Source organism: Catharus ustulatus, chromosome 5, assembly GCF_009819885.2.
Source record: "Catharus ustulatus isolate bCatUst1 chromosome 5, bCatUst1.pri.v2, whole genome shotgun sequence".
NCBI lineage: Eukaryota > Metazoa > Chordata > Aves > Passeriformes > Turdidae > Catharus > Catharus ustulatus.
In genome coordinates, this window is record NC_046225.1 from 61,437,399 (window position 1) to 61,498,346 (window position 60,948).

The window sequence follows — 60,948 nt, forward strand, 5'->3', positions numbered from 1 at the left end:
CACAAATTAAAAATGCATATTATGAAATGCACTTCATGTGAACAAATGTCAAAATGGCACAGTTTCACACAATTAAGCTAAAGAATTAATTTAATATATTAAAATGAAACTATATCAATTACAACAGAGAAAATATTGGCAGAGTAGCAAATCCAGATTATTATTACCTGCTGTCCTACAGAGATTGCCTAAAAATGAAGAATTCTATATTCTTGTTTTTCTACTTCAACTCACTATCCATTCCACTCAGGGTTAGAAATCACTTTTAGTTTAAGAAAGATATACTGGGGTGGCAGATAAAGTTCACACAAGCCTATGGGTGAGCTGTAATGCAGAGTTGTTAAATCTTAGGAGCAAGACTGCGCATTACAACTCTGCACCACACAGCCCAGTGCCGAGACTGCAGGGATGCTGCAGGGTGAGAGCACACCAAAGGTACAGCCCTGTATAAAAGCCCTTCACAGTATTTCACTAATACAAATTACAGTGAGACAGAAAAGATAACATAAATTACCCTGTGCCACATTAACAACATTTCCTACAGGCGTGGGGTTTTTTTAAAGGGTAAAAGCAGAATCTTTAATGTTGTGTTTTTAAAAGATGACAAAGGGCTAAGGCATCTGCACACATACAGCAGGTAGCTAATTTCAGTCCTTTTTCCTCCATATATATGGGGAAAACTAACCTAAGTATTAATAGCAGAATCCCCATTTTGGAAGCTTTTCCCACCACAATGAAGTGTGTAATAACACTGTCTCATGGCCACTAAATGCACATAGGACATGTGAAGAAGCTAGAGAAAATTGTTAAGTAGGAAAGCATACTGAGTTTAGCAGTTGTTTTCCTGAACCTAGATCTCATTCAATCCATTAAGTAAGGGCATAAATAGTTAAATAATAGCCCCTTCTGAAGCCTCAGGTACTCAGCTTGCTCTGGGGTGACCCAGAACAAGATAGCTAGTCAATGGCCATTTATGCCTTCCTCCTGATGTGCTTACTGAAATATTTTTCCCCACTGATAAAGGCAGTTAAGCATGATTTTCCGTGCACCTGCTTTGGGGACTTGCACAGCTCTGTAACCAGTTAAGTTGCATAGGGGGAAGGCTATAAGAAACTTGGGTTTCACTGTTTAAATTTTTTAAGAATTCATTGGGGTCAGGTGAGATCTGATCTCATCCTGAGAGAGAATAAGAGTGAACAATGGTGAGACTGAACAAGATATGAGTATTTAGGAAGAATAGATTTCATCCTTACGAAGAGGAAATGATAGAGACAGAAACTGCTTTCTGCTGGGAAAAAAAAATGCACTGCATATGCAAAGCTGGAAGATGCCTAGGGGAAAAGACAAAGTTGATATCAATGTGAGTGGCATCTTGGGGAAAACCCCAGCTGACAGAAGGAGGCTGCATAGAGGGAAGAGTGCTGGGAACTACTAGACGACCGACTGGCACATATGTGCTTTCTGGTGATTAAAATAAGCCATTTAAAAACAGACCTGCCTGAAAAGCAAAAAAAGTAAATTACATTATACTGGATGGAACAGCTACCAGATGGTCCAGTTACCAGCAGCTACTAGATTTTGTTTTTGTTTTTTTAAATACACACATGCACTCACACGAGCAAACGCTCATGGGCCAAACTGGACTGTAAAAGCCATCTGGCACTGCCTGTGTAAGTTTACTACACTGTGAAACCTCATTCTCTCTGACATTATTTGTGGTTAGAAGACTAATTCCAGTTTCAGCCAGGCAACTAGACTGCAATCTGGACCATGAGAATCAGAGGGCAACAGAAACAAAGAGGGAGCCATAGGATGGATTTTCAGCTGTGAAGATGCAACTTCCAAAAGGAAAGTGAACTTCATTTTCTCAATTCCTAAAATGAGTAATGGATGGTAAAGATTTTCTCCATTCTTTGCAATAAATCAAATACTGTGAAACACACATGTACCCCTTTACACTCGGCAGAGCTCCACAATCCTTTTCTAAATAGGACTTGTATTTTTTTACAGTCACCTACTGCTTTCTTCTGTCTTTTCCAACTCCTGTCCATTAGGACATCACAGTAATAGATGAGTTTCTATTCTCTATTCACTCATCTATACTTCTAGTCCAATTCCCAATTCACTGCTGTGGCATATTAAGGGGTCTATGATCAATTCCAGGTATATCCTAGAAATAAAGAAGAAGTATCTGCCACCATGCAAAACTGACATTTGATATGTCATCACAAAGTATTTATAGAATAGCACTCATCATATTAACATCTTCTACGCACCTTTTTCATAACTTTTAATGAAAGTGTTTAACAATGAGTATTCCTAAAGAATTTCATTCTGGTAGTAACTAGGAATTATTTTATGAACAATCAAGGCAATAAGAAAAAGCTGAACATGTACCTATCATTGCACTAGAGACAATATTCTTGGCCTGAGATCTAATCTGGAGAACAGTTCAATACAGTCAGAATTCAGCTTGGTTTCATTAAATACTCTCCTTGGCTATCACTGGCTTTTGTTGCAAAGAAGGAAAAAGAAACAAAATGCAAACAACAAATTTCAGATCTACAAATATGCACCAACAATCAGTACAGAGCTAGTTTTCTACCATATTAAAAGCTACATCTGTATCATATGTGTTACAGGTACCTGTTCCCTCCCAGATGAGGATGTAATACCAGCGCTTCAATACTGGTGCTAGACCAACACCCAGAGCCCAAACTGAGGTTCAACACTGAGGTTCAACACACACACAAACACAGCCCAAAGTAAACGCTTGGCCCATGTTTACCTTCCAGTCCCCCAAATTCACTCCCAAAGTGAATCATGTGAACATGAACTATCTCTGATATTCAGAGCATCCTGACAAAGCTTAAAGCACTGCAACCAGTGGCCAAGCTACTACCATTGCCATATGGCCAACCTGTGAGGGCAGAGAGGCTCAGGTTTATTGAATTCATCCATGAATTCTGACTTGCCCTTGCTGTAATTCACAAAGAAAATTCAAACAACCTAAATTGTGGCTGAGCACATTTGCACATGCAGTGGATGTAGTTCAGTTCATTTCCAATATTCTGAGATGGCAGTTCAGAACTCTGAATTAGAGGTTATAAAATTTATGAGCCTTCAATATAACAAGACAAATGCTTGTGAAGGAGATAGTGGAAGCTTCAAGGTTCCTCCTGTAAGGCTACTAACTCTTTGCAACCAATTCAACCCAAAATGTCCCCAGGAGAGTAGTAAGTCAGATAAAATGTTATAAAAGGACAATTATCACTATATAACTCATTCTTAAATGAATTTAAGTTACAGATAATGCTCTGGTCACAAAAGATGACATCTGCAATGCTTCTTAGCCATTTTCTCCTCAGAAACACCCTAGAAAAGTAAAGCAAATAACTAATGTGAAAGCTAGGATAGCTCACTGGGATTTCCATAATCCCCTTTCCTCTCCTTCCCATCTTAAAAGCATTGTTTTCATGCTTGAAAGTATCTGCTGAGGAGGCTGATCCACAGAGCTTCAACCCAATTCTCTCCAGAGGTCAGCGTGGGCTCGGTCCAATATTATTATTGTCTATATTTTAGAACTAAAATATCAGCTATATATATTAGACTAACTTAAAAAGCAGAAATATCAATATTTTGATTACAGCAATTTGATTATAATCAGGCTGTAGGTATTTCATTTTACAGCAATGGAAATACTAAGCTTTCATTATGATAATTCTGTGGAATTTAGGGAGAAAGATCCATTCCCCAAGGACCTGCGAATCTCTTCAACAAATGTTAGAGCAGGCCTCTGAACTCTAAAACCTGAAACCCACTAAGTTTTCACATATACTTATGATGCCTTTAATGGAATTTCACTGATGGAGGATAGCTCTTCAAAACTTCTTGTTGTAGGAGAGAAGATGACAAAGATGTTTCTTTGTTTGAACTGCTGGGAAGCTGTATACAAAAACGTTCATGAGTCAGACTGGAATTTCTCAGCCCTTTCCCAGTCCCACCACAAACAAAAAAGGGGGCTGGAGGTCTCACTTCTTCAAGTTGTAACAACCTCTCTCATTTAGAAAATATACTTTGCAGCATATTTTGTATATTTTAATGATTTTCTGGTTCGTTTGTGCTCTATTTTCTGATCACACAAACTAAGAGACATTCCTTTGGATTTTGAAGTTTTTGACAAAACTAATCCTTGAGCTGCACTGATAGACGCATACAACTGATAAGCCCTTAAAGATGAAACTTGAGCACATTTTCCCAAGGAGGATATAATCAGATGCACAGAATACTCTGTTCCCATGGGCCTGAAATCCCAGTTACTCAACACACGACCTCCTATTTAAAAGCAAGTGCTCCCACTAAAAGAAAATACATACATCCACAGTTAACCCACCCTTCTGCAGGCACCTGCCTCATCTTATACTTGCAGCTACCTGCATTTTCTGGAGGGAAAAGAAAGAGTTAAAAGAAAAACAGCCTAATCTCCACTTACACATTTGTCAACTTCCCCAAACTAGCTGTAGAATTTAAGCATAGTATGCCATTTTCCTCCCTGACAGGTTAATCCGTTTATTATTCATCCGTTTAATGAAAATACCATGTCTCCATGCTATGAACAAAACAAAACCTCCAACAACACTGGTTCTCTTTAAATCATATTAATAATCTCACACAATTTGATTTGTCTTGTAATTCAGCTTCATTTTTAACTCCAAGTTAGAAGCAGGAAACCTATTTCTTCAGATTTCATATTGCTGCCTCTAGCCACATTTATGGAATGTTTTCTGCAAAATTATCAGCATTTCATTACCTGCTTCTGCAACAGCCATGTGTCTGCTGTGAAAAGGTCACCCAAAAGTTAATGAACCTCATGCTTAGCCAAGCTGCTCTTCTCCAGTGGGACAGGAATTTTCATGAAACTCTGCAAGGCTCATCTTCCAAAGTTTCATGAATATGCTCTAAAAAAAAAGAATAGTTACTAAGTTATGGAGCAAATCTGTCTCCTTTTCACAGGCAACTGGCTCCATTAAGCTTTCTGCAAAAACATGGGGCTTGAGTTCTCAATCACATTACTTCTAAAGGGAAGCTACAGCAGTGTCTGGAACCAGTCACAGAACTATTATGACCATACAGCTATACAGAACAATCATGCTCCTTTTCAGGATTTAATTCTCCTGCAGGATTCCCTGTCTTGCCTGGAAGCACCACTTTGAATACAAAACATGTGGGTTTTTTTACAGATTAATCATATTAGAAAACTGGATCCATGCTCTATCGCGGAGGTCCCTGTTCGGGTGCCAGCTATCGCGGCGAGGAGCTGTTGGGGAGGTGCCACGACATCCCCCGGTAAAGCGTCCTTAGAAGGATGTCCGTGAGTCACAGGCACGTCCTCGCTCCCGGGTGGAGGTGACCAGCGTCTGGAAGTTCCAAGGCAAAGTTTATTGGTCTTCTTCCTCAGAGGGGTCCAGGGACAAACGAGCTCAGGGAGGCTGAGGGAGCAGGGGTTCATATAGAGTATGAAACTGACGGTCCAGGGGTGGTACAAAGTGGGGCATCCAATAGGGTACAACAGATTAACATATAACAGAGGGGCATACTGGGGATAATTTTTCCATAATCACTATGAAGAGGGAGTGCTTAAGGGCCTTCCCCTCCAGGGGAGTGGCCCCGGTGGGCCATCAGCCTCCACAATGATCCATTCAGGTAGTATGCCCAGATCTTTCTCTCCCTCAGGCATTTCCTCATGATAACTGCTTCAGCTTCAGTAGAATTGAATAATATTGCATTTTGAACTAATGAATGTCATCTCTTTTTATTCCAGTCCTCATTTCCATCCTGTATTCCAGTCTTTTCCTGCATGTTGCCCAATTCCAGGTAACCAGCATGATTCCCTATGTTTCAAAGAAAGCATTAATGAAGGGAAGAAATAGGAATGGCCCCATGAACAACATTTGATTATCTCTCTGGTACTTCTTTCTCCTGCACTGATGACTGTTGCCATGGTCTCTGCCTTCAGTTCCTTCAGGTAGCCTCTACTCCAGCAGCTTTCACTTCAAGACCATACCAAAAGTTTGCTTTTGTCAAGGGGTGACATGAGAGGAGTTCAGCACAATCTATTCTTTGTAACCCTCTTCTATCATACCACACTTGTCTTTCTTAGGTCCCAATACCAGAGAAAAATCTGTGGCTATTTATTGCACATTTAGTTGGAGCTCACAACACTCTCTAACGTCTTTGTGGAGCCTGACACTGTCTCAAAAATGAAACACTGTTGTGACTTAGATTTTGAATTCGATCTACTGCTTAGAGAAAATGTGTGCCTGAGCAAATTGCTCAGGGAAAGAAAGACAATGACAGGATGATTATGATGATGAGGATGGGGATGGGGATAATGATTACTAAATTTTTTGAAGACAATTTCTTGTACCAAGGATGACATTTAAAAGGAAAATACAAAATTAAGAAGGAAAAAATAAAGCATAAGGCAAACTGCAAAGGCAGTTGTTTTGGGATAGTTCTGCTTTGCATTACAGGCAAATTGCTCCAATAAGAAGAGGGATGTTTTGTCTTTTACTCTCAGAGGAAATGATTACAGCACTAAATGTCTGTAAGCAACTACAAATAGAACAAGACTTGAGTTTAAGGATTGTTAACTCAACTGAATGCAAATTCAACTAGACTCTGTGGAGTCTGGATTTCATTCACTGATAACCAGAGTTCCTAGTTCAAGTGAACTGTGATTTCCACCTGCATCAGCCACTCAGTTCAAACAATGCCGTTCACAAAAGATACTACGTTGTCTAAGGCTTTCAGCTCACAATTAGGAGCTGGTGTTTCCCAGCTAAATGAGGCTATAGAATTGAACAGAAGGTATGTTTGAAAAAAAGTCAGATTAGCAGTAAGGGAAAAATGTAATAGGACTAGATAGATAGATAGATAGATAGATAGATCGATTTTTTTTTTTTTTTTGAGGAGGGAGGATGGAGAAAACCAAGTTAAGTTTTCAAAAGCTGTAAAAGTTTCTGGTGAACCACTAGAAAAAGACTACATGAATCCAGAATATCTATAGGTCAAAAAATCCATGGTGTTTCTCACTGGCCCACAGATGGTAACCTTGTCTATAAAATGTCCTGTCAGTGCACCTCTCAGTTATTGGTTATTCTTGGATCTGAAGTTAAAAAAAAAAAAAAAGAAAAAAAAAGCCTTTCTCTATGTTGTCTTTGAAATATCCAGATTTCAGTCTAGTACAAAACAAGAAATTAATTTGGAGTGGGAAAATGGTTCCTTCTCCAGCTGCATTACCAAATCCCAATCTCAGCTCTCATGGAGGCCTGCCTGGAGCTTCAGCCAGGGTCATCTATTCCATGGTTTTCCCAAGAGCAGTATAGGATAACAGCTCACAGAACGACTGAAGGTTAAGTGTTGTCTGCAGCACAACTTGGAAATGGCTAGCACTTGCAGACATCTTGGGGCCAGGACTCGTAGAGGCACAGTAGGGCTTGGCCGGGTTCAAGGCTTGAGGCATTGCAGAAGTCTGTGTGCATGACCACAACAACCCAGGCTGGAAGGGCTCCAGACCAACCTCCTCACCAAAGCTGGGGTCAGACCAGACCAGGTTGCTCAGGGATTCAGCTACTTGGGTCTTGAAAAGCTCCAAGGACAGAGCCTGTAGAACCTCTCTGGCCAAAATGTGTATTTAAAACATCTGCTGTTCAAGTGCTGCCTCAGAACAGCAGTTGTGCCAGGGCTAAATATCCCACTGTTTTAAGTCAGCAACCCTTCCTACTTATCTGTCTTGACAGGAGTCGTCACCATGGCATCCAAGCACCTGAAACAACTACCTAAGGAACAATACTGAAATTGCGAGGCAGCTCCCAGCACAGCCATGAGAACTCAAGGACAACACAATACCCAGTGCATTTGCAGGCTGCCAAGGGCTAACAGCATGCTCTTATTTCTCTCTAAACATGGGTGACCCTGCTCCTGCATGAAACCTCCAGCTGCTTGCCTGTGGTGAAAGCCAGCAGCACTTCCCAGGCTGCCAGCAGATGCTCCTTCATTGTCACAAGCAGCACAGAGATACACCCAAGTGTAGGTGGAGCAATTAGGCAGGTCATAAACAAAGCAGGTGAGGTTCTTAACAAAAGTAACTCTCTTTGAGAAGTTACACTAGGAAATGTAATGACCTGCACTTTTTCTTTATCTGCTGCTGTAACTACAAACTGCATAAAGCTCTCACCATATGTCTTTAACTGAACAAAAATAATGTTTCATACTCTGCTTTTGACCACCAGACAGAACAAATCTGTGCAGGTTCATTTGTTCGGGTGGACTGCATGCCCTCAGAATAATTATTTAACTTAACTGTAACTTAATTTCCTAATAATCCTCATCAAATTTCCTCAAGCTGCCAGAACACAGACTGTATTTAAATAGCAAATTCTAGGTATTAATAGTCCAGAGCAAATGGTAGTTAAACAATGAAAAACCTATTTTTTCTTGACACTGCCAATAGACAAGCAATCACGGTATTTTAGCTTGCTTATGTACCTCAGACAGAAAGGCTAAGATCAAAATACCTGTTGTGAAAAGACTTATACATATGTCTCTATGAATTTCAAAGAGAAATTCAAATATTCTACAAAGCTAAGGCCAAAAAAAATTAGTATTCATTCATTTTCATATGAAACTGACTGCTGTAACATTTTGGTATGCAAAAGAGGTCTCAGAATGGGGCAGGGAGAGGGAATGTCAGTACAGAAAGAACCTTAGAGCTGCTTTGCAGCACTGCACTTACACAGCAGAGAGCTCAAGGACTTGCTGACCTTGGGTACAGTTACTGGCCAATTTTACCTCAAGGAAAGGACATTACATTGCTTGGACCTAATAAGTGAAGCAAACACTTAACACCAGGCATGGAAAACACCTGCTTCTTTTTTCCTCATTCCATTACCTGTTTACAAGATTAATTTAAAATATTAATAAGTAGCATTAAGTCTGGATGTTTGAACATGAAGTTTATGAGGTCTGAGTGCTGGCATATTAATTAATGTCTGCGGTTCACAGTAAAAGACACGATACACACAACTTGATTTATACGGCTGAGTTTTGAATGAGGGAGTTTCTGTCTGTAACTCAGAGTTGGGAATGGGAAAGGAGCAACTATGACTTATAAAGCAACAGGCTTTCTAAGTTCTGCTTTTAGAAATACTTTGATGACTAAGTAAGCTTTCAAATGTTAAGAGAGATTTGGAATGAGATCTCGCCCCGCTGCCAGTCAGAACCCGAGACGCAGAGCAGAGGCAGCTCTTTGAACACAGAGTTGGTGCTGTGGGGACACAACTTTCCCAAAGTTCGCACAGAAAGTAGAGATTGCCACCTCCTGGCCGAACCCAGGGCAGCGCCGGCGACTCGCAGAAACAGCCAGGCTCGGTGGAAATTATCTATGGGGACTTTATAAATGCCTCAATCACAGAGGCGAGCTTCAAACCAGAGCTCTTAAATACCAAAGCTAATCAGTGATGGATAATCTGGAGGAAATCAAGCTACATCAGAGCAGGGAGACCAGGCAGCATTATGTTATGCTGCTAATTCCTTTCCATACTGTCAAGAGAGAATAAATACCCAAGGAAAAACTTGCTTTGTTTTCTTTCTGAAACAAAACAGTCTATTCTAACAAGAGATGCATTGTACACAGTACTACAAATATGTCAAAATATAAAACCTGAAATATACATTTTATATTCTCTTTTCTTTTTTATTTTCCTTTTTCCCCTCCCAGTTTTGGATTTTTTTCATTCAGGGTTGAATTGAAAGTAAAATTCGACATTTTTCCAACCTGAAAACAGAGCCTGATGTGCGCAGGGGCAATTGCAAGAGGCTACTGGACACTGGACCTGGCCTCATTTGGTTCTGAGAACAGTCAAACCACACAAAGAAAGTTAAAGCACATCTGGAGAGAGATTACTTTCATATTGCCCTAAAAGACCTTGTGTGGACTAGCACTATGTCATCAGTGCTATGACATAATCATTTAATCATCATCATTTAATGCTCAGCATTAAACCACAGTGCAGGAGCCATGCTGGATTCCCAACTGTCCTAAGGAGTCCCTCCCTTTCTCCCACAACTCAGGAGCAGCTGGAGCTCAGCCCTGCAGGGAGGGTCTGGGGGTGCTGGCCAGCAGCATCTCAGTGTGAGCCAGCAGGGTGTCCTGGCAGCCCCGAGGGCAAACCCCACCCTGGGAGCATCAAGCACAGCACAGCCAGAGCAGGGCAGAACAGGTGACTGTGCTGCTGCGCTCAGTGCTGGGGTGGCCTCACCTGGAGCTGCCTGCTGAGCAATTCAAGGATGTTCAGGTCTCTGAATGCATCCAGAGGAGGGCAACAAAGCTGGGGAAAGGGCTGGAAGGAACGTCCTGTGAGGAGTGGCTGAGGACTCAGGGCTTCTCTGGTTTGGAGAAAAGGACACTGAGGAGTGACCTCATTGCTCTCTGCAGCTCCCTGAGGAGGGAAGTGGAGAGGGAAATGCCAATCTCTTCTCCCTGGGATGCAGTGACAGGGCATGTGGGAATGGCTCAAAGCTGAGCCAGGGGAGGTTCAGACTGGACATTAGCCAGCATTTCTTTACCAAGAGGGTGACCGAACACTGGAATGGGCTTCCCAGAGAGGTGGTCAATGCCAGAAGCCTGTCAGGGTTTAAATGGCCTTTAGACAGGGCCCTAAACAACATGTTTAAAAACTTTTGTTCAGCCCTGAGCTGGTAAGAAAGTTGGAAAACAGTTTTTTTGTTGGTCCCTTCCAACTGTAGTATTCTATTCTTGTCTAGTCTATTCTATTCAAAACTGTATGTTAAGCAAAACCAGGAATTTCCAAATTGTCAGAAAATAATTTATTATTGTGAAAAATATGTTGCTGCAATAATGCTCAAAGTGAAAAGAACTTTACTGTGCTGAAGGCACAAGCATACATACTGAACCTGCTGGTTTCTCACTGCTAACTTGTATTTGTGACTTCTAAGCTAGTTACTTATTTTTTAAGTACATTATTTCCTACAGGTATGTATTGGCCATTCACTCAACTGCTCTTGCACCTTCCTGCCCTCCTTCCTAGCCAACAGACTTATCACCCACTAAAGAAGCTGTTGATGTTGTCTCAGAGTTGCCATTTTGCAACAAGTGGCACACAAATCCCAAGCTGTCTATTATATGTGTTGTTGATGAGGGCATAAGAATTCTGCCTGCTTCAGATTCTTGCCAAAATGTGTAAGTCACACACCAACACACAAAGTGATTTGTTGTAAAGGTGAATATAAGGCTGAGGAAAGTTGGATGTACTCGGTGGATTGCTGCCTATCTCTTCTTACAGAGAATATGGGAACAATTTCCTCAACAACAAATTTAAGTTTTCTGGATATTGGAGGGAATGTGCTCCTTTGTATAAATGTCGGAGAGCCTCTTTCACTAAAGATGACGAGGTTCAAATATTTGTAGCTCTTGAGTTACACAAGTGTCCTCAATGGAAGACTTTGACATGGCATCTTGGAGAAGACACAAGGAGAAAAATCTAACAGAAGAAAAAAAAAGTGGAGACCATTCTTATGGACTGGAAGAAATGGAATTATGTGGTCCTTATTTGGGAAATAAAGACACTAGATTAAAAAAAAATCAACAGAACTAAGCCTGTACATCGGCAGTAGAAATAAATATTGGCAATAAATAGATATGCAAATGCTTCTGGTAGAGACAGTAGTATGCCTGAACAGTTTAAAGTTTGTTACTTTATGTCAAACTGCAGGAACTGTGAAAAGAGGGTTAAATGAGAAAGCACAAGGAAATAAACAATTGGAAAATTTTAATGAGTTTTGCAGTCCTTTAAAAAACATGAAAGACTGCTGGAGATTTACAAATGAACAAAGGCAAGATAGAAAAGGAAATCAGGTGCATGTTAGCGGAGATAAGAGCAGCATGTAGCCAAATAGCAAATACTTAGCGAAAATTTTCACCTCATTATGTTTAAACCTTGGAGAGAAACTTTGCTCTTTTACACTATCACAACATGAAGGCTAAAAGTAAAATTGTGCTTTTAGACTTTAAATAGATCATGACTCCCTAGCAATTTTAATTAGGATGCTTCTGTTTATACAAATGTGTCTTTGGGGAACTCATATGAAGAATAGAATAAGCCTAAATGAATATATGGAATAATTTGGGTATCCATAACTTAAGTTTCCTTTGTCTGCTCAGGAGCAAACGGACCCAAAAATGCATAAAATTAATAGTTTTAAATTACCAGAATCCCTGCTCATTTAATACACTATTTGCATTTTCCTAGCTTGCTCACATGCTAGTGTAAATAGGCATCTTAAATAGCATTGCAAGTACACAGAGCAGTATCTCAACAGAATGTAACTGTGAGAAGCAAATTCTAGCTGCAGTGAAAGTGGAGTTTAAAAACAGTGTGGGGAGAGGGAGGGAGGGAGGGAGGGAGGGAGGGAGGGAGGGAAGGAAGGAAGGAAGGAAGGAAGGAAGGAAGGAAGGAAGGAAGGAAGGAAGGAAGGAAGGAAGGAAGGAAGGAAGGAAGGAAGGAAGGAAGGAAGGAAGGAAGGAAGGAAGGAAGGAAGGAAGGAAGGAAGGAAGGAAGGAAGGAAGGAAGGAAGGAAGGAAGGAAGGAAGGAAGGAAGGAAGGAAGGAAGGAAGGAAGGAAGGAAGGAAGGAAGGAAGGAAGGAAGGAAGGAAGGAAGGAAGGAAGGAAGGAAGGAAGGAAGGAAGGAAGGAAGGAAGGAAGGAAGGGATTAGCTTTATAGAGGAAACAGCTACTGGAGGCCCCCCCTTCCCTATTCACTCTGCCTAGTTTAATAGCAGAAGTGTAATCTAAAATATAGAATCCCAGGAGAATCTAGAAATACTTTCACCTGTCCTAGAGTTTTGGATTACTTGTCTAATAAATTATTTTAATCCTTCCCTCAGGCAAAGTGAGAAATTTGGCATATGGCAACTCTGTCTTTCCCTTCTCTACTACATTAAGGTAAAATCTCACTGATTTACATGCAGTATTCTACCGCCATAACTAATGAAACTGTGTCAGGAAAAGTCAAGGCATAATCTAGTGCTACAGATGTTTTTCAGGAATGGTAGATTTCACAAACTTTCACTATTACCAGCTTTTATTGAGTTCTGAAAGTTCATGTATCTTTCTCCTGACTCCTTTTCTCTCTCAAGATACTTTATTGCAGACTTGTAAAGAAAGTTCTGTTTTGCTGCATAGGATTTTAGTTTATGGGGAGTGATAATATTTTTTATAGTCTTGTCTCTTCAGACTCTTCAACAAGAGGTAAATCACAAATTTGGCTACAACAAGCAAGTACAGAAGGACATTTTAAACAGAAAAAAAAAAATCCAAATTTTGCCAGGGAGATCTTTGTATCAATTCTTAAATAAAACATTAACAATCACTCAGTTGAAAAAAATACCTCTCAAGCTCATGCCAGGAGAGGCACAAAACCATGATATAGAGAGTTGCTCTATTCATATGATTAGGCTAATTTTGGCACAATCTAACAGACTGATTTGGAGGCAGCAGTCCTGAGAAGGTCCTTTCCTCTTTATCTTTCTCAGCTTCATGTTCTCGCTCCTTTTTACTTTAGAAATCAAGAAAGAAAGAAAGACTATCCTTGTCTAACGTAGGCAATTGCTCATTCTGTCTCTGTGGAGGAAGAGTTGGAAGCTATTGCTTTTTTCATTAATGGACAGAAGTAAATACAATCAAAACTCTGGAAAATTTCACTGTTTTCTCACAAGAGAAATCAAACAGTCCTGGGAAAGGAACTCAGACTTACAGAGAGTCAAAGAAACAATTTTTCATCATTCTCAACACCCAGAATGAGAAAACTGTCACCACTTTAGATCATTTCCTTTGATGACAGCAGCCCCGGCAGGACTAGAATATTTTGTTACCAGTGATAAACACTGCAAAACATCCCGTGTGTAGCAGAGCAGACTGAGGTTCAATGAGAGTTGTCCTCGATTCTCAGGTTAGACACATCAGCTACCAGCCTCTGAAACTGAGACACGTTTTCAGCAAGCCAAAAACCACCTTGTCCCCCTGCAGCATGCAGAAGCATTTCCTTCCCTCTACCACAGCACCTACATTTCTAACTACAAAATAAATCCACTGAAGTGCAATGCTGCTCTCTTAAGAATTCCTTTCACTAAACTAGCTCTGTGACATGAACAAAGCCAATCAGGTGATGACCACACAGCAACAAAGACAATGGGACAAAATATATAAAGGATTGTTTGTGATACCCAAGGCACAGAAAAGGCTGCACACAGAGCAGTCCTGCCCTCTCCTCTCAAAGGGGCTACAGCCAAGCTGGATCCAGCAGCACTGTTTCAGCCACCCATCCTCTTTCCAGCCAGCATATCCTTAAAACAGGAAAAAAGGACTCTTGCAAAGTTGTCTTCTTCCTTTAAAGCCTCACTAGCTCCTTTTTACTGAGCACAAAAATGTGTTTTTACTAATCCCATTGCTGAAGCAAATATGACACTTCTCCATTTCAGGAAGGTTTAAAACCTTGCTAAGAGCAAATAAAAGCTAACTAAAACCCCAAGACATTCATGAGAATAAATTTTAAAAATGCTCTCTTCCTACTGTAGGATCAAAATTGGGAAGCGTGAACGTTGGGGCTTAGCACTGGTAATACTCTTAATACTTTTTCTTGACTTTCCATTCTCCTCTGGTTAAACAAATTAAATAGAAAAGCTTGCATTTCTCACACTCCCTAGCGTGAGTCTGGGATTGTTTCCCCTTGCCTGACTCCTATATCAGTTCCTATTCAGAAAGCAGCTGGTCTCTGAATAGATTCAGAGCTGGTTATCTCCACACACAATATATCATAGTCGATCCAGGCTTCAATTATTTTTTCTTCCCCAGGAAACAATTATTTCACTATTTGTCAGTCTTTCTCCAACCCCTGCCCCATAACTTTTGAAACGGTTGGCCAATTTTAATGAAATCTGGCAAAAAAGCACAAATCTTAAAGACATTAAATTCATATCATCTTTGTGCAAATCAATAGGTGAGGAGGAAAGATTTTGAGCAAGCATTATTATTTCTGCTGTTTCACTAAAGATTTTTTCCCTCACATTTCCACATTCTTCAGAACAAGTCCCAAGGGCTGTCCTTGAAGTGCAATAGCTTGGGGATACTCCTCTGGGTAGGCAGTAAATCTTAACTCCCATTCAGACATTCCACCTGAATTTACAGTGGTGCCAGCCTCAGGTGGGCAACACACTCCTTCCTCTTCCCCCTCAACAGAGCAGCAAGGATGCCAGGCATGCTGCTGAGGTATCCAGCAATGAGCACACCTTAACTGCACCTGAGCCACTGCCTCAATCAGCAGCCAGACCCAGCAGGGGTTTCACCTATGACACCTCCATACAGCCCCTTCTACACAGCCCCACCCTAGCAGTGACTTCAGACAGCGTTCTCTTAATGCCCAGCAGTACCAGGAACCAAGCATGGGAGGGAGGTCAGTGGCAATAAAATGACCCATCTCCTTCCCTCCCTCCACCCACCTCTCCTAAAAGAATGCTGTTAAAGTGTGATTCACCGTTCCTATTCCTCCAGACCTTTGGTACCCCCAACACAAGAAAACAAGACAAAAGCCCAAATTATTATTTTTTATTTTTGTTATTCTCCTAAATAACACTTTAAATATTTTCCACATAAAATACTATTTTTGCACTAGATACAATAACTCTCATTTTTACCTGAGAATTACAACTAAGGTTGCAGAAATGATGGCATGAGCAATTTTGAGCACCCTATTATTTAGTAGCCAAGTCCTGCTTTGATCCGTTTCCCTGCTGACTTCAATGGAACTACACTAGGTATAAATTAAAGCAAAATTCAGTCCATCAGCTCTACTTTAAGCTTCATGCATTCCATTTAAGCAATGCCTCCACCTTGATTTCACCTTGCTGTAGTCAGCAAAGAATGCTGATATAAAATGTGTCATGCTTTTGTGTATCCACTCACTCTGCTTTCATGTTTAAGCTGTACCATTTTACCTTACCATTAAAATTACATTTAGGCAAAAGTGAAAGAGTGTAGAAAGAATGTATAATCTCTTGTGCTCTCTGGAGAACAAGCTTCCATTAAGTTTTTCTCTGTCTCCCTGAACACAAATAGTAAAAACATGTATTTTCAGGTCAAAACCAAATACCAAAGTAAAAGCTCTATTAAAAGGAGCACAGTAACTCATTCTAACATTTTTCTCCAGAATGGAGAAATAAAGTGGTATTTCTCCAGCATGCAGGAACCTACATTTCAAAACAAGAAAAAAAAAGAAGAAAAAAAAAGAAAAAAGAAAAGAAAAAAGAAATAAAGATATGTTGAGATTATCAAGATTATCTCCCTAGATGCCAATAACAATCCCAACAATATTACATTCATTAGTCATTGTTTGCTTGTGAAGAGGTGAAGAGGGAAGAAATCTGTAGTGTGCCTGTCCCTTCTCTCATTGCCAGGAAAGGGAAGAGCACAAACGTTGCATCACCAGGTACAGCCACGGCCACACAGATGGGTTTTCCTCTCACAGGCAGGTTAAGGCTCCATCTGCCCTTGAAGATTCCTTTATTGGTTACAACAACAACAAAAAAACCCCAACAAATCAAGTAACCCTGTGTATTAAAGTTATTTGCGACAGTAATCTTTTTTTGCCCTCTAAACAGGCTCTATTCATCTCACAAAACTTAGGCATCCAGAAACTCAATTTCTTGGCCTTGACAGAGACATAAAATTTTTTTTAAAAAGGGAGAAGAGGCATAGCTGTACCTTCAAAATAATGTACTTTAACAAGTATTATGTGAGAGTTTGGTGTCACACTGAAGTTCTGAAATTGGAAAAAAACAATCCTAACCTTTCAGATAAATTTATACTCAGATCTATAACTTTAAATGTTTCTATCATGTTAAACTATATAAAATAAAATGAGTTAATGGCTCTGCATATCAATAAAAAAGCATTAAAAATGTAGGGTAATGAAATGTGACTTAGAAGATTTCACAACTTTTTCTCAAACTTTAATCAATCTTCCCAAATACAACAAATATAACCAGTTACATCAGCTACTGAACATGAAAACTTTAGTTTTTTACAAAGCACTTCAGTCTATCTATTTAACTGGTCAATTTGAGGAACCACCAAATGTCCATCTCTACTGAACTTAAGCATCATTGACAACAATTATCCTGCTCAGCTCCAGTGGGAGAATCTGGGTCTCATGATAGCTTTAGTTTTGCTCAAGGAATCTCTTCAGAAGTGACCAAGAAAGTTTAGAGGTGTCAGTGCAAGGTCATGACAGCCTACTCCAAATAAAAGCTTTCCTTACATCACCTTAAAATGTATTGTCTATTCACTGTTTTCATTTCTGCACTTGCCAAAGGCTTGCCCGTGGAAAACACTTAGAACAGACAGCCTCCCATTGAAGCAAAATACATTCTCTGTTCTACAGATAATTCACTTAAGCCACAAGCTTCACAGGGCCTACTTGCCAGTCAAATAAAAATATAAAGACATGTATATACCTGTTTGAACAAATAAAACATGACAGACACCTGGAAGGAAACACAGTTACGAAGCCAGACAGAGCACTTCAAGCATGCACTGTTAAACAACAGTTTATATAAATATTCTTATTTACATACCAAAATAAAGGATGGCAGAATCATATCCTCCATTTATGGAAGTCCAATAACATTTTATCTACTGCGACTATTCCCATGTAAGGATATGGACATCACTCCAGTCACATCACAGCTGAAGGTACAGTCTGTGCCTTGGCTACATTTTGGTCTTGCAACTACAGCATTTCATGCTGCAGCTTAGCTGAAGCCACATATGCTGTTATTGATGAAGCATAAAACCTCAGCAATGCTGGCACCATTTCTCTGCTGCTCTAAAACAGAATGGACTAGACTGTGATTACTAGTGCTGCTCCCAGGCATAATAATTTTGCCTTTTTTAGAAAAATCCCATAATAGTAAGCACCAGGAAATCTGAGGCTTTCTCCAACTAGAGACAATAAAAGTATACTGTTTATGCACAGGGAGAAACAAAAATGAAATATGCATCGGGCAATGCACCTTCATACAACAAATCAATTCAGCATCCACAATTCTGGGATTATTGTGCCATAATAAACAATACACCAATAAGCTACACACTAAATGATAATAAACCTCAGAGAATGAAGCCACAGCAGTAACACAGATGGTGCAAGGTACAGACATGTTAACACATATGTAGAGGAAGAAGTGAGCAATTCATCCAGGACAGATCTCTTGTTGGTGTTGGACAGCTTTAGAGCTTTTATGATCCAAGAATCTGCTCAGGCATTTCATTCCCAGTGAAAAGTCTTAATTTTTACTAGAAAACTCAAAATGTTACTAAAGAGCTCCCCTTTCTATGTTTCTTTGTAAAAGACTACAGAGGTTAAAGAGGAATGTCACCTTTGCAATATCAATACTGACAGTAATATTTGAGAGCACAGAATTTTGCAACAGAATTCATCACAGAGGAAGGGCATCTCCTGTCACTACCAAACTTGTTCAGATTAATCCTTGACTCCCATGCAAAGAAGACTTTTACCCTTTTACCTTCTTTTTTACTTTCTTCACTCACCTGTCACCTGGATTTCAGACACTATAAATTCAGATTCATTATCAGCATACACAGCAAAAAGTTTTTGAGGAAAAAACTACACAAAGAAAGTGTAGTGAAAAACAAAAAGCCAGAACACATCAATTAACCTGTCATGTTCTGTTACTGCTTTTACCAATTATGGTACAAACTCACCTCAAGAGGGTTTAAGTCTATGAACACTCACAGAATCAGTTGGGCATGTTGGCCACTCCGAATTTGATGCCTGTGGTAGGCATCCATAGAACAAGATTTCTACAACATTGTCTAAAAAAGAAAGAGTGAGCTATTGCCAGTGTTTTATTTTTACTTATGCTACTACTAGTAACAGCATTTCCAAATACATCATAGTATTTTATTTCTATTAAGGAACAGAATTTCTGCTTCAGGTATAGCATAATCATGCCACTTATGGACCCAGTTAGCCAAAAATGAGACAAAACCTGAGGCAGAAGTATATTAACCTGAAATCACAAGTTGCATGGCTTGCTGACGTGACAGCAATGGCTGAAATGGGTCTGCCCAGCCTTAAGAGTCATTCTCATATTTAGGGACAAAAAGCAAGCCTAGAGCTAGAAAGAGAAAAAAACACCTCCCCAGTCCCCAGTAGCCCACAGAACACCCACATTCTGGGCCACAAGCACCCTTCCTGAATTTTGTGACTTGTACTTTCATGTATTTGTCCAGCCTGCAGCCATGTAACAATCTGTTCCCACAATAACATAAACATCTTGTTTCTGTTCGTCTCATATCTTAGTATTTCCTCAGCAATTTAAATATTGCTTGAAGTTTAGGAACTGCAGCTGAAACTACATCTGTTATCTACTTTATTTAGAAGATATTTGGAAACTTGCTGAGACTTCTTGTATTAAATATATGTAAAAATATATTTAAAAGTTAGACTGTCCTGAAAGGGAATCCAAAAGTAACTGTGGTCATAACCAGTTTGTAAACAGATATAGCAGGGGCTACAGGTTAAATTGTATCACACAGCAGTTCCAGGCGCCTCAGTTCCAGGGATGGTGACTCCACCACTTCGCTGGGCAACCCACTGCAGTGCCTGACCACCCAAACAGCAAAACCTCTGTTTTCTAATAACTACGCAATCTGAATCTTCCTTGCCTCAGCACATTGGATAGTTGTGACCGTAACAGTGACACATGAAAAAAAACTGGCTAACAAGGCAACCAGGAAACAACATATGGGTTGAAAACATTCCTTTTACAAGAGCACATGACAATACACTGATGGGTAAAGCTGGCAAGCTGAAATTCAAGCGATGTAATTATCATCATCCAGCCACCTCCTTCAGGGGTGCGCGGCCGGACGGGGCGGGAGGGGAGGCGGTGCTCGTTATCAGACAGGAACAGCCGCGGCCGTTCCGAGCGGCGGCTGCCCGTGCCTGTGCCTGATCCCGATCCCGATCCCGATCCCGATCCCGATCCCGATCCCGATCCCGATCCCGATCCCGATCCCGACGACGGTGACCCCGCACGGCCCCGCCCCGCGCCGGCCCCGCCCCGCGCCGCGCCTGAGGGAGGAAGCGCGCGGCGCCGCCCGCACCGCGATGGCGGCGGGCGCAGGAAGGGGCGGGCCGCAGGGCGGGGCCGCGGGTCGCCGCCGGGAGCGCAGCAGCGGCGCGGGGCGGCCGGACAGAGGGCCGCCCCCGCGGTGCCCGCAGCGCCCAGCGGCGACCGCGCCGCGCGGGGGAACGTGGGCGCGGCGGGCGGAGGCCGAGCGCCGCCGTGGCCGCTCCCTTCCCCCCTCGGCCCGGCGGATCGGGGCCGCACCGGCCCGGGGCCCGCGAGCGGCTCCGCCCCCTCCGCCCCTGTGCAGGGCCCGCGGCGGCTGCGCGCGGCCCCGCCAGTGCTCGTCCCGCGCCGATGGCGCCGCTCTCGGCGGCGGCGCCTCCGCCTCCCCCCGCGCCGCGCGCCGCTTCCTCCCGCCGTCCCCTTCCGCTTCCGGGGTCAGCGCCGCCGCTGCTCGCTGAGCAGCCCCGTCCCGGGGCCCGGCCGGCACCGCCGGCAGCAGCCGCCGCCCCGCCGCCCCCATGGCCACCAACCCCCAGCCCCCGCCGCCCCCGCCGCCGCCCCCTCAGCAGCCGCCGCCGCTGCCGGGGGCCGGGGCCGGCGCGGGGGGCGGCGCGGCCGAGCCCGAGCTGGTCTCCATGATCGTTAACCACCTCAAGAGCCAGGGGCTCTTCGACCAGTTCCGCCGCGACTGCTTGGCCGACGTGGACACCAAGGTGCGGGCGGGCGGGACCGGCGGCTCGGGGGGGGTCCCAGCGCCCCGGGCTCTGGCGGGTCGCGGACGGGCCCGGCCCGGGCAGCGCTCAGCGGAGCGGAGCGGCCGCCGGGCCCGCGCGGGGCTCCGCTGCGCTCGCTGCCGCGGGGGCGAAGCCGGAGCCCGTGTTCGGCGGGGAGCGCGGGCTGCCGGCCGTGCACGCGCGGTCACAGCACAGGTTGGCGCCGGGGCTGGCGGGCAGCGTTTAACGCGCTGCCATGGCCGCAGGACAGCGGCTGCGCCTGCACAGCGCCGGCGGGTCCGACGGGGCTCCCAGCTGTGCCAGCCTGCTCTCTGGGAGGATAACCAACCACGTACACGATCCTTCCAGTCCAACCTCTCTGCTGTTGCTTTCTAGCCTGCCTACCAGAATTTGAGACAGCGCGTTGACAACTTTGTTTCCAATCATTTGGCCACTCATACCTGGAGTCCTCATCTTAACAAGAACCAGTTGAGAAATAACATTAGACAGCAGGTTCTCAAGTAAGTGACAGCTCTGGGACTTCTCTGAACATGTTTGTGTACTGTGATAGGTGACAAAGGCTCTGGGACAATGCAAAGTGGGCTGCTTTCTTCGAAGAAACCTCTGAAGAAACTGCGTTGTTATTCTCTCTCAGTATTTAAAATGTGCTATTACTTGAGATAGTAACTCATTATCAGTATTAGTCAGAATTGGACTAGAGATGGTTTTTTATCTGATCCAAGTTTATGCAGGGGTGGAAACCTTGATTTTGACTTGAGATATAACCCCCTAGCTAAAGGCTACCTTTACTTCTTTTAAGGGAAATATTAATGAAATTGCAATTATCAATTTTAGAGTTAAGAAGCAACATTTTGCAAACTAAACTGAAGAGTGTAAAGCTGAAGTCACAAAACAGAAAAATGAATTTAAATCTAGTTGGACAGGGAGGAGGTTTTAAAAACTGCTGTTATGTTAAAATTATGTCAGACACTTTAACCTAATATTACATTATTTCACTAAGGTTCCTCCTCTCTTTCTTCTCAAATCTTACCCATAAGAAATATTAGGAAATTTGTTCGAAGTACCATCTGTTTGGCCATGAAATTGGGTCAAACCATGGATTTGGGAACAAATGTAATCAGTTGTGCTACGGTGGTACTATTGATAACTTGTACTGAGGAATGTTTGGTTTGTAGGGAGGGGAGCAGTTATTCTTTCTTGTTAAAGAAGCGTTGAGGACAAGAGATAGCATATGGCCAACCAAAGACTACAGGGGTCTAAAGAGATAAACTTTATAGCTGTGGATTTTTTATTTTATTCTACTGAAGATTAAGTGTGTTCTATAAAGCTGCAGAACTTGCCACCTTATACTGGGCAGAAAGTAACTTAAGGTGGTGATAAGTGATTTAGTAGTTATTCCTTATGCCTTCTATAATTTATCTCTTTTTTACTGTGGTAATTGATAATACAAGTTTTCTTTTAATTTTCTTCCAAAATATGGTTTTTACAGTTAGATAATACCTGTAAGTGTAATCACTAATGATATAACAACAGGTTGCTTGTATTAATTCCACATGCTTGGATTGGTTTGTTTTTCTAGCACATTTTTTGTTTTTACAGGTAAGGCACAGGCTAAATGCATAGCTGTGGGAATGTTTAGAAAACATTGGTGCTTGATTAGAGCACATCTAAATGATCATATTTCATTAATACGTTCTTGAAAACTAATTTTTCATACTAATTCATGTGACTTTGTTCTAGGTCTGGAATGTTGGAATCAGGAATTGACAGAATTATTTCTCAGGTTGTGGACCCAAAGATCAACCACACATTCAGACCTCAGGTGGAAAAAGCTGTCCATGAATTTTTAGCCACATTGAATCACAAAGAGGAGGCAGGCCCCAGTACATCTCCAAGTGAGGAGAAACCAGATGCTTCTGTTACAGTACAAGGTATTCTGCCATTTCTCTGAGCAGTCTATTAACAAAAGAATGGGGTTTGAGAGAGCAGAACCATTGACTGGATTTTCTGCTACCATGACACTGTTAGTATCAGTATTGGCAAGCTTCAGGCAGCATGCCAGAACACTTGTCTCTTAGTCTAGGTATAAAGATAGAAAGCAAAAGAGATGTCATGCTGTTACGACCATGTCACTCTGATTATGAAGGATCTGTTCACTGTGGGGAGAAAAGTTGGTCTCAGTGTTATAGAATCAGATAAGACATAGCTGTAAGGGAGGAGCGATGCAACTTTTTTGTCCGCCAGTAGAGACGAGAAAAGTTACTTAAGAGACAGTTCTCTGTGCAGTTCATGTGTGCCATAAAATCTGAATGGCTAAGGTGCAAATATTACCTGTATCAACTCCTAAACATTCCTGCAGGTAATTGTCCATTGTTTCCTGTTCTAAGATCTCCACAGCCATCCATATGTTTGTAACCTTTATTTAAATCCAAGCCTTTTTCTTGTGAGGTCCACTTCCTTTAAAATGGGTTAAGAAGCCAGCTGCAATTCTTAGTGCGAGTCCATTTAACTTTTAGTCATCCATCTTCAGAGCTGATTCTAAAATGATAGAAAAGTGGTAAGTTATTTCTGATAGTCCTGTTGTTATATAGTCAATATGCTGAGTTGATTTTTCCATGCCATTGATGGAGTTACTAGAGGTGTGAGCTACCAGCTTTCTCCTGCAGTATATGTATGTATCTATCTATAAAATATTATATGTGTATATATTTTATCCAGCCTAGTCACCCCACTTAGGATGTTGGTAAAGTTGAACAAGGCTGTGGTCAGATGTCCTTCCCATTGGCAATCCTCAGTTTCTCTAGGCAGACCTCAGGAACAGTGGAGTATCACAGAGCAAAATTAATCTCTTCATTTGCTTGCTGCAAGAAGGCAACTTCTTGGAGACTTTTGTTTGTTTCTCTTTTTTTTGACCAAAATCTCTTAAAGGCAAAACTAGTCAAATATTTTAGTTAACTATACGTATTTTGTAGAGTGCTTATTCTGTTTCTTTTCACTTGTTTAACCTTCTATCTGAACAGAATTATGGAAACTAGGGTGAAGTAAAACTCTGTTCTTTCTTACTATTCAAGGTGTCTCTGCTACAGCTCCAAGTGCTAATGTAGCTAGTGATGCAATGTCCATTTTGGAAACAATAACTTCTCTTAACCAAGAAGCAAGTGCTGCCAGGGCTTCAACAGAGACCTCAAATCCCAAGAACAGTGACAAAGTTGGGAAAAAACTCTCATCTCAGCAGAGTGTGGATGGTAGCACTGAGAAAGAAAGAAATGCAGAGGACTTGCCAGACAGAGAGAAAGGAATTTGTGACCTTTCTGGAGAAGGGGCTGAAACGCTTGTAAAGTGTGAAGATTTAAATGAGCTTCCCTGCCAAAGTGAAGAAGTGAAAAATTCAGCAAGGGATACTAATACTTTGACTTTTACAAGTAAAGATATTCAACAGGAAATTGAAGATGTGAAGAGTAAATTATTGGATAAATCTGACAAGAAACCAGAGAGCAATGAAAAAAGTGAAAGAAAAAAAGAAAAGAAGGAAAAGCTTGACAAGAAGTCTGATCATTCAAAGAAAAGCGATGATACTGCAAAGGCAAAAGAGGAAAAGCAAGCAAAAGAGTCAGAGCCAATGAAACAGTTAGTTCCAGAAAAAAATAGCAATAAACATAAAACAGCTGAAAGCACTAAAGAAGGTATGGTGTGTGTAATGCTCTTCCTCAAAATATGCATAAGGAGTGAGGTTTTTAAGTTTATTCAGAAATTGAGTCAGTATATTTGGAATGTAGGTTTTCTGCTAGTTCTGGCAAACTGGTCTGCTAGTGGCAATTGGACTTGATGCATCTCTCTTAACTAAGGTACCTGAATTAGGAGTCAGAAGACCTTTCGTTCCTCAGTTGTGTAAAGGGTCATCTTAATCTGGCAAGTTCTCTCAACAATTTCGGTCCTCATTTAAAGTTTTTAGTTTTACCCCAGAGTTATTTTTGTTTTGAATAAACCAGAGTTAACCTGTTTATTTCATTATGATTTTATAGTTTTGTTTTCTTACTTCTAATTCTTAACATAGTTTTGTTCTCAGTGACAAAATTGATGTATTGGTAGGAAAAGTTTCACAAGCTCAGTGTGCTGCCTTACAGTTCTTTGTTTTTACTTTTTCCTTTGCAAGAAAATATGTTAATAGATTCAGATACGGATGTGCTCAGTGACATCACGGTCAGCTCTGTCCATACCAGTGACCTTTCTTCCTTTGAAGAGGAAAGTGAAGAGGAGCCTGTAATTTCTGACAGTACTGAAGAGGGGGAGATCACATCAGGTGGTAAAATAATTATATTAATTGGCAATAAGGAGTATGTAATGCTTTTGTTGAGTGTACCATGTCATAAATTTGAGGGTTTGCAAAATATTGTACCTACCTACGAGAGAGACTTTGAATGTGAACTGTATAGTATTTGTGCAGTTGCAAAAGAAGAGTATTGGATATGCTTTTTGAATATTTTTATTAATATAATATAGTTTGGTGTGTTCTAAACATTGTAGATATTTTTTATGCTACAGTATTACATAGATGACAAAAGCACTTAATGATGAATGTTACTGTTCTGTGGGGTTTCTTCCCTTCCTGTCTGCCATGAACTTGGTATAACACTGGAGTGCTTTGTGATCCCAGGGTAGTGGTTGTAGCTGACTTTGTAGACAGATTGGGTTTAGAGCTTTAGGATTCAGGAACTTGGCCACAGTAGAAAGAGCAGGAATGGATCTAGCTTTAAAAGTTCAGAAACACCAAGTCGTTTCATTTTGACTGTATTGCCTTTTTGTGTTCACCCTCTAGTACGGACTTCAGATTCTGATTTCTGCAGTTAGTAAAACTGTCCATTTATAATGCAGAATGCCTTAGTACCTGAATGAGTTCTCTCTAGTATGCTCACATCTTACCTTTTCTGCTGTAAAAATATAATTTAGAAGCACTGAATCACTTGTGTATTCTCTGGCTTTCATCTTAACTTTGAAACATGACAGATTGTGTTCAGTTATGACTAAGTATTTATGAAATGAAAGCAAGCCTTAAGTATGTTTCAGGAATACAAATAATTTGTACAATATTGCACTATTTCTAGTAATCCTGATAAAAATGAAATAGATTTATTTATTTTTATTTGATTAATACTTAGATGTGTGTAGCTAACAGTGTGTTTTGTGTATGTATTTCAGTATGTACTGTGTACAGTATTTATACTGTACTGATATTTTTGGTGTGGGGATAATTATTTAATATAAATTTAATACATAGAAAAATTATATTGACTTCTCATGCATAGCTAGCTACTAAATACTACATATAAAGGGGCACTGGGATTACAGCCAAAAGGGGCAAGCCCAGTTGTTGTGTCCTGGTTTATTACCCAGGTTTGTGTCATGCAATTTTTTGGCTGAATGTACACAAACACATCAATGCACTTTTGATTTTTTTCAGAATTGAGTGATACTTCGATGCTAAAAGGGTTTAATTTTTTTAACTGCTTATGGTTTTTAGAATAAATAATTGTTAATACATTCTCAAAAGTTACGATGAAAGCTCTGCCCTAATTTATCAATATATCTCTACACTCCCCAACCTTTGTGTAGATGAAGAGGAGAAGAGCAGTCAAAGTAAGACGAAACCCCACGCAAATGAGCTGAGTGATGGCAAGGCCAAGCCTGTTCGCCATGCTTATGTCCGCAAGCCTTTCCTGTACTCCAAATACTTCAGTGATTCTGACGACGAGCGAACTGTGGAGCAGCGCCGTCAGTCCATTGTAAGTGCGCCTTTGGCACTGCTCGTGTGCTGGCCCCAAAACTTTTCAGAGCAGAAATTCCTCTTCTGGTTTGGTCATGGTTTGTGCAAGGGAGACTCTTCAGTTTCTTCTCCCTTCTGGGCTTTTTTTTTTTTTTTTGTACTATACTTGTCCTTTCTTCAGGTTTCCATTGGTATGGCATGATCTGCTCTCCAGCACAGCGCTCTGCTGGTTGTACTTTGAAGGCTTCTGTCAGTGAAAGCAATCACAGAGTTTTCTATCTCCTTCCCCTCCTCCCAAAATACAGTGTCAATTTGGATTAAAAAAGTGGCCCGTATCTACCTGCAGCCTGCCTTCAGTGGGATTTTTAGTAGATCAGGCTTGTGTTGAGTACCACAGGCTATTTTATTACCCCAACTCTTTACAAATGTAGTCCTTACTGACCATGAAATCAGTAGTTTGTAGCAAGTCTGCTGCCACTGAGAATGGAAACAGAGATTTAAGCATGTACACTCTGTTCTGTGGCAAAAGGACCAGCGCAGAGAAGAGGGAGCAGCAATTCTTCTAGATTTTCTCTGTTGACCAGATATTTATTATATGTATAACTATAAATATATATATGTTGTTGTATATACATACAGATAAAACATGCATTCTTTGAGAAGGTTGCATAGTTTCCATCTGCAGTATTGAGCAGTAAGGAAGTTCTTGAACTCAGCTAATATTAGAGGATATGATTTCTAAGGTATATTTATGTTTTAGTTTGCCTTCAGCTAAGTTTCTGTTTTCTGTGGGGTTTATATTATAGTCAAAGAATGCTCTTTGACCTAATGATAAATTGTTTCCCTTGGTTTTCTATCTTTAGGCCAAAGAAAAAGAAGAGAGACTGCTTAGAAGACGAATTAACAGAGAGAGACTTGAAGAAAAACGTAAACAGAAAGCTGCAGAAAAGACAAAATCTGTAAAAACTGGAAATCAGAATGCTAAAGGTATGAGAAGAAAAGGTGTGAGTAGCCCACACCACCCTGCTCTCGGTTACTCTCCACAGAATAAAGCATTCAGCTTTGAATAATGGTCATATAGGTCTGTAGTTGTTGCCTTCCCTTAATAACCCAGCATCTCAACAGTGATGTAACAGAAAAAATTATAACGCAAAATATTAATACAGAATTTCTTCTTCGCTTTTTCCTATATATCCAATACGCTGCCTAAGCTCCATTAATACCTAACTGCTGTTCTCTGCTGCACCTTAGAACTCTCTGTACTGCTTTGTCATGTTTATAGTTGAAATACTGATATAATGATGTCTATGTATTTTAACATTTGTGTATTGTTTTAGGAAAAAGTGGCTTACAATTAGAAGAACCTTCGTCAAAAAGTCTAGAGTCAAAAACTACTGGTACTAGCATTAAGGATGTGCTTAAAGAACAGAAATTTTTGGAAAAAAAAGTGGCCCTGAGCAGAAAAAGAAAAAGAGATTCAAGGTATTTATGTATTTGCTCAAAAGGACTTACCATTGTGAATATTCATTTTTGCAGATTGGAAAGGTTCTTTTCAACTTTGTACATAACCTTATCCATTTAAACAGTTTTCTGTTAAAATATTTGCATAATATTGTTATTAATAAACATGAAATTCAGGCAGAGAAATTACACCTGATTAAATATTTTGCAACTCAGACTGCAGGAGCAGTCTTTGTGTTTTTTTCACAGAATGGTAATAAATGCATGACAATGGAGAGCTTTTACATGTTTGTGCATCTAATAGGCAAGTCAAGTTGACTTCATCTTTTGATAGATGTTTCATGTAAATACGTACCTGTGTACGTAACTGTCTACTGTAGGTAAAATGGGGCAAGGAGAAGTCTTACCCATTTTACAGGGACAACAACAGTACTACTGTCATACTAATAGTGCTTAAAAGCACTGATATTCACAGTACTTTTGAAGCTGATGTATATAATTTTACAAGATAAAAAGCCTGGGTGAATTGCTTAGTCAGAAGTTTGGTGATCATGTTCTGTTTCTGTATTTTTAGTGGGCATTCCTCTCTTGTGTTCAGCTTTGAAAGCAGAAAGTTTACAAAGTAATGTTAGGCTGGTACTGATTGTTAAATTGTCCAAATACCTGTTTCAGGCATGCTGAAGATAGCTGCAGAAAGAAAAATGAGCCATCTGAAGAAGATTCTAAAGAAATACAAAAGACAAATGAGGTAACTGTCTCAAGTATAAATCTTATGATCTTCTTTTTAATTTGATAGTACTCTCTCATATGTCCACACCAAGCTGCATATAATTACATTGTTCTCACTCATAAGTTTTTCCCTGCCTGTTCCTTTCAGTTGTATTAGTGATCTGACGTCACTGTGGTAATGTTTTCTGAATTCTAATGCCCACTGAAATATGGTCTGATTCAGTGCTGATGCATGTTGTAGTAGAACCCGAGATGCAGTTTGAGCCTAATCTGTGAAGCTTGCTGGGTTTTTAAAAGAGCATTGTCTTTTATATGTAAAGACTTGAGCTTGATCTGTTAAACTTCTCACTGGAAAGTTAAACTGACTGTCCTCCAAACAAAAAGGAAAGAAAATTTTTATGGTGAGAATTTTATGATTAACAATGTTTAATTAATAAAGGTGGGAGTGGAAGTTTAAGTAGTAGTCTAGATGTATCTTTTTAGATTTTGGTGTGTTGTTTAATTTTGGACTTTTAGTTACAGTTTTGTTTTACCAGACAGCATAATAGCTGTTTAAAGTAGCTTACAAAGTACTTGAAATTGTGATTGTCTATTCAAAAGCCTTTAAAGTAATTTTAGAAAAATTAGCTTATGAAGAAAAAGATAATGAAGTTAAGACATCTTAAGGATAACTTCTGCTTTAGGTTTTTCCACAAAAGCAGATAGCTGAAATGAAAATGACAGTTTTAATTTCCTGACTGTATTTCAGATGAATTTTTATTACAATTTTAAGTATATTCCCCAGTGTATTGGTGGCTTTAAGATTTTGTGCCTGCCAGTTCTGTTCAGGCATATAAGTGAAGGAACTGTGTAATATGTACTTACATATATTTTGAAAATCTCTTTTGTAGACTTGTGAAAAAAATTCTTCCAAAGAATTGAAGCACAATCATGGAAAAAACGAAATTTCTAAACAACTTAGAAGGCTTTCAGAGTGGGGGCATTCAGCTGAGGAAAACAAAAGTGATTCTAAAGCAGAAAAAGAGCATAAAAGAAAAACCTCCACTTCTCTTCAGGCTGAAGGAGCTCAGCAGGACAGTGAAACAAGGGATCCAAAAAAACAACTGGATAAAGGAGAAGTCAATACTGAAGAACCGCAGAAGCAGAAATCTATATCTAAGAATGAAAAAACACCTCAAAAAAAGATATTGACACAGAAATTCAACATATGAGAAATTCTGCCAAAAAAGAAGCTAAGTCTTACAGAGATAAAAATGAAAAGGAAAGAACTGCTTTAGAAGATAAGCTTTCATTAAAGCACAAATATAAAGGAGATGGTATTCACAAGTCAGGTGAAGATGTTGAACTTCATTCATTTGAGCGAAGTTCGAAAGGAGAGGATGGTGGCCAGAAACATAATCAACAAATAAAGATTTCCTCAGATGACAAAAGTGAAAGAAAAGTAACACCGAAGTGAACGGAAAGTATCAGTAACAGGAAAAGATGGGAAGAACCCTCCTGAGTCAACCTTAAAAGCTGAAGAATTGCTGCGGAAAGAAAACAAAAAGACAGACATCTCTCAACAGAGAAACCAAGAGCAGAATGCAAGACCAAAAGGTCCTTGAGTGATTCTAAGCCACAGAAGGATTCCCTAAGTGCCTCAAAGCAGCCTGGTTCAGTGTCACACAGAAGGAGTGAAGCTACTCAGAAGATAACATGAAATAGAATCAACTAACTCTGATAGTAATGTAAAACTTGAAGACAGTGTTCATAAAGATAGACGAAGATCTAAGAGCCTTGCAGAAGACAAGATTTTGTTAAAGTCCAAGTCAAAGAGTCATAGTAAACAGTTCAAAGCATCTGAAACAGATTACAGGAATTAACAAAACAAGACACTGCACAGAAACTAGACAAAGATAAGAGCCTGGAAGACAATGATTCAGATAAACAACACAAATCCAGGAATGAAGATAAAGGTTTGGAGGAGAGTGGTGCTGACTTTCAGCTTGCAAGTGGCTCACAGTCAACTCAGGGATCACAAAAGACTTCGGTCACAGAGTTAAGCTACATTCTGGAGAAAAAGGGGCTGTAAAAGAGAAACACAGAGGTGATAAAGATTTAAGTATTCAAACTAGAAAGAAAGTTCTCTGGTGAAGGTCACAAAAGCAGAAGTTTAAAGCACAACAACAAGGAATAAAGAAGGAAGGAAGAGAGCATCAAATTGGAGATAAAGATACTAAAGAAATGGATAGTGGACATGAAAGATTATCTAATGTCACAATGGCAGTGGATAAAAAAAGCAAGAAGGTTTCCTCTGAAAATAGAAAAGGCAGCATATCAAACCAAGATATACTTAAGGAGGAAAAGCAATCAGCTAGCACAACTGAAAGCAGACAGGTTCCAGCTCCTCAAAGGCAACTGTGAATAATGATGACTTGCATGCTGGTCATGAGGAAGGGCTGATGGAACTTGATTTGAAAAAAACAAAAGCACAGGAAGCATCTAACATTGATGGAAAAAATATTCAAAACTCTCTTCAAGCCACAGATGCCAAGTGTACAGTAAAACAAAAAGGATCTCGTTCTATTTCAAATAAAGAGTTAAAACACAGCTTGACAGATCCTGAAGCCTGTGAAAAAACTGTTGAACAAGAAGATACTTCTAATAAACAAGTTGGTGCCTTAGACCCTTTGTCCAAAAAGCTTCCATGGCTCAAGGATCCAGTAAACAAGGGACTTATAAAACGAGTGCTCTGTATGAGACAAGTGGTAGAACTGTAAAGAATGTATCCAGTAAGGATCAGACTTCAAAAGATAGCAGAAGACCAAAGAATTAAAAACTGTGATAAATTCTAATTCAGATGATGTTCCTTTAGCAATTAATTCTTCAAGAGAAGATGCTGCTGATGCAAAGTCCATGGATGTGGATATCTCAGATTTTACAGATTCTTTAGGTACCATGTCTAAAGAATGCCACAATTCAGATGGGACTTCCTTGTTGAAAGATGCTTTCCTTTCGAAGAATGATGCAGCACAGGTTGTATACATGGAGCAGGATAGTGCAGTGCCAAGTTCTGTCATGAAAGATGATGGTGACATCACTGTCATGGCAAACAGTACAGGAAAAGTTAATGAGGTGTCCCAGCCTGATGAACAGGCAGTGGAAGACACTGCAGCTGGGTTATGTAGGCGAGATTACAGTGAAGCAGCAAAGTCAGAAAGCTCTCAAGATAAGCAGCTAAAAAGAAAAGAGGAAAGCTTGATGTCTGACATAACTGAGGATCGTGGAGGTGTAACATCAAAAGAACTTAAACCAAGAAGAAAAGGAAGAGAATGCTTGAACGTAGCCCTTTCCACAAAGGGAGAAGAAGCACAATGATGGATAGTGTGGAAAACAGCAAGGTGCATGACGCTGATGATATGATCCAGTCTTCCTCTGTTTTAGTGCCTGAAGGAGTTCCTGAGGAAGGTTTCAAAGACTCTATTATAACTAATGGGCAAGAAGGGACTGATGTGGTTGGCATGGAAGACAAAAATGGAAGTAATGCTGTAGGTACCAGTGCAGGCAGTAGTAAACCTAGTTCGTTGTACAGCAGCCTACAAAAAACTCCAGCCAGTATGATAGGAAACTAGCACAGAAAAGATCATTGAGAGCACTGCAATGGCAACTAGTAACAGGAGGAGAAAGAGCTGAGGGTGCATCACATTCTGGAAAGGACAGTGATGCTACAACCACTTGTTCAGAAGAAGTGAGGTGACAGTAATCTGCACAAGCATAGAAGCTGATGAAGGTTTCACAACAGGCATATGGGTAAAGCATAGTGAGGGCTGCAGTTCGGTCACAGGAGCAGATACTGGTGACTGTACTGTTGCAGCAGCTGAAGAAGGTGGCAGTGTTGTCACTGAAGGATTAGCAGAAAGTGAAAGCTTCCTGACAAGCACAGAAGGAGAAGAAAATGGTGACTGTACCATGGTTGATGCAGAAGAAGGTGGTAAGGATTCTGTGAACCCAAGTGGAGTGGAAATTGAAGACAGTGTGAATAGTGCTGGGACAGAAGAAAAAGATTGATGCTGTGACTAGTGCAGGCTCTGAAGAAAAGCAAAAGACCTCATCTTGTGTAGATACAGGCAAATTTGAAAGTTCTGTGTCCTGCCTAGGTGAAATGGAGAGCGATGGAGCTGTAACTAGTGCAGGGACAGAAACAGGTGAAGGGTCAACCAGTGGTGACAGCTCAGGTGAATTTAGAGGCAATGTGACAGCTGGCCAAGTGAAAGAACATGAAGGTACTGTGACTTGCACAGGTGCAGAAGAAAGAGGTCATAACTTCATCATCTGCTCTGTGACTGGTACAGATAGCCAAGGAGAAAACGCCGTAACTGGTGCATGTATTGCAGTGGTCACAAACAACAGTGCCACGCCTGGAACTAGTGGTGACAAGTCTGAGGATACTGTCAATGGTGAAAGTGCAGTGACCAGCACGGGCATAACCCCAGAAGATGATGCTGAAATTTCAGCAGTCTGCACAGGGCTAGAAGACAGCAAATGAGGGATTTGTAGTTTGTTTAGAAGCTGAAAAATGTGAAAGTCTAATGGACAGTACAAGGGCAAAAGAAGAAACCAGTATCACTACAGTCAGTGTAGGTCTGTGTGATGATGAAGGTTTTGTGACTAGTACAGGCTCAAAAGAAGAGGATGAAGAAGGTGAGGACATTGTAACCAGTACAGGAAGAGGAAATGAAAGAAAAGTGAACATGCTTCTACTTGTACAGGAGTGGAAAGTGAAAGTGCGCTAATTTGTATAGGTGCAGAAGAAGGTGAAAGTTCCATTATCTGCATAGTTGCTGAACAAATGGAAGCTGAGTCAGGAGTGGCTGGCACAGATACAAATAAGCTTACTGTTGACAGCATGACAAGTGCAGAGAAAGAAGCTAATTGTGACACAGACTGCAAAAATGATAAAGGCATTGTTGAAAGCAGTGTGACCAGTGCAAGTGCTGCAGATGAGGGTGCTTTAGCTGCACAGACAGGAAAGCATGAAAGTACCTTGCTTCCCTCAGATGCTGAGGAATGTGAGGGTCCCATGACTAGTGCTATGGCAGTGCAGGATAAGACACAGTTTGGTGCTGAAGACAAACATGAGAATGCCATGACTTCCTTTAACAGCAGAGAACTTGATGCCTCTATAAGTAGTGCAGTTCCAAAGAAAGATGAGACTTCTCTTACCCCTGCTGACAGAAAAGTAAAAGTTGATGTCATCTCTACCAGCACAGTGGAAGATGCTCCTTTGCATTCAGCCGCAGATGCTGAAGAAAGTCCACTTGCTGTTGCAAGAGTAAATGAAAGTGGGGAAAGCTCTATGATTCCTAATAGACACTGAAGACACAGTGCCTACGCCCAGCACAGCTACAGAGTTTAAGGAGTGTGTGAATACTTCTACCAGTAAGCAGGAGAAAGATGAGTGCACTATGATCTCCACCAGTATTGTGGAGGAATTTGAGGCTCCTATGTCAAGTGCAGCTATTGAATATGATGGTCAGCTCCCCTCTGTGAAAACAGAAGATATAAATGAGAATGCTATGGTTTCCGTAGATATGGAAGTATATGAGGTTCCCATGCCTAGTGAATCTAACACAGGAGGAGAGGATAACAGTGATGATGGAAGTCACCCAACTGCTAGTGGTAAGGAAGAAAAGGATGAGTGTGGTATGATTTCCACAAGTGTTGTGGAAGAACAAGTAATTCTTATGTCAAGTGAAGTTACAGAAGAGGTGATTCAACATATCTCAGACACAGAGTCAAAGAATGAGACGCTAATGATCTCTACAAGTACAGCAGAATGTTTTGAAACTCCTATGTCTAGTGTAGCTATGCAAGATGAAAACAAACTCTCTGCTTCAGAAACAGAAGGAAGATACGAAGCTGCTATGATCACTACAAGCATGACAGAAGAATGCGAGATAGTCCTGATCAGTGCAGCACCACAAGCTGAAAGTCAGCTCATTGTAGCAGGAGATGAAGGTGCCATTCTCTCTCCAAGTGCATCAGAAGAATGTAGGGTAGTGGAGACCACTGCAACTGTAGATGAACAGTTTGGACTAACTGCTTTCAATGCAGATGGGAAAAGCAAAGGTTCTGTGATTTTTGTGGGAGAATGTGGAGCTCCTGTGCTAAGAGTTGCAACTGACAATGAAGATCAACACTCTGCTTCAAATACAGGAGATAAGGAGGAGGGGGCAGTGATCACTCTGAGCACAATGGAAGAATGTGATAGTCTCTTCACTTTTACAGTCATAGAAGAAAGTCAACTTGCTACTGAGAGTACAGAAGTAAAAGACAAAAGAGAAGAAAGTTTTAATACTGCTGACCAGATTGAATGCATCCTTTCAACTACAGGCCCAGAAAAAAGTGGGAATTCTTTGATTGTTACTGGTAGAGAGAATGAGACACACGAGAGTGGGGTGAGGACAGAATCAGCAGCATCTCAGGCCACAGTAGACAATGAAATCACAGAAACAGATGAAAATGCAGTGAACCTCATGAGTGTAGATGAGGCCCTTTGCGTGGAGATTAGTACAGAGGCTGCTGACAGTCCTTCCCCAGAGGCAGGTGAGGATGATGAGCAGGCTGAAGATGTTTTGCATGAGGATGTTGTATCAGAACTCTCTAGTACGGTTTCAGAAGCCGTGGGAGAGAGTGAAGCTGTAAAGAATGTAAACTGTAAATTAAATTCGAACATGCCTTTAGAAAGTGACTCTTCTGAAATAAGGACTCCTCTGCCTAAGACTCAGGTGCTTTCCTTAGCTTCTGCAAATGAAGTGACTGTAAACACCAACCATGGTGAAGTAAAAATAGAAGCAGAACTAGGGGAAAAAAGGGACCTCGCTTTGTTGCATGTAGAAAAGCTGTGTGACAGTGATGACAAAACCAACTTGGTCAAAACAGATGATACTGGCGCTGAAGTTACTTTTCAGAAAAGTAATGCAACCTTTAGTTCAGGTGAGGATTTCTTTTTAATTCTTCAGTTTATAAGTTGTCTTAAGAGATGCATTTTACCATTATAGTTAGAAATAACATGTACTGTTCAAATGTACTTCACTTCTTTGTTTGTTGCAAAATGGCTATTAATATACTTAAGAATTGGTGGCAAATAAATAAGCATGTGATTCTGGGTGGACAAGACCAACTCGGCACAGTTACTGGAGTTGTGTTGCAAAACAAATATTAGAGTGCAAAAAACTACTAAAATGCATTGACTTAGTCTTCAGCTAGTGTATAAAGTTATTTGCAAGGGGTAATTATTGTGGAGGTACATGTGGATTTTGTTATTAATGTGTTACAAAAGTCAAAAAGGTGTTTTAGGAAATAGGATGCATTTCATTTTGACATGTTCATCATTTTAGAAAGAAAACGTCATACTAATTTTGAAGGTTAAGATTGGCTGTCCTTATTCATAACTGCAGATTTTCTTTGGGTCATTATTTAGTGGTAATGTTCAAATTCACTGTATTGCACTTCATTTTGTCTTGTGAATACACTTGGAATGGTTCTGCTTTGTTTTACAAAGCCAGTTATCCTAGATAAGTATGTTAGGTGAGCAGTAGATGACTCCTTTAAGTAGAAAATGATAATATATATAGCCTTAAGGATATCATGCTCTGTATCCAGATCTGTTTTTTCCACATGAACATTTGAAGTGAATCTGCATGGTTGTTGGTTCCTAAAATACAGTGTAATGAACATTCTGCTGGTTTTGACCTTGCATCTCTTTGACCCTCTAAAGTAGCTGAAGCACCAATTTTTTTGAAAATTAATGAATTGTGTAGATGCTATAATGAAATCAAGATTGTGACTTCATTATAAATGTTGGAGTATTTAAACTGTAGAAAAATCTGTTCATGCCACAGGAAGTGGAATAATGCTGATCAAGTGCTGTTTTTTAAATCTTTTCTTTCTCATGTCTGTCTTTGCTATAATTAAAAAAAAAAACATTTTTTAATGTGGAGTTAGGTCCAGTTTCTCAAAGACTGGCTTTATTCTCTAGTTTTATTGATGTTTGGATTCACAAAGCTGTCTCTGCAGATTTTGAGATGTGAGGATTTTTCCTAGGAAAGATGCTGGTTTAGTAAGCTTGAAAAATATTATTTGCAGTCTATACAAGAGGCAAATGAGCCACGACAGTGTAAAATGCTACACAGTAAAGTATTCCTATCTCGGTGCTTGCCTCAATCTTTGGTGTCCATTGATGTAGCTTTTGTAAATGGTAATGGTACTTACTCTGTGAACTGCAACCATAATTTAATCACTTCACATGCATCATTGGTGAATTATCATGTTGTAACTATTTCTTTCTGTTTGGGAAAAGCTGTCTAAACAGGCTTCTGAAATAGGTTTCCAAAAATGCTGTAGAAATCACGTGACAATGCTGTTGCCATGGCCTGTTTTTAAGATGTTATAAGCATACAGTTGTTCCCCTGGGGAATGAAAGGGGAAGGGGGTTTTATGATTTTCTGAAACCAGATTGATGCTAGCAGGAACTGAGTTTTCAGTCTCTGTAGAAACTGGACATTTTCAGTGGTTATGGTTCTAGAGTTGACAGGTTTAGACCTAATTGTCACTTAAAGCAAAATATATCCTTAGTATTAACTCCTAGCTCTGCATTTATTAATACAGAAGGTTGTTTGCTGTTTGGAATTAGGTCTAAAAAATCTCCTGATGTTTTCTGAAGGAAAAGCAGGAAGAAAAAAAACAAAGTTAGAATTCATAAACAAGCAAGAAAAAAAAAGCCCAAGTCAGAATTCATTAAGTAAGCTGTGGTAAATCCTGATACCCCATATTTTCCAAGCCTTTTGTATTTAAGGAAAATGTGACAATACTTGTGTTCTAGGAGATGCCAAGTTCAGGTTTTATTGAGCTGGTTTGCTGTAAGCAGACTGGCAATTGTTTGTTGTCCACAAGGTTTAAGTTCATGTGCTGTATTCATGAGGTTGTACTAAGAAGTAACATTCTCCTGTAGCATGAGATAAATGCATAAAGTAATCTGATAATTCCAATGTGTTTGTGTTTCATTAGGCAATAATGCAGCCTTACCAAAGCTGGCAGAAGAGCTAGAAAGTACCTTGAGAACTGCCAAGGTATTTATGTTATTTTGAAAATTTTAACTGCACTGTTTCTTGCTTATTCATACATCTTGCTAGGGTGTCTTCCTGTGCCTTTTGATTTTTGTGCATCAAAAATGGAACTTTAAAAGATTTAAACTAGAGAACTTTGAAAGAGTAATTTTTCACATTATTGAGCTGTGGTTTTCTAAGAAGCTGGCTTTTAGATTGTGGGCTGTCCATGTTATTCTTTGTTAGGAATAATTCTCTCATTCAACCATATTCCTTCTGTGGCAGAGACACTGAAGTTTGTTTTTGATTGTACTGTGTGCATGTTGCTTGATAGCACTTGTAAAAAAGCCACCCCAGCTCTTAGAGCTGGCAAATGTTGGTTTAGTCCTTTGAGCCAGTAAACAAACCTACACTGCTGTGCATTGCATTGCATCCCTTCCTGGCCAGTCTCCAGACTCGCACACCCGTGTGTTTGAGCAACGCTCGCTGCTGTTGTGTTCTGATAAGTACAGCCCCGTTATCTGCTGTCACAGAAGAGAGGGGCAGCCTGGATAATCCAGGGTGTTTGGGCTCTTGGTCACCTATAGCTTGTGTAAGACCAAAGCTGAGTCTGCGTGTCTGGGCTGTGTTCCACAGTAGGCAGGATTCCATATGTTTTAATTCTTTATTCAGATGCAGGAGTGATTCATGTATCTTGCCAAGCTCTGAGAATAAGCTTTTGAGGGATAACGTGGTTCAGAGATTCAAGCATCTGTGAAAGGGTGGACTACAGGAAAGAGGAAGTCAGCTTCAGTCTGGTGGGAATTACTGATATTCCACCTGCAAACAGATGCACTGTTTACCAGCATAACATGGTTCTAGAGTCAGTAAAGCCATAATGTGGAGCTGTAGCTGAGTTTGCAATGTTCAGATCAGACTTAATACACTTAGTTCCATATAGCATTATTTATGCAATGGTAACTTGGAGCTGCTCTGAACTTTTTTTTTTTTAATAAATCAAGCAAACCTAAAAAATTCACCCAAAACACAAATTCAAGGGAGATCAGTGTACCTCGTTATACATAGCAGATCCTGTTTTCCTTGTATGGATGAACATTTCTAGGCTATTGCTTATATTTGGAACTCAGAGTAGATGTTACACCTTGAATTCCTGAAATCTGCTTTTTTAAGTTAATCTCTGGTACTAATGTTAACTATAGGGTCAAATCTAAATACAGTACTGTTGAACTTAGCTCTGACTGCTCCTTCTTAATAGATGTACCAATAAGAAAGCTTTTGAAGAGCTTTCATAGTTCATGATAAGACAATGTTAATCATGGCATGAAGGAGCAGAGTGTGGCATACCTGTTCTGAATATCAGCAATATTTGTTTCTTTTGCTTTTGTGTTTAGTCACAGCAGCCTGGAATTGCAAGAAGTGAAGAGGAATGTGTGGACCTTCAGACTAAAGAATTGCAAAAAGGTGATGTTTATAATGAAAACAACTTTCATGCTGAAGGGACCTGTTACTTATGTTGGGAGGGTTGCAGATTTGTGATGTATGATGTATAAAGGAATTGAAGAAAGCCTTCAGAAATCTTTAAATGTATCTAGGAATTCAGGGCCCTTGAATTTGGTTTGTAGGAAAGGAGAGGTCAGACTTTTTTTTCCAGCATGATATACTGAAAGTAGGAAAGAATTTTTTTTAAAAGTACACTGGTAATATTCTACTTAAAATCAGCAAATAAAGAAAAGCATTTGTCCAAGAAAGATATAGAAACTTCCCCAAGGAATAACTTTCTTCCTTATAGGTTTAGAACATCCTGGTTTTAAGGTCTGTGACAGGCCTTGTGAGGATGTGAAAATAGTAAGTACTATATGACAAGTCACAGAGACTTTACAGAGAATGTCTGGGGTTTTTTTTCTTCATACTCTCCAAAAAATTAAAATAATTGTGACCATCCACTCAAATTTGAAGAGCAGTTATAAGTAGGTAATCATCTAGTTAGGAACCTCAATTAGTCAATTTGGATCTTTGCTCAGTAATTCACTTTGCTGTGTGCTTAAACTGATCTTCAGTCAGACCAAAAAACTCCTTTGTGCCCGTCTTGATGGATTTTATGCTCCAGATGCATTACAAATGATGTTTACAGCACTACCAGATGAGAGCTAATCCTCAGTTATTGGAATAACAAGCAGAACTAAAATGAATCCCCAGAGGTATCAGTATTACTGCTGCTTGTATTGTCCAGGGAGGTTAAAGATGCATTTCCTCTAACAGAAAGTTGCAACTGAAAGCCTGCATGCTTTGAAGGGACACACTGTTAAACCCACTTTTAATTTTTAGACATACCAAATAGAAAACAAAACCAACGGTAAGGTGAGATATGAGCATTTCTATAAGACTTTGGAATTTTTTTTTTATTCTCAGGGTAGGTCAGATTCATATACCTGGTTATAGCATGGTGTATATTCAGCTGAGTGGTAAGAGACATGCTCTGCTCGCAAGAAAGCAAATGTAAACCCTGAGAATTGGTTAGAAGAATGTAGACTTCAGAATGGCAGGTCTAAAATTTGAGCAGGTTTTTCTCTGGAGATTTCTTTGAAGTGCCTTTAAAACTCTGCCACTTCCATCACTCAGTCACCCAGACAGTACTTAAAATTTTGGATGTGCAGATTGAACTAGCTGAGATAATCTTCTTTCTTGTAAAATGTTTAACAAAAGTCCATTTGCTGTGTAAATCATGTTGGATATGACATACTGAAGACAAATGCTTTGTAGATCTTGGTAGAGAGGTTTTTTCTCCCCCACAATGGTCTCTATTTGTATGTATATATGCATGCATGTATACATACAGCTCAACATACGTAAAAGGAAGTTGTTTAAAAGACAAATGTGTGTCCTGTCACTGAATATGAACAGCAGACACAGTAGTTTAGTAGTCCAAGATTCTTTGGAATGTAAACAAATCATTGCTGTTTGAGTGGGTAGGAACTAGCTCTTCATTTGACACTGCTTTAAAAATTGAAAGATGTGAAACTCAGCAGTACAGCTGTGGAAGAAACATTGCTAAACATGGAGATTTAAGAAAGGAGCTACAAAATACATAAAACTATGTAAAAAAAACCCGTGGTTTTATTTGATTTTAGATTTATTTTACTGTAGCTGGAGGGAAAGTTACTTGGAATGTTTTAGCAGCTTTTTTAATCAAGGTATTAATTTGGTGCTTTTATGAATCAGATTTTAAGAACACTTGATAAACCAGCTTCTTTGTAATTCTCTTTGTGTATTGAAAGTTACAGGAATTCTTTCAAAACTCCAGACCGACTCATCAACTCTCATAATTATTTTCCCTATTTTGTGATATGGAAGGCTGAGGCTCTATTCCATCAGACTTAGAGTTTAGCAACTGGACAATTTCCTTACGTGCATTCTACAGGTCTCAGCAGTACAGTTATGCAAATTTTAATTCTCTGGAAGGCATTATGTAGCTTAATCACATTTTACTTCATCCCATGATCCAATATCTAAGATTATTGTGATGCATGAAATTCTGATTGAAATGGTAGAGCTATATTTGAAATTTCAAAGTCACCATAAATTTCAAAGATGGCAGCCCCTTTGCCTGTATTTCAGCCATAAAGTGATTCTCAGTTATCCTGTGCTCAGAAATTCATATTTTTGTTTTGTTTTGTGTGTATATTTTTAAAGAGAAGATTGGATGTCTCTTAGTACCAACCTTGAAAGTAAGTTTACATCGTTTCAGGTTCTCTGGAATATTTTCAGGGAGGTGAAGTAGAGTATACTGTGATATTTTCTGCTTGCTTAACTTTTCTGATTGTGTTAAAATTATTTTTAACAGATAAGCTGCAGAAGAATATTCCTTTAGAAAGAGAAACTTCTCATGTAAGTACTTGTTTTTCAAATGTGTTCTCTAAATCCACGCTGCTTTTCTCTTAGTTGAATTTATTTCTATTTACATTAAATATTCTGTAAAGGAAAATATTATTTTTATATATGCAGAGCCTATATTTGAGACTCTGCAGCTGTGTAGGTTGATGTCTAATTATTCTTTAAATCTGTCTGTAAATAAATCTTGTGTTATTGTTCCATAGTCTATGGCTATTTCAAGACTGTTAACTGGCAGAAAAGAGAAGCTTGATCTCCATGAGAGTAGAGGGGAAAAATAGGGATTATTCTTGGGGGTTTTGATCACAATTGCAAACCTATTTTAGTGCAGTCTGCTGTCTTTCACGAGAGGGATAACTGGGAAACTTGCAAATGTAAAGTGTATCTTATGGAGCAAAACCACGACATTTAATACAGGTAGCAGGCTGAAATTGTGTTTGTGGTTGCTTAAACTTGGGTAGTAAATTTATTTATTACTATATTGAAATGCTGGTTGGCCACTTTTCTGATGCTAATGATAATTCTATTGTTCCTGCATGTCGGAGAATGTCCTTTAAATCCAGAAATACTCTGTTGATTTACTGTGATGAACTGCTTTTAAAACATGTAGTAGGACGCTTAATTCTGAGACTTCTTTTCAATACAAATATCAATCAAAAATTCTGAAAATACTGCAAGCTTGAAGTTTTTTGATTGTGCTGTTCTGTAGTAGGAATGTTACTTGAATTCTAGGAATAAATTCCTTTGTAACAGCTGCTTTCATTTTAATGTATGTTGTACTTGGAAGTAGCAAGTAGGGAAGTTTCTCCCTTCCGTGTTTTATAAACTACATGGGAAAAAAAAGTTATCTTTGTGTTTTGTGTGTAGGTGGAAAACTTGGCTAGCCAGATAACTGAAGAACATAGATCTAGAGGGGTACAATGTAAGTCTTCAGAAACAACGGATAAAGAAAAACGTAAGTGATACAGAAGTACACAAATTTGTGCACAGCTTTTCTGTGGCAAAACTGTGTTCTACTGTGGTGAGGCCATAAAATGGTATTTTTGAGAAAAGAATGGAATAGGGGAAATTCCAAACTCCAAAGCAATTTATATTCCCAAAACCACTTCTAATGCTACAGTTAATATATTTGATAAAATATAACAAATTTAATTGCTGCAGAGAAGAGCATTATAGTATGTTCTTCAGTCATAAGTGAAGAAACTTTTTTTTTTAGTCTGTAAAATACTTACTAATGTTATCCTTTTAAAATAGAAGATGAGGAAGCTGATCATCAGGAAAATATAAACTTTCAATAGACTTTGTGGTGTTGGATGCTTCCTTTCCTTAGGTTGGAAAGAAATATATTTAGCCTTTTATTTGTCTGGAAGCAAAAAGCAAGAAGGAATTCAGTCCATTGAATGGCATAAACATTTCTAAATTAAATTTAGATGCAGCTAACATCTAAATAAGTTGGGCATTTTGTTGATATAGTAATTACAAGACTGACAGTGTAATATATCTCTTCAAGCTTTAGATTCAACTTCTTTTGTCTTTTCAGCATCAGAACAATTTAGAAAAAATGTTAGTATCATTAATAATAGCATTTTTATAAGAGCTTTTATTCTTCTTCTAAGAATTTTGATTTGATAAAGTGAGTGATTGAAAGTCATATTCATTAGTGTCCCACATAATATTAACTACTTTCCCTGTCTCTGGATGAGTTGAAGTTGAGGTGGGTGTTTTATTTCTTGATGTGTTACCTACTATATTTCAATTTTGAGCTTGTTTTTGAAAACAAACAAGTAAACAAAACAAGCCATACCTGTATGTATAAGAAACATGTGGCTTTTCTTCTGTTGTTGTGTTGTCTTCTCTTTTCAAAGCGTGGTTAGCATAACTTTCTGTTTGTATTTTTGAAAGTAAGATGCTGCTTTTCATATTTTGCATCTCACTAATAGTGAGCTGGTATAAAAGTGACATGAAAATATGACAAATACAGAAGACACCTTTTAATACTTCGATTGTCACTTGCTTTTTGCAGGCAACCAGGTGATTGCTCAGGATGTGCTAAAAGATGATGAGCAAAGTCAGTGTCCAAAATGAAACCTGGTAACATCAAGGTATTTTCAGAACTCTTTTATGTTCTGCAGTTTTAAATAAGATTCAGATCTTAGTCATTATTTCTTCAGCAGTTTATTTGGGAGAGGTGTTTCCATAATTAAGCTACTTTTGTATTGTCTTGAATACAAAGGAACTGACTACTGATACTTTTCAGTGGGGGAGGACCATTTAAAAACAAAAAAAAAGGCAGGGGTCTGTTGTTGAGTCTCTTTGAGGTGTGGAAGACTGAGAGGACTGAGTTGTACAATAAGTAGGAGCTTGGGATCTCATGGAGCATTGTTGGATGCAAGCTTTCCAGACAGATCAGTGTCTACAGGGACATACTGATCTGAGGTCTTCAAGAGGGTAAATTGCACTTTCCCTGAGTTCTGGCCTTTGTACTGATTCGCTAAATCAAAACAGGAATTAGGACAGAGCAGATGTTTTTTGCAGGAGTACATGCAGTATATTTGGGACTATCTCACCCACGGATTTGTGATGAAGGTTCTCAGCATCAAAGTTTTTCAGAGTGCAAAATCTTGAGGTAAAATAACTACTCATGTACCGGGGTGGGGTGGGTTTTTAGTGTAACTGGCAATGATTTTTAATGTGTAGTAAAACATCTTTCCTCTTTTGTTTTCAAAATAATGTAGGAAGTTATTTCAGGTGATGCAGCAGAAGTGTCCAAAGAAACTGATGTAACACAAACACCTCCCAGAAGTACTGTGGGAAGAAAAAGGTAATTAAATCACCCGTTATGGCAGATTTTCTGAACCCATACTGAATGTTCATTTCTTTTCATTGAATTATTTTTGAGAGAAATTGGAAACTTGATCCCAGCAAATATACTTGCATGTATTCTCTAGTTGATTTCTGCTCTACTACTGCTATCAAATAATGCATTAATCTTAGTTTCTTTAATGGTGAGAAAAGTTTGATGTTTTTGCTGTTACCACCCATTCACTCCACTATTGCTTCAGTATGTATCTTGGGTAGGAAAGCTAATGGGACATAAACAGATAGGTGGGGAAAATAGAATGGTCAGCATTATGTGATAAGAGCATCTCTTAATTCTGACCACAAGCACAGCTGTTCTGTGTAGAAGTCCATGTCATAAACCATCAAATCAGTCTTGTTTGTGTAGAGTAACCAACCAGAAAAGCGTGTAAGTTGCACTAAAATAAATAATAAAAGATGGTGTGTTCACATTAGTAATGTGGCTTTGATGTTACTTCAGTCTGTCTTTGTGGGAACAGTTTGAGAAGGTTCCCTGATGTTAGTTTGTTTTTACCTTAAAATAGAAGAACCTCCTAATTCATCTGGTGTTTGGAGGAAGCATTTTGGCCGACCAATACACTTGCTACAAGCCAAACAGTGTTGATTTCTGCTGGTGTTTTTAGAGAATTTTGGGCTAAAGAATGAAATAACATTTTCAGTGTAGAGGTTGTGGCTTTTACTATTTCTTTTGCCTAACAAAACAAAGGTATACAATTTCTTTTTTTTCCTTTTTTTTTTTTTTCTTTTGTATGTGTGAAGATGAATTTGACATTGAACAGGAAATGTCTGAAAAGAAAAAAAGCGCAGTCTGGAATCAAATGAAATTCTCCAGAGGTGAGTGGTCTTATTCATGTTACAGTAATTTCACGACTATAAGGCGCACCCTTTTGACTAAAATCTCCCCCCAAAACCGGAAGTTGCGCCTTATAGTCCGGTGCGCCTTATCTGATCTACAAAGTTGCAACATTTGCCACCCCGGAGTGAGAGCCCGTCGGCATCGGGGCAGCCCCCGCGCGGGGCGGACCCGCCGGTATCGGGGCCGCCCCCGCCGGCATCGGGCCGCCCCCCCGCGCGGGGCGGACCCGCCGGTATCGGGGCCGCCCCCGCCGGTATCGGGGCCGCCCCCGCCGGCATCGGGGCCGACCCCGCCGGCATCGGGGCCGCCCCCGCGCGGGGCGGACCCGCCGGTATCGGGGCCGCCCCCGCCGGCATCGGGGCCGTCCCCGCGCGGGGCGGACCCGCCGGTATCGGGGCCGCCCCCGCCGTATGCGGGGCCGCCCCCGCCGGCATCGGGCCGCCCCCGCCGGCATCGGGGCCGCCCCCGCCGGCATCGGGGCCGCCCCCGCCGGCATCGGGGCCGCCCCCGCCGCATCGGGGCCGCCCCCGCCGGCATCGGGGCCGCCCCCGCCGGCATCGGGGCCGCCCCCGCGCGGGGCGGACCCGCCGGTATCGGGGCCTCCCCGCCGGCTTCGGGGCCGCCCCCGCGCGGGGCGGACCCGCCGGTATCGGGGCCGCCCCCGCCGGCATCGGGGCCGCCCCCGCGCGGGGCGGACCCGCCGGTATCGGGGCCGCCCCCGCCGGCATCGGGGCCGCCCCCGCGCGGGGCGGACCCGCCGGTATCGGGGCCGCCCCCGCCGGCATCGGGGCCGCCCCCGCGCGGGGCGGACCCGCCGGTATCGGGGCCTCCCCGCCGGCTTCGGGGCCGCCCCCGCGCGGGGCGGACCCGCCGGTATCGGGGCCTCCCCGCCGGCTTCGGGGCCGCCCCCGCGCGGGGCGGACCCGCCGGTATCGGGGCCGCCCCCGCCGGCATCGGGGCCGCCCCCGCGCGGGGCGGACCCGCCGGTATCGGGGCCGCCCCCGCCGGCATCGGGGCCGCCCCGCGCGGGGCGGACCCGCCGGTATCGGGGCCGCCCCGCCGGCATTCGGGGCCGCCCCCGCGCGGGGCGGACCGCCGGTATCGGGGCCGCCCCCGCCGGCATCGGGGCCGCCCCCGCGCGGGGCGGACCCGCCGGTATCGGGGCCGCCCCCGCCGGCATCGGGGCCGCCCCCCTGCGCGGGGCGGACCCGCCGGTATCGGGGCCTCCCCGCCGGCTTCGGGGCCGCCCCCGCGCGGGGCGGACCCGCCGGTATCGGGGCCGCCCCGCCGGCTATCGGGGCCGCCCCCGCGCGGGGCGGACCCGCCGGTATCGGGGCCTCCCCGCCGGCATTCGGGGCCGCCCCCGCGCGGGGCGGACCCGCCGGTATCGGGGCCTCCCCGCCGGCTTCGGGGCCGCCCCCGCGCGGGGCGGACCCGCCGGCTTCGGGGCCGCCCCCGCGCGGGGCGGACCCGCCGGCTATCGGGGCCGCCCCCGCCGGCATCGGGGCCGCCCCCGCGCGGGGCGGACCCGCCGGTATCGGGGCCGCCCCGCCGCGGGGCCCGCCCCCGATCGCGGGGCGGACCCGCCGGCTTCGGGGCCGCCCCTGCGCGGGGCGGACCCGCCGGTATCGGGGCCTCCCCGCCGGCTTCGGGGCCGCCCCCGCGCGGGGCGGACCCGCCGATATCGGGGCCTCCCCGCCGGCTTCGGGGCCGCCCCCGCGCGGGGCGGACCCGCCGTATCGGGCCTCCCCGCCGGCTTCGGGGCCGCCCCCGCGCGGGGCGGACCCGCCGGTATCGGGGCCGCCCCGCCGGCTTCGGGCCGCCCCCGCGCGGGGCGGACCCGCCGGTATCGGGGCCGCCCCCGCCGGCTTCGGGGCCGCCCCCGCGCGGGGCGGACCCGCCGGTATCGGGGCCGCCCCCGCCTGCATCGGGGCCGCCCCCGCGCGGGGCGGACCCGCCGGTATCGGGGCCTCCCCGCCGGCTCGGGGCCGCCCCCGCGCGGGGCGGACCCGCCGGTATCGGGGCCTCCCGCCGGCTTCGGGGCCGCCCCCGCGCGGGGCGACCCGCCGCTTCGGGGCCCCCCTGCGCGGGGCGGACCCCGCGGTATCGGGGCCTCCCGCCGCTTCGGGCCGCCCCGCGCGGGGCGGACCCGCCGATATCGGGGCCTCCCCGCCGGCTTCGGGGCCGCCCCCGCGCGGGCCGGCCCGCCGACATTGGGACGGCTCCCTTGCGGGGGGTGTTAAAGCCGCAGGGATCGGATCGCTGCTGCGCGGGGGGGCGAAAGCCGCGGGGATCGGATCGGCTGCTGCGCGGGCGGGGGCGAAAGCCCCCGGAAACACGGCGGTCGCCGCGCGGGTGGGGCGAAAGCCCCCGGAATCACGGCGGCCGCCGCGCGGGGTGGGCGAAAGCCCCCGGAAACACGGCGGTCGCCGCGCGGGTGGGCGAAAACCCCCAGAAGCACGGCGGCCGCTGCGCGGGGGGGCGAAAGCCCCCGGAATCACGGCGGCCGCCGCGCGGGCGGGGCGAAAGCCCCCGGAATCACGGCGGGCCGCCGCGCGGGCGGGGCGAAAGCCCCCGGAATCACGGCGGCCGCCGCGCGGGCGGGGCGAAAGCCCCCGGAATCACGGCGGCCGCCGCGCGGGGGGGGGCGAAAGCCCCCGAATCACGGCGGGCCGCCGCGCGGGGGGGGGTGAAAGCCCCCGGAATCACGGCGGTCCGCCGCGCGGGTGGGGCGAAAACCCCCAGAAGCACGGCGGCCGCGGCGCGGGGGGGCGAAAGCCCCCGGAATCACGGCGGCCGCCGCGCGGGGGGGGCGAAAAACCCCCAGGAAGCACGGCGGCCGCCATGCGGAGAGGGGGAAAACCGCCAGAATCGGAGCGCTGCCACGCGGGGGAGGGGGCAAGCAGCTGGAATCGGGGCAGCGGCGGCACGGGGGCAAGCCTGCCGGCATTGGGTCACCCGGAGCGCCAGGGAACTCCCGGAACAGCGGGGCCCTGGGGATGCTGCACGGAGCGGCGGTGGGCATAGCCCGGCCCTGCCGGGTACAGGCAGGCCCGGGAGCCAATGGCTGCCGGATTGAGGCGGGGCCTCGGCCAGCAAGCGTGCGGGAGGAGCTGGGGGCGGAGCCTCGCTGCAAAAAAAAAACCCGGTGCGCCTTATAGACCGGTGCGCCTTATCTGATCTACAAAGTTGCAAAATGTGCCGGCTCCCGGGGGGTGCGCCTTATAGTCCGGTGCGCCTTATGGTCGTGAAATTACTGTAACTTACTGAGATAGTGCAGGTTCACAGTACTGTCTTTCAGTACATAACTGTGTATTTTGTTGACAGCAGTATTAAAAATAGTCTTCACCTACTAAGAAATAATTGTGAAGATTTGTTTGGTACTGTAAGTACCAAGGACTGACTTAGTTCTGTCACAAAGTATAAACTCACCATAAGACATCAATGTCTCGTTATCAAAGTAGGACTAACTCCCTTCCTAAGCTTAATAATGCTTACAAAGTGTCTAGAAAGCAATTATATAGAGTTGTGTTGTATAGAAATCATGTTTTTCTGCAAAGTTTGTAATTGATGTGTACAATTTAGTCATTAACAAATACAACTTGCCTTTAAAAAAAACACCATCTTTTAACAAATTTTAAAGTCTTAATACTATTGCCTAAGCATGTACTTGAGATGTTCAACAGTATGGGTTGTAAACAAATGTCGGAATCCTTGAGATAAAAATTTATGCTGGCCTCTAGAAATAGACACTGATATCAGAAAGGTGTTTGGTTTATTATTTGGGGATTTTGCCTCAAATTTGGAAGTACAAGAAAATTTAAAAAGACATTTTTATATTTATTTTTATTCAAGACTTGAGTCTCTAAGAACCATTCTGGGGGTAGATACTGCTAAACTTCAGTAAATGCTGAATGAGGCATTTAATCTTGCCTTGTATATAAGAGAAAAGTCTGTTATTGGAGATTTTGCAGTCTGAGCGTACGGCTGTATTTGTTATTTAAAAGTTCTCTTTCAAAGCTTAAAACTTCAAGGACAGGGCCTTTATTTGCTAAAGATCCTGCTTATATAAAGAATAGCAGCAGTCTGTCTATTGGGATAATTAAGATACTAATTGTCTGAAGCGCTTGCTCAACCTACAGGATGTAACCTGTGCTATATGGCGCTAGGAAAAGGGGCTCATGGGTGTAAATTTTGGAGTTCTTGTATGGGGTAAGTCAACAGCATGTGTGAGACCAAGTGATAGAGATTTTGGGGCTAAGGGAGCAGAAAGGCACTGCATTCTCAGACATGCTTTGTGCCTGAGTCAAATCACTGTGAATTTTGTATAATTGAGAGTTGTCTTGTTTCTTTTCACCTATATTAGTTTATTTTGTAACAGGCAGTGTCTCTTGCTATTAAACTTGCCTCATCTATTTTAGCTTAAAAGTACTACTTCTGCCATTGTCACAATATGAATTCAGTTAGCAGTCTTTGGATTGTATTGCTCAAATGCCAAAGGTCAGTTATATAAGTAAAATATTTTTGTCCTTTGTTTTTAATAGGAAAATCAACCCGTAGTAGTGAAACGCAAAAGGGGACGGCCTCGTAAATATCTCTTTGAAGCAGTACAACCTGGTGGTAAGTAGTTCATAATACCTGTGTGAAAAACAAGGATAATAGTGACATTCAAGTTCTGAACTCATATTTCTTCCCTCAGGTGGGGAGTCAAAAGCTGATATGAGCACTGGGAATGTAAGTGCCTTTATTTTGTTTGGGTGCATTTAAACAGTATGTCAAGAACCATTTATCTGTTTTACAGTTAACAGTATTTCATTTGTTTCAGAAACATCTTACAGAACACTTGATAATTGAGTTCAGTCTAAGCAAATGAAAATTATTGATAGTATCTCAATGTAGCTGAACTTTTTTAAGCAAAATATAGTGTTAAGTCAGAACATAGCAAACCTGCCTATCAGCTTCACACTTAGATCACTTGTTACAAATCTAGGTGTTATGCTAGCTAGCAATATATAGCTGTGTGCAGGGTGAATTCCTGGTGGTGTGCATATGTGTCTTTTATTTTGTACTGGGAGAAATTTTGGCCTGAAGAGCAGGGGTGACTTTATTTCAAGAATGACTTTTTTCCCCTCTACTGATGTATCATGATAATAGCACATAGAATCTTCTCGTAGCTGTAAAATAAGACATGTACAGCAGTTGTATTACATATATATTGTAACATTACAGTTAATGCAAGAGATAGAGCCATACTAGTGAGTAACCTAGGAGCTCATGAAACATGTCTCTTTTAAAGCTCAGTGGTAGTTTGTTTCCTAACCCCTGTGAAGATATTCACTAGCTAAGAAGCGGTCTGTTGGTATTGTTTCTGCAATCCAGTTGGATTACAGCACAGGGCAGTGATGGGTCAGGCATGTTTGTGGAGTACAGGCAGTTGGATATATTCTGCTTAAAGGCTTCTCTCTAGGGAATTCCTCTATTTCAGAATCAACATTATTGCATAGAAAATGGGGGATTTTAAAAATGAAGTTGTGTTGAAACTCGGGTTTTCCTTGCTGCTTGCCTGGTGAGGCACCAGCTGGCATGGCTGTTAGGAATCTTGGGAATTTACCTAGTTTATGAACAAAAGGAATTACTGTCTCTGCTCGTTCTGTCCTCCTATTTCAGGCAGCCTTTGAGTTCTGTCCCTTCTTACAGGTGGGCTGGAATTCTGTTTCAGAATTCCTCGTCTTTCCTAATTAATTTTTTTCCAATATTAATTTAATGAAATGTAATTTGAACTGGTGTGGCTTTTGGTATTTGGTTTTTTGGTTTTGATGTTATGGGTTGTTTTTTGTTTGGTTGGTTTTTGGGGTGCTTTTTTTGTCCAATTAAGGATTAAATTAATTTTAAAATCACCCTCAGAAATAGATGTACATTGGCAACCCTCAGTACTGGAGCAGAATCATCTTGTTCTGATTGAAGTGTTTTAAGGTGTTGTAGTAAAGAGTGAGTGCTTGGTGTCAGCTGCAGGCTGGCTCAGGGAGGAGTGATTCCTGCCCTCCATCTGAGACAGGGGCTCTCGAAGGTGAGACGCTTTGCATGACAGTTTCCCTAGGGCTGCTTTGGAGGAACCATAGGCATCCTGGTGTAGTCATTCAGTGGTGAAAGCACTGAAGTTTTTGGACATTCATCATAGGACAGTATGGTAATTATATATTAGCTTTTTCTGCATTCTGAGTAAATAAACAATTTCTGGTGAGTTGTAGTTCTGTAATTCTGTGTGTGGGATTGCATAAAGGTGACTGCAGTAACTTCTTTATTGATAATTGAATACTCAGAAATGTGTTTGACTGAAACTGCTTTTGTCTTTTGTGTCTTTTATTGCAATGAATTTAGTGTCAGTTTATTAAAAGTGCTGTGATTTGGTTTATGGACTGATTTGACTTGTTTCAGTTATTTATTAAAATAGAAAAAATGGATCCTACTCTTAAATTCAGTATAAACTTTTGAGTGCTCATTAGTGTTCATGTTTTCTACAATTTACAGATACATTCTACAATGAATATGAGCTAGTTTCTGTGATTATATAACACAATGCTTAATTTTTCTGATTTTCTTTAAATTAAAAACCCACTTTTTTAAATTTCAGCTGCAGTCTCCTGCTGTTGCAAGCAGAGGCAAAACACCTCAAACAGGTAAGCAAATGATGCCTGCCTCAACATGAAAGATAGAAAAGGGTTCTTCTTCTGTCCTTCTTCATCCTGACATCATCTTTGGCAGTCAGTGTTATTCATAAATTAAAACATCTGAAGAAAGAGATGAAGACTTGTCCCTAATTGCTACCAAGTTTTTCTTTTCAAAAAAGAGTAGATTGGTAAGAACTTAGTTCAAAGATGCAGCAGCACTGCTCAGTGCTGAATAATACATTGCAGAATATACCAAATAATTGAGTGGGCTAAGTACATGGCAGAGCTTCAGAGGAAGGTGGGTACCCCATCAGACTGGTTCTTTGTGACTCTTCTCCATTTCTGCGTGTTTTCTTTCATACAGTGCCAATCAATCACACTTACTGCATTTCAAATTTTGTTCAGTTAATTGGTTTATTTGTGGATATGTATCTAAAGATCTTAGGGGTATCCTGAGGGGATATTTCTTTCTCTTTTCACAACTGCTGTAAGATCTTTGGAACATCGTTCTTAGCTTGACTCAAAAATGTGCTTTAATGCTTCAAACTAAAATAGAATTAAGTGAAATACCTTTCTATTTCTTTCCTAATTTTTCTTGTGTATAGAGCCTGAACTGCACTGGTTGATTAAATGTGTCTTTTTAATTATAGCCATTCATTAAAAAAAACTTTGAAAACCTGTTGTAGGAAGCAGGTGAACTGAAAGTAGGTTAAAAAATGGTTTGTAACAAATGCAAACAAACATGCAAAAAACCTGAGAAACCAAGTCTACAAAACAAATCTTCTGGAGTTTCCAAAAGCTTAGGTTTCTACAGATACACTAATCTGGCTGCACTGCACATATGGACTGTTTCCTATTTTCTCCACATTTGTTAAAATGTCAGCTTTAATCCATATGCTTCAGAATTGTCTCTGGATTGTTAGCTTGTTGTGTGGTACTTGACTCCTGTGAGCTGCAAAGAGAACAGACAAGAATGTGAGAATGAAATGAAAGTGCATTCTACTTTGCTTTTTATTCAAAAGGACACGCTTGACTGTGTACTTTTGAGTGTGTTATGCAATATTTATATTTTCTGGGCAAAAGGCTGTTGATATCACAGCAATGTTAAGAGGAGTGTATAAAGTGGAATGTACTGTTAAATATTTCATCCTGTAATAGTATTCCTGGGCATAAAGGAGTTGAGAACCCCTGGCAATGAAAAGGAAACCAATTGGATCTCTCTGTGCAGTTCACTTACTCTGGTAGTTTCTTGGTGTTCCACGTAAGGATTTGCATTAGGGACAGACCTACATGTAGAGTAGGATGCAGAGTTTTATTTTTGGTCACTACAGCACATGCAGTAAAGAGATACATGTTTTCTGAAGGTGTCATCCTCCCATAACACTCACTGAATTTGAAACTAATTTCATAGCACTAATTAACAGTTGCTGCTCTAAAGTTAGTAAGATATAGTATCTAAAAATAATACTATTTTTATGCTTATCTTTAGGCAAAAGTACTATATTTTCATATCTTCTAGAGGTTTGTCTGTTAATGCAATGTCATGGATCTAGATGGGATTATTCTTCAGTCAAAAAACCCTTTGCTAAAAATTTGCCGAAATATACCAGAATTATGAAGTATCTCTTTTGAACACAGTACCAGCTGGTTATATTACGCATGTGCTTATGTTGTGTGAAGAGCTTAACACAATGGACAGTCCTATGTTTTAGTTCACTTATTTTTGAATACTTAAATATTTTTTTGTTTACTTCATTTGATTTTGTATAAAAGTTTTTCCCCATAACCTTACAAACAGTGCCAGAAGGCTTATGTGTGGGTTTTATAATACATTTCTGCTCTTTGAGATCCTTTGTGCTTGACATTCTTTTGTTTGTTCTCTTAGTCTAATTGGTGAGGGCTTTAGAGTTTGTGTCCTCTTTTCTTTAGCTTTCAGAAATTAGATAGCAATTTTATGGCAAGGGAAAAAGGTTATAAAAGCTTGCTTTTATTTAGGTTGCTTCTCTTTTCTATTGCTAAGGATTTTTATCTCTTAACATCCTGGTGATGTTTAGGGATAATTCTGTTTGACAGAGTTCAAAAGCTTTGTAAAATAATTTCTCTCATCACAGAGTTAAAGTGGTAACCATGAAAGATACCAAGTTGAGACATGGGATGTAGAGTTAAAAATCTGTTTTAACATATGTAGGCTAGCCTGTAAAAATCACTGAGTTGGAAGGAAGAAGTATTTCAGCAGAGGAAGTCATGTAATTTGCATACTGGAAGGTTTTAAATGGTGTCTTCACTCAGTTGTCTTGGTGCTTTAGCATGAGCACAGTTAAGCACTAGAACAGTTCACCTGCAGGGACCGTGGTCTTGGAGACTTTCAGAATTGGACTGAACAAGATCTTGTGCAGTATGATTAATTAACTTAGCCATGCTTTGAACAGGAGATTGGACTAGGTGACCTCCAGAACTGTTTATGTGCCAAATTTTTCTGTGATTCTGTAATTGGTTGACAGTAGTTAAAGGGGCTGAGTAACTTCTGCTTTTCCATTAAAGCAAAACAACATATCCAAAAAAGCAATTCTGTCAGTCATATAAAACCTTAGTACTTAAAAAAAAATTTAATCATTGTCCCAGTCTCTGTATATAACAAAGTACAGCAAAGCTTTTCTAAATTATAGAGACATGAAATGTTTTTTGAGCTACTGTGATGTTTATGCATAGTTGAGAGAGTATAAAAGAACTCCCTTTTAAATTGATTGGTGAAAGATTTGAAGTTCAGCATCAAGTTTTGTTCTTTCCTTTCTTTTTAGGTGCAGACATATCTAATAAGAAAGAAACAACAAATGTAAGTGCAATTTGTAAATTTACAAGCAGTGTATAATGAAAAATGTCTGTCTTCTATGTAAAGTAAATAGTTCTTGACTTACATGGTTCCATTTTGTTTTTTCAGGAAGACGAAGCTGAGAAAGCAGAAATGGTTGTGCGTAAAAGGGGAAGAAAGCCCAGGCGCTCTCTGGTTCAATCAGACGAAACGGGTAAAGCATGAGAAAGAAACTGTGCTACTCCTAACAGAAAATACTGCTGTGCCTTTCTGTTTACTAATAGCAGCAAGATAAGCTTTATTCAATTTTCCTTTCTTGAGGAAAAATCATTGAGTTACACTAGTGTAAATATTATGTAAATATGTGTAAATTGCTGTAATCTCATGTCAGAATTGCTACATCCCAGATGCTTTTATAAAGCCTCATGAATTTTCTATGAATTCTGGCTATGAGCTGTGTAAGTAAACTGTGGTGAATGTGTTAGCAAGATTAAGTCAAACAAGTGTGAATTAAAAATGTTGAAATACGAAGGAAATGGAAAATTACTTACTGAAAGTGGGACTTGTGACTAGAATACCTTTTCTAAATTATGTGTTCGTGTCCTTTTGGAGGCCTTTTGGAAAATTATAGCATATGTGTAAAATTTTAAATGGACAGAAACACTGGAGCCAGAGAAGAAACGTCGGAAATTAACATCTTCTGAAGATGAACTAAAAGAGCAAGAGGAGGGGGAGGAAGAAGATGGTGAGGAAGACAATGATGCAAATTCTGGGGCCACAACTAGATCAGCCACAAGATTAGAGGCTCAAAGGTAACTGTGTAGAGACTTCAATAACAAGCTTTTTTCCAGTTGTTGTGGGATTTGCAGGGAGGAGGTTGTTGCTTCCTCTTTTTTGCCTTTTCTGTTTGTTTGTTTTAAACTGATGAGAACTTCCCAAATAATTTTGGTTCTAGTACCACTCTTCTAAGAATGAAGAGATAAAAGGTGAGGTTAAAGGAAACTGTTAGGGTCTCAAAAGGCATCTTGAGTATGTGACAAGGTAAGAATTGATCCTGTTGGCACTCTTCATCTTAGTGATGCCTCAGAATTTGAATCTAAGGATGCTTGGTTCTGATGGGTAAAATGGCGCATCAGTGTTGACTGTACAATTCACCATTTGGTATTTGGTGTTGCAGCAAGGTGAAAATAAAATTATCCCTGTCTTTTCTTTAAGTACTGTCCAAGTTAAAAACATTAATCTGCAATACTGGAGTATTTCTAGTATGGTGATCTGCAAGCTTGGAGAGCAATCTTGCTGCGAAAGACAAGTGTGGATAGCAAGAGTTCTGTTTTCAGGAAGCCATTCTTCATCTGCCTTAGCACTGGTCTGTCTCTCTGTAGCATACTGAATTCTAGCAGAGCTAGTCCTCTTCATCTTATTGTGGAAACCATGAAACATAGCAGCTTTGGGAAAGTTTTGTGTTGCTGTCTTACAGAAGAGAATTGAAGTACAGGATTTTTTTTTTGTGTTGGTGGTGAGAAGACTTTCAATTGACAATATATACTTACCTCTAAGGATATATATGTTATATTGTATATATTATATGTTAGCCTTTGGGCAGTACTTGAAGCACAGTTGCCACACTGCTCTTGAACTGATAATTTCAGAACTGAATTTGAAAGTAGTTGCATGATTCTTCATTTGCATAAAAACTGTGAAGGTTTACCACTGCCACTTAGTAAACAGCAGGTTTGCTTTGGTAAAGACAAAGGCACTTTGTTTAGTCTCATATAATTGTTAACTCTAAATTTGTAATAAAGGTTTAAGTATTTGTGGGTTTATTCTGCTTGCTTGTGGAAACATCTGCTTTTCTATAGATTTGGGTTATGTCTCCAATTTCCAACACTATCTTTCTAGCTGTGATTACAAGAAAGCCACCTTAAGGTGCAGTATACAGTCTGCATTTTATAAGTAGCATTTGGGAATAATTCTGTGGAAGAGGATGCTTCTTCATATTCAGCATTGCTGGATTTCTCTGACTTAAGTAATGAAATTAATTGCCAGTAGCCAGTTTTTCATGTTTCTGAACTTGTGGATACCAAAGCTTATATAAGTGGACCCAGACAAGATATTTTTTTAAACATAGACACTTATGTACAAAAATTATTGCAGGATTTGGAATGGATTGGTTTGTTGGTTTGGTTTGGGTTTTTTTTGTAAATACCAAATTTTGTCAGTAAAGCAGCCTTTTGATTCTACATTTGATACAAAAATACATAGCTTGGCATCCTAGCATGTCTTAAAGCAGGCAAATAGTTTTTTTCACTATTTCTTTTGGCAACTTCAGTTTACTTGTTGCAAATACTGTGCAGTCATAATTATCTGCACTTGGAATGCAAGAAGAAATTGACTTGGTAAAAGTATTTTGTTATATATAAATTGTCATTCTTCTGTATTACAGAAAACAGTCCAGCAAGCCAACCACACGTGCAACTTCTAAAGGCAGCAGTCCAAGTTCAGTTTCTCCTAGAAAACGAAAGAAACTAGCAGCTAAAAAAAGATCTCCAAGTGATACAAAAATTAATAAATCTCCTCCATTGACACAGTAAGTATTAAAGTTGAATCTACTTTGAGTATTTGTTTTGGAAGGCACTACAGTGATCCTTTCCTTATATGTAACATACTGCTTGAAAATCTGAACAGCAGACTAGTTTTGTTCTGTTCTTGTGTGATATATAAAAGCTTTTAAAGGATTTTCTTCTGTTTACATTTTTCTTTTTCTTCCTTTATTTGACATTTGGAAGACTAGATTTTTTTTCTTTATATCCTTGGAAACCTCTTGGGAGAATCTGAAAATGCTGTTTATGTAGTATTTTAACTTCATCTGTGATTCTTTCCTGGGTGGGGGTTGAGAGCATATGTAGTTCAAGTTAAAGGTAAGTATGATGGCATGATTCTAAGATCAACTGATGAAAAGAGGAGAAACTCTGAGAGCCTTATACCAAGTTTTGAATCTATTTCCCTTTCCTTCCTTTCCTGGTATACTTTTTAATTTGTAAAGCTGAGATCACAGTGCAGAATCCCAAGAAAATAAGTAACAAATGTGATGCACAGTTGCTCTGCATCTTGTAGTTTACATGTCAAATGTGTTGTATGCCAAACACTTGTAGCTGACTCCTTTCTAAAATGTGTCAGCTTCTTCAGGCTAAGCCTGGAGAACATGTGCATTGTGCACTGATGGCTGTGACAGTTCACTTCAACCCCATTATTTTGTGTGCTTATGAATGGCCAAGAGTTTAAGCCCATTTACAGTTAGTTGCAGCTGAAATACGGTGAGCATGTAGTTGGGTGTGTGATGCACAGAGTGAGGATACACGATGTCTGCCTTGTACTCCATCTTGTGTATGCAGGACTTGGGACACTACTGCTGCTATTCTGCCTCTGTGAGATGACAGGGTAATGTAGTGCACTGTGTTCTCAATGCACAAATCTTTCCAGAGAAAGAGAAGGAAGAAGGAGAATTCTGGCCCCAAATTCTACATAGGGAGTGCTCTCCAACGTACAGAATTAGTTCCCATATCCTATTAAGAAGTGTGTTTTAATAGTAAGTTTTCGTCTCATGTATCAGAGATGGACATTTCATCAGAGATGGACAGTTTAGTTCAGCCCTGTGAACAGAATGTGCCTGACCACTCTTTTTTTACAGGCTCTACCATTGTGAAAATAATTTTAAAAATGCCTTTCAGGTTAAAGGTGCAGTCAGCCAAGCGTAAAAGGGAGGGCAGCCCAACAGTGGTACGGAGAAAAGGCCAGCAGAAAACAGAGGAGACGCCACTGAAGAAAGCAAAACGATAATTACCAGCCAGTACTGTTCTTGGAAGAGTCAAAAGGAAAACAAACATCTGTGCTTCTATTTTTTTTAAAGCAAAGGGATTTGCACGTGCTTGTTTCAGAGCTCTGAGTTAAACAATGCAGTACTTTTAAGTTACATTTTAAACAGCTTTATAAACTATTGTTTATACAGAATATTATGTACATTTATTTCAGATGAAAAATAAGTTTACTTTGTATCTGAATGAAAAACAAAGTAGTTATATATTTTATCACTGACTTGGAAAGTTGGAGTTTCCCAATGTGACATGCTAATGCAGATGCTTCCAACCCATAAGGCACCCATGTGCCGACTAATACACTTTGTACATAAACTTGTAAAAATAGGTTGTATTTTACTCTGTGTATGAATCAATAATGGACATTTTATTTATTATATGGAAAGCATTGGTCTGTAAACTTTAGTATATACCTTAGGGTTTTTTAATTATATATTTTACATTCTATGCAGATGTCAGTAGGAAACTTCCCCTCTGCTCCCCCAGGGTGTCTAAAATCTGAAGTTCTCTAAAATATGCTCAGACAGTTGGTAAAATATTTTTCTCGCATGCATTAAAGTAGTATAGCATAGTGAAAGGGACTTGGCTCCTTTCTGTTCACATTTGTGACGAAGTATGACATTTAAAATGTAATCTTACTAGATTATATTTTCACTTGTAAATTTATTACCAACTTCAAGAAATATACAGTACTACGTTAGATTTATTCACAGTCAACCAATACCACCTAAAATGAAACAGTTTCATTTTGCAACTAAACACTTGTTCTTTCAGTGTTTATCTTTTTCAACAAAGAGGGACCCATCCAAATCAAATGTCACTTCTCCTAACTATAGAGCTTCAGCATTTTATGTTACATTTTATACACAGGTATTAAAAATAGAAGCTGGTATTATTGCCAGAATCTTTTTTTAATGTATATTAACTCTGGTAAGAGCAAATGTTCAAGTGAAGTTGTATATAAAGTTAAACTTTTCTTATGATCAAATGTGTCTCTTGTTATGATGTGTTGAATTGCCAAACAATCTGAGATTATTTTAAGTGTTTTGTTGATATTCTGGTTTACAATTAAAAAATATTTTGGGGGTTGGAATTTTACTTTTTTTTTCCTTTATTTCTCTTTTTTTTGTGAGGTTTTTTTTGAACTTGTTGTAAGGCAGATGTTTCGGTCAGATATTCTGCTAGGTTTCTTACTGAGATTTTATATAAAAATACAAAATGTTTGTCAAAACTCTGAGTTGCCATATTTTATTTTCCTTTAATTGTTTTACTGTGGGACTTGTCTTTACGAATGTGTCTGGTTGGAGTCATGTCTATAAGCTTTACCTGATTAGTGTCTTTTAAAAATGTTCACAGGTGCTTGTATTTTGCCTATGTAAACAGTAGGGCAAGTGTGTAACTGTTTGCCTGCCTTAACACACTATGAAAGTGCTCACATAATACTTTTCTAAGCAAATTAGTCTGAAAGAAGAAAATATCTTAGCTCTGAAAATTAATTAATTTTACTTTCTACCTTAACTCTACTGCCATATTAATACATACCTTGCTAGCATACTGATTGATATATTTCTGTATGTTACTAATACTGATGTTTATGCACAGTTGTAGGAGAAGTTGAATCTTTCCTTTTTTCCTTTTGTTTTTCCCTTTGCCCCCTGCAGTATACATAGGCCAAAGTTTTATATTTTGTCTCAGCCTTTGTTCTGTAAAGCTAAACAGGCTGAGCTGCTTGTTTTTCCATGGGTACTTTCCAGACTTTAGGTGGGATTTGAGTCCTTCCCTGCACCTGTTCCATTTGTTCCCTTACACCTGAATTCAGTAATGAGGTTGCTCAGGAGGTTCCTAAGGACGCCTTGCCACTGGACTATGCATTATTATCATTTCTTCTGTCTGCTGGTTTACCTGTCCTGCCCTGGGACAGTTCATATTTGCCTGTTTCACAGGCAGATCTCTTCTGATAGGTTATAATGATTGACAAAGCTCTGATTT

General features: G+C 41.1%; 1 protein-coding gene across 1 annotated transcript; it reads left to right on the plus strand.

The window, feature by feature from the left end:
- Nucleotides 1-20,754: 20,754 nt before the first annotated feature.
- Nucleotides 20,755-59,947, plus strand: BOD1L1 (biorientation of chromosomes in cell division 1 like 1). The gene is given in 47 exon segments (XM_033060869.1): nucleotides 20,755-20,949; nucleotides 21,346-21,470; nucleotides 22,711-22,901; nucleotides 24,042-24,653; nucleotides 25,124-25,270; nucleotides 26,581-26,750; nucleotides 27,595-27,718; nucleotides 28,069-28,213; nucleotides 28,865-28,940; nucleotides 29,812-30,096; nucleotides 30,099-30,364; nucleotides 30,366-30,460; nucleotides 30,463-30,613; nucleotides 30,615-30,771; nucleotides 30,774-30,936; nucleotides 30,939-31,023; nucleotides 31,025-31,122; nucleotides 31,125-31,307; nucleotides 31,310-31,600; nucleotides 31,603-31,731; nucleotides 31,734-32,258; nucleotides 32,261-32,526; nucleotides 32,528-32,572; nucleotides 32,574-32,646; nucleotides 32,649-32,965; nucleotides 32,967-33,440; nucleotides 33,442-33,639; nucleotides 33,642-34,262; nucleotides 34,264-35,896; nucleotides 37,970-38,031; nucleotides 39,399-39,468; nucleotides 41,849-41,892; nucleotides 42,763-42,850; nucleotides 43,919-43,969; nucleotides 43,972-43,997; nucleotides 44,631-44,705; nucleotides 44,707-44,716; nucleotides 45,514-45,612; nucleotides 49,354-49,376; nucleotides 50,155-50,230; nucleotides 50,310-50,344; nucleotides 52,242-52,287; nucleotides 55,077-55,111; nucleotides 55,217-55,301; nucleotides 55,746-55,899; nucleotides 57,531-57,674; nucleotides 58,816-59,947. Coding segments are annotated over 47 exon segments (9,072 nt in total). The 3' UTR covers nucleotides 58,925-59,947.
- Nucleotides 59,948-60,948: the final 1,001 nt, after the last annotated feature.